The following is a 72,089-nucleotide window of genomic DNA, read 5'->3' on the forward strand; positions in this document are numbered from 1 at the left end:
GAAGGGTCTTGCTGAAGGTTAAAATGTGGCTGCAGCATTGTGGGCTGAAGGGCCTGTACTGTGCTATGTTCTAAAGTTTCCCCCTTCCCTCTTGAGTTGATGGGGATGTGTAGAGCAGGTGAATGGCCACGGGCTTTTCCCCAGGGCTGGGTTAGAAACATAGAAAACCTATAGCTAATACAGGCCCTTCGGCCCACAAAGTTGTGCTGAACATGTCCTTACCTGATAAATTACCCAGGGTTACCCACGGCCCTCTATTTTTCTGAGCTCCATGCACCTGTCCAGGAGCCACTTAAAAGACCCTATCGTACAGCCTTCACTACTGTTGTAATGTGTTATCAGCTGGCTGGATTGTTCTTTGTCTGCAACCTCCCCTTTAAACTCACCGCCATGGGTGACCATCCCATCAGCAGCTAAGCTCCAGACTGCATAGCTGTCTGGACCGCAGATACTCAGGCCTATCCACCACGACAAGGTGGCAATCCCCAGAGAAATTATGTTTCCCGGTCCTGAACTCCCCCCAGCGAGGACTTGCTGTGGAACTCAGCACTCCAGTTCATTGCAAATAGAGCAGTGCCCTTTGACCCAGCTCCGTAAGTGGAACTGCCCGATGCTCTTCCCCATTTGGATTTACTTTCCTCTTCAATAGTTTTTAACAAAGAAGATGGCTTCATCATGTGCAAGAATCGACATAGATTAGAGATCTTCTAAAAGATCCTTTGTCTAAAAGATTCAAGATTGTTTAATGTCATTTGCGGTAGGCAAGTGTAAAGGATCTGATGCAGCCCAAAAAAATAAGATAAAGAATATAATAACCAAAAAATGCACAAGGTGACCTATACACGTAGATTGATTGTAAAGTATAAGGTGACACTGGATACAGGAGTGTCTCAGTGAATATCAGGTGTATTGGTAGTTAATGGGTTAATCCTATGCCTCTCAGTTAGCCACACTCACATATTGTACAAGCAGCGTTATCAATAAAGTTCAGAGGAATATCCTGCATGCTGGTGCCCTGGTGTGCTCTGTACACTCCCTCAATGTTGAACACAACATAGTGTCAGAAGTGGTTGATAGTTGATGAATTCCATCTCCCACCCACCCCACCCCCCCCCCATCCTCATCACATTCTACAGGGGCTGTATTGAGAGCATCCTGAGCAGCTGCATCACTGCCTGGTTCGGAAATTGCACCATCTCGGATCGCAAGACCCTGCAGCGGATAGTGATGTCAGCTGAGAAGATCATCGGGGTCTCTCTTCCCGCCATCACGGATATTTACACCACACGCTGCATCCACAAAGCAAACGGCATTATGAAGGACCCCATGCACCCCTCATACAAACTCTTCTCCCTCCTGCCGTCTGGGAAAAGGCTCCGAAGCATTCGGGCTCTCACGGCCAGACTATGTAACAGTTTCTTCCCCCAAGCTATCAGACTCCTCAATACCCAGAGCCTGGACTGACACCTTGCCCTACTGTCCTGTTTATTATTTATTGTAATGCCTGCACTGTTTTGTGCACTTTATGCAGTCCTGTGTAGGTCTGTAGTCTAGTGTAGTTGTGTGTTTTTTTTTTCTCTGTGTTGTTTTTTTACGTAGTTCAGTCTAGTTTTTTGTACTGTGTCATGTAACACCATGGTCCTGAAAAACGTTGTCTCATTTTTACTGTGTACTGTACCAGCAGTTATGGTCGAAATGACAATAAAAGTGACTTGACTTGAATTAGCTCTACAGACCAAGTGAGATCTGCAACAAGAAAGAATTTACAGTAAGTCTGTTCTTGTTAGCTTATGTCTATAAAAATCATCCAGAGACTAAACTGCCTATGCTAGTTGCTAATTGTATGCACCAGAGGCTGGGCTGAGCTAAGCAACACTTTCCAACGACACCCAAAAGCAGACACATCGTAATAATCTGTGAGCCACTGGCCTGGGGAAGTGCAAAGATACACAGGCACAGCAGAGAAGTCAGTCAAACTCTCAGGGAGAGAAAAGAAGACTTCAGTAGTCCAAATGAATCACATTATAAATAAATAAACAAACAGGAAAATGGAGTAAATATTTGCAGTACCTACATCTGCTTACCTACCTAGAAAAGCTCCCCAAGATATTTGATTTCTCCCAAGCGGGGGGCTTCGAGAGATGGCCCTGAGGGCTTTGAGCGATCTCACTCTGGCTTCAGAAGAGCATCCAGTATGCACACTGATACACCACATGGATTAGCACTGACACAGATGCTCAGGAAAAGAAGTACCATCTGTGATGAAGTAGCCAGTGAGCTAGATCATTTGGAGGTGGAACGGATCAATGCCAGGGGTCCCTGCAGACAAGAAGAATGGGTCTGCCAGGATCGGTGGTGACTGTAAGGTCAACATTAACCTAGTACTGAAAGTTAGCAAACCTTTCTGGAGGGAACTTCAGCAAAGTGGACGTAGCTGACACCTACCTACAGATAGAGATGGAAGAAGAGTCCAAAGCATTTTTGAACATAACAGGCTTTATGGCTATAATAGGCATTCTCTTTTTTTTTTGGAGTAGCAGCTGCACCTGTACTGTGCCAGAAAGCCGTAGACCAGGTGCTGCAAGGCGGCCCAGACACTCGGAGTTACCTGGATGACATCATCGTGCATTCTTTAAACCAGGCATCACTTACTGTGGTCACACCAACGACGCCTTACACAAGCGTGCTGAGGAGATGCAAGCAGTGGTGGATGGCCCAAGGCCAAGCGATGTGTCACGGTCGCCCTTGTTCCTGCCAAACTTGGCTACTGTGCTCCACCCCTTGAACTCGTTGTGACAGAGTAAACAGAAATAGCAATGGACAAAGCAGTGTGAGGTGGCGTTCCAAAAGGTAATGAAAGTGGTGAGATCAGACATTGTGATCCACTGCCTCCAGTGACGCTTTTGCCTGTAAAGTCTTGCCTCGCAGTGCAGGTGCAGTCAAGTCACATGCTATGAGCGATGGAAGTGAACACCTTTGCATCATGTTCCCTTACCACCGCAGAGAAAAATTACGCACAGATTGACAGAGAGACCTTGAGTCTGGTCTAGGGTGTAAAACATTTCAACCAGTACGTATGGGGAAGAGTTGGCCCTCATTAATAATCATCGACCACCGGAGTCCATTTCAATCCACAGAAGGGTGTTCCACCAACAGGGGGCAGCACAGATGCAAAGATGGGCTCTTGGAGGACAGGATTACAAGATCGAATTCCATAGAACAACTAATCATGGAAATGCTGATGGATTGTCCTGTTTACCCCTGGAAAAGGGAATATCTGAAAAATTTACAGAAGGGGACACTCCTCCTGACGTTTTCTCCCTAATACCAATTGAAAATCTCCCTTTTACGGCAGAGATGACCCGATGCTGACTCAGGTCTACACGGCCACACAAAATGGCTGGCATGTGCCGCAGAAATCCCAGCACGGGTGTGAACTTGCCCTTGTTGGGGGTTCTTTAACCAACCAGCACATTTCTGATCACTACAGTTCAGCGGCATATGACCTATTTTCACAAAAATTGACCTTGTTTTATTTTGTTCTAATTGTGTGAAATTTACGGTCATAGAGCACTACAGCACCGAAACAAGCCCTTCAGCCCATCTAGTTGCTGAAGATGACGGTACGGTTGGACTTCATCAATGTTCTGTCATCCAAGGTATCCACCGTACAGGGGACTGGCCATATCGGCTTCACCAGAGCATTGTCGGTTGACCTCACCCATTCCCACTTCTCACAATGGGGACGTAGGGTTGGACTTTGAGCGGCAAACTAATATTCTGCTCCTGGCTAGACGTCTAATCCTCTTTAGATGGAGAGATGTTGCCCCACCCACGCATGCTCAATGGCTTACCGATATCATGTCCTGTTTAGACCTCGAAAAAATTCATTATTCAATTCTTAATTCGGATATAAAGTTTCATAAGGTCTGGGGACCTTTTATTGAGTACTTTCATAATTTTCCTCGTTTTTTTTCAGTCCCTTGCTTTCAGCTCTTTTTTTTTGGTAGTAGGCATTATTATCTTCTGTTTTCAAGTGTATTTACAGTTTTGGGGGTTTGAATGTTCTGATTTATATTTTCTACATTTTGTTTTGGTTGGTTTGGAGTTTCTTTTTGTTGTGGGGCTTGGGGTGGACACTAACTTTACATGACTTCAACTTGGGTGCTTTCTCAATTATCTTATTTTGTATTATATTACTATTGTATGTTTATCTTGCACTGTACTAATTTCCTACTTTGTTTTTGGGGGGGGGGTTTTGTTTGTAGAAAATGCATTTTAAAAAAATCAATTAAAAAAAACTATTATTCTGCCTATTCTTAATGGTCCCACTTGGACCATATCCCACCGATCCATGTACTTATCCAAATTCCTCTTAAAAGCCAAAATCCAACCTGTATCCATCACTTCCACTGGCAGTTCTTTCCACAGTCGCATCACCCTCAAGTGAATGAGTTGCCCTTTAGGTTCCCCTTAAATATTTCACCTTTCGCCCTTACCCCATGACCTCTAGTTCTAGCCTCACCCAACCTCAGAGGAAAAAGTGTGCTTCCCTCATTCCTATTGGGTGCTGTCAACTTTCCATCGACTCATGGTGCCCCTATTGATAGGGTTTTCATGGCAAAATATGGAAGTACCTGTGCAGTTACTGCAGCCCAGGTTGGATTCGAACTCAGGACCATCTGCCTCGAAGTTCAGTGCTGACCAGCCCAAACTGTACCCTAGCTTTACCACTCATAATTTTGTATACCCCTATCAAATCTTCCTTCATTCTCCGATGTTCCAGCGAATAAGGTCCTGACGTATTCAACCTTTCCCTATAACTCAGGTCCCCAAGACCCGGCAACGCTTATTTTACGCTTCTCTGATGCTGTGTGCCTGTGATCCCGATGCGAAGCAACTCACACATAACAACTCAGCAGGCTAGGCGGGAAAGAGAAAACAGTCGATGTTTCGGGCTGAGACGCTTCTTCAGGACTGAGAGAGGAGGGGGTGAGATGCTTGAATTACACGGTGGGGTGGGGGGGTGGGAAGAGTTAGCTGGACGGTGATAGATGAAGCCAGGTAGGTGGAGAAGAAAGAATCTGATAGGAGAGGAGGGTGGACAATAGGAGAAAGGGAAAGAGGAGGGGACCCAGGGGGAAGTAATAGGGTAGTTTTGTCATTTCATATGGCACGGACCAGGAGGGGGCAGATGCGAGTCTGTCCGTTCGGGAGCCGGGGTTGAATTAATCTCCACGTGGCATCTCGCCCACGGCCATTCCAAGGTGCGTGGCCCTGAGTTGGCATCGCCTGATGCAAACCTCCACACGACATCAACGTGTTGATCCAGGTCGTGCAGGAATGGGCAGGTGAGAGGACAGAGCGGGGAATAGAGGAAGTGGGGAGGGGGAGTTTTGTTCAACAGAAGAGGAAATTGATATTCATACCATCAGGGTGGAGGGTATTGGAGTATAAAAGTTGCATTGTTTGCTGTGTAACCAAAACTATGTAGTCAGCTTTGATGTAGATTATGTAGTCTGAGTTTGCTATTTGCTATGGATGTATCCAATTTAGTAGGAGAATGAAATCTTAAGAATGTAGAAGACAATGGTGTGTTAATGAGAGGTAGCTAAGAGATGTAGATTAGAACAGGATTAAGTCAATGTGGCGGATGTACTTGTGATACGCAACTATCGAGCGATTGGATATACAACTAAACCAGGAGATTGCTATAAAAAATGCTATGTACAAGGATCGGTGGGCAATCAGCGACTAGCTCAATGACTGTCTCAGCTTTGATTTGCGAATTAAAGTTTAATACTTCTTGAAGAATCTTCTGCGTCTCCTGGTCGTTTGTGGGGCACGAGAAACCACGACAAGGGTACCCAGACGGAGTATAAGGTGTTGCTCCTCCACCCTGGGGGGGGGGGGGGGGTGCTCATCTTGACACAAGAGGAGGCCATGGATCGACATGTCGGAATGGGAATGGGAGGTCCCGTTTGTGGCGGATGGTGCGGAGGTGCTCGACAAAGCGACCCCCCGGTTTATGACGGGTATCACCGATGTAGAGGAGGCGGCATCGGGAGCACCGGACGCGATAGACAACCGCAGCAGATTCGCAGGTGAAGCGTTCCCTCACCCGGACGGACTGTCTGTGGCTCTGAATGCCGGTGGGAGAGAAGGTGCACGGGCAGGTGTAACACTCATGTGGCTTGCAGGGGTAAGTGCCAAGAGGGAGGGACATAGGAGCGATTTATTGTAATAAGCTCCACCCCAACTCTGAGAATGGCACCAGTCAACAGATAGTTCAGAGGTGACCGGGACAGAAAGATAGCTTCCGAGTCTTGCCAGACATTGCAGAATTTGTATTTAATTCAGAAAATAATTTACATGAAGTAGACTATAAAACTATCACAATTTTTATGTGGTTTTTGAATGCTGTTCACTAGTTAGAATGAATGAATTAAAAAAACATATAGAACACACAATATTACGGCACAGTATATATACAGAGTGGGCGATTTGCCTCTGCAAACACGTCATAGCATTGAGCCACCCTCCCAGTGGCCGTGAAGCGTCGATAGAACGTGACAGCGTTTACATGGGGCAGTTTGGGTGGGCATTGAATTTTCAATACAGTGGATTCCTGTTAATCAGGCCATTGGTTAATTGGGACAGCTACTTATTTGGGACAACTCTGGAAGAACAGAATCAGAATTCAGAGTCGGATTTAATATCACCGGCATTTGATGTGAAATTTGTTAACTTTGCGGCAGCTGTACAATGTAATACATCATAGAGAGAAAATACTGTGAATTACAGTAAGTACATATAGAAAACTACAGCACAGAAACAGGCCATTCAGCCCATCTAGTCCATGCCAAACCATTTAAATATATATTAAATTGTTAAATTAAATAAGTAGTGTAAAAAAATAGAAATGATCAAGAATCTAAGTGAGGAATTAGCCCAGATTCTCTTTGTTTATTTAAGACACTATGCACTTAAATGGGACGGGAGATTGTTCGACCATAAGATATAGGAGCAGAATTAGGCTATTCGGCCATTTGAGTCCATTCCACAATTTCATTATGCTTGATCCAATTTTCCCTCTCACTCCAATCTTCTGCCTTCTCCCTGTATCCCGCCATGCCCTGCCCAATCAAGAACCTATCAACTTATACCCGATGACTGTGGCAAAGAATGCCACAGGTTCACCAATCTCTGACTGAAGAAATTCCTCCTCAGCTCCTCACTAAAAGGATCCCCCTTTATTCTGAGGCTGTGTTCTCTGGTCTTAGACTCCCCCCAGCCATAGGAAGGATCCTCTCCACATCAACTCTATCAAGGCCTTTCAATATTCAAAGGTTTCAAATGAGAGAGTTCTTCTGAATTCCAGTGAGTACAGGCACAGGGTCATCAGACGCTCTTCATAATGCAAGCATTTCAATGCTGGAATCGTTGTTGTAAACACCCTTTGAACTCTCTCCCTGTGGTGAACTACATATACCTGTCTGGACACGCCCCCCCCGCTGTGCTCCTGTGGCTCCTCCCACAGACCCCCGCTGACTCCTCCCACAGACCCCCCGCTGACTGCTCCTGTGGCTCCTCCCACAGACCCCCGCTGACTGCTCCTGTGGCTCCTCCCACTGACCCCCGCTGACTGCTCCTGTGGCTCCTCCCACTGACCCCCCCCGCTGACTGATCCTGTGGCTCCTCCCACAGACCCCCGCTGACTACTCCTGTGGCTCCTCCCACTGACCGTGGCTCCTCCCACAGACCCCGGTATAAAGGCGATTGAGGCCTGAGCCCAGCCCTCAGTCTCCAGGATGTAGCATGGTGGTCAATTGCTGCTTGTTCTTTCTTCCAGTCAATAAAAGCCGATATCTCGCCTCACGTCTGAGAGTTATTGATGGTGCATCAATCCCGTTCCTTTCTTAGGTAAGGAAACTGCTCACAAGACTCCAAGAGAGACCTCACCAGTGCTTTACAAAACCTCAGCATTACATCCTTGCTTTTATATTCTAGTCCTCTCGAGATCAATGCTAACATCGCATTTGCCTTCCTCACCACAGACTCAACCTGCAATTAGGGAATCCTGCAAGAGGACTCCCAGGTCCCTGGCCATCTCAGATTTTTGAATTTTCTCTCCATTTAGAAAATAGTCTACGTTTTTATTCCTTCTAGCGAAGTTCACCTCCCAACACTATTCCGTCTGCCACTTTGACCATTCTCCTGTTGTTGCATCAGATTTCTAACTTGCATCAGATGCACGCACTTGTGTGGCCTTTAAACACCCCACCGTGCTTAGCATGAACTGTTTTTAAATAGCGTCAGCTGCGCGTGTGAGTTCAAAAAAGCTGCGATTTTTGTCACTGATAGTTAGCGAGAAATAAGCAGTAAGACAATTCAGAACCGCTTCACTCACTGTGGTTTCAGGCATCCGGGCTTGGAGATACCAGAGATGGCCGGGAGTGAAAATGAAATGATTTTGCTACTTCAACAAGTTAGGAACTACAAATAATTCCAAGGTATCAACAATCATCTTGAATGCTACAATGAAATTCAGATTTGGAGGATGCAGTTGTTGAAAGTTGTATGAAGGCTGTTCTGGACTAGGTGACTCTGATGATTTTGTTCGTTTACAGTCAATCAAAAGCGTAATTCCGCTGTCGATGACTACTAGGAATATAGTGATATATTACTGCTAGTGATATAGTACTATACTCTAGTAGTACTGATAGTGTTCTAACTCGTTCTGAATTCCTCTTAACTGTATACTGTGTTTTTCAGTCTTTTTAATACATTTTTTAACTATCTTCGTGAAACTTGGGCAGCCACTTAATTGGGCTAAAATGTCCTGGTCCCAATGTTTCCCGATGTAACTGGAATCCACTGTATTTTCTAAAAAGTACACACAAGGTTGGGGTTTACAATGAGTTGATAAAGAAATCTATATATTTTGCTTTACACAGGTTTCCTGATTATTCTAAGGTCAGGGCAAATTCAGTTCAGACTTATTTATCGGAAATACACCAAAACACAGTGAACTGCGCCGTTTGCGTTAACGACCAACACAACCTAGCGATGTGCTGGTGTAACCCATTAGTGTCGCCACGTATTCCGGCGCCAACTTAGCGTGCCCACGACGCTCAGCAGAACAACACAGAACTCAACAAGCAATAAAACAGCAGCAAAACAAGCCCCATTTCCCCCTCCCTCCCTCCACACACACACACACACACACACTCTCACTCTCTCTCTCTCTCACACACTCTCTCTCTCTCTCTCTCTCTCTCTCTCTCTCTCCACCAACTCCAGGACAGGCCTCCGGACCTCTGGGCTATTACTTCCGCACTTCCGAGATCGGTAACATCGAAGGACTCGCCCTGAGTTGGGATTGCTGGCATGAGAACAACTGATTGACTCTGGTGTTGAGCCAGAAGATAGAGATTCACGTGTGTGGGGGGGAGGTCGGAGCGATGAAGAGGGTGGGGGCTGAAATACACGCCAAGGATCAGAGCAGTTTGTCATCTATTTTGGGGCTGAGGTCTTGAATTCATCGGGGTTTCCTTTCGTCCGGAAAGAGGGTGCTGTCATGGCGAAAGGGGCGCGGCAGCCATTTTCTGGCCTAACTGTCAGATTGGCACCGGGACTCGGGGCAGAGTCAACCTTTCAGTGCATTGGAACCCCTTGGGACTTCTGTGCCCATCCGTGAGGGCAGATGGCCCCTGTGGAAAAGTTTGGGATAGGCAGAGCCCCTGTATGGGGAGTCAAAACAAAGGCAGGCCTATTAGCCAGTCCTGACCTGGTTCAACACCATCCATCAACAGGTCCAAAGGAATCAGTGGCCAGGGGAACAAGAGCCACTCTCCTAGAAAGAGTCGACACAGAGAGGATGTTTTCAATAGCTGGGGAGTCTAGGACCAGAGGGCACAGCTTCAGAACACAAGGATATTCCTCTAGATCTCTGGATGCGGAGGAATTTCATCGGCCAAAGACAAGTGAACCTGTGGAATTCATTGTCACACGCACCAGTGGAGGCCAAATAACATGTAAAACAAAGGTTCATAGGTTCCTGATTAGTAAGGGCTGCAAAAGTTACGGGGAGAATGTCAGGGCAAACTCCGCGGGCCAAATGGCTTAATTCTGCTCCTGTGTCTTACGGTTAAGCGTGGTCAAAGAACTCGTGACACTCGACTCTGAAAGAGCAGGACACTGGCATTGAGTTTAAAGGTTTTATGGACAATAATGGACTCTGGCTTGGAATGTTCTAATGAGGCAGGTCATCAATGTTGGATTTGTTCTCCTTGCAGTTTTTACTATTCCTAAGTTTGCTTGTATTTTTATATAATTACATATATACAGTGAATTTTCCAAACGTTACAGTAAAATACTTCCTGGTTATTAGGGTACTGATGTTTCTGTGTTTTTCTCGAAACCTCTCAGTGTTCAGTAGCAGGCGTCAGGCCACTTGAATCTGGCTATCTTATAGGTTAATTGTTCTATCATTGGAAAGATGTTATCTCGAGACTAAGAGATGAGCGTGATTGGTTCTTCCTTTGTCTTTTCTTCGTTCCTTTCTTGTTCATTTCCCACTCTTGTAACACGTTATAAAATGGCCACAATCAGTAAATCCTGTGCCTCATTCTTGACGTCCGAAGAACCTGTGGATCGCAGAAGTACCAGGATCCAACATCAAGGACCTGCAGAAATCGGTGAAGTGGGAGGTGCAGAGTGGGAAAGGTGGAAGTGTTCTCCTGGGAACAGACCTCCAACCCACCCGAACCGCGATACTCAAATCAGGCCGGGGAAACCGAGGAATTTGAAACCGATGACACCTCCGTTTTGGATGTTGAGGAGACCTCAGAACCATCGTCCACCTTCTTCCCAAAAAGTTGCATTATACAGTTCCGGAACTGGCCAGGAAAAGACAACACTAGTTAGCTACCTGTTAACAGAGTGAAACTCCCTCCGCACCGTCCCAACACACAATCCCGGGGTCAGACACAGAGTGAAGATCCCTCCACACCGTCCCATCACACACTCCCGGGGTCAGACACAGAGTGAAGCTCCCTCCACACTGTCCCATCACACACTCCCGGGGTCAGACACAGAGTGAAGCTCCCTCCACACCATCCCATCACACACTCCTGGGATCAGACACAGAGTGAAGCTCCCTCCACACCGTCCCAACACACACACCCAGGGTCAGACACAGAGTGAATCTCACTCCACACCGTCCCATCACACACTCCCGGGTCAGACACAGAATGAAGCTCCCTCCACACCGTCCCATCACACACTCCCGGGGTCAGACACAGAGTGAAGCTCCCTCCACACCATCCCATCACACACTCCTGGGATCAGACACAGAGTGAAGCTCCCTCCACACCGTCCCAACACACACACCCAGGGTCAGACACAGAGTGAATCTCACTCCACACCGTCCCATCACACACTCCCAGGGTCAGACACAGAATGAAGCTCCCTCCACACCGTCCCATCACACACTCCCGGGTCAGACACAGAGTGAATCTCACTCCACACCGTCCCATCACACACTCCCAGGGTCAGACACAGAATGAAGCTCCCTCCACACCGTCCCATCACACACTCCCGGGTCAGACACAGAGTGAATCTCACTCCACACCGTCCCATCACACACTCCCAGGGTCAGACACAGAATGAAGCTCCCTCCACACCGTCCCATCACACACTCCCGGGGTCAGACACAGAGTGAAACTCCCTCCACACCATCCCATCACACACTCCCGGGGTCAGACACAGAGTGAAGCTCCCTCCACACCGTCCCATCACACACTCCCAGGGTCAGACGCAGAATGAAGCTCCCTCCACACCGTCCCATCACACACTCCTGGGGTCAGACACAGAGTGAATCTCCCTCCACACCGTCCCATCACGCACTCCCGGGGTCCGACACAGAGTGAAACTCCCTCCGCAGCGTCCCATCACACACTCCCGGGGTCAGACACAGAGTGAGTCTCCCTCTGCACCGTCCCATCACACACTCCCGGGGTCAGACACAGAGTGGATCACCCTCCACACCGTCCCATCACACACTTCTAAGGTCAGACACAGAGTGAAGCTCCCTCCACACCGTCCCATCACACACTCCCGGGGTCAGACACAGAGTGAATCTCCCTCCACACCGTCCTATCACACACTCCCGGGGTCAGACACAGAGTGAATCTCCCTCCACACCATCCCATCACACACTCCCGGGGTCAGACACAGAGTGAAGCTCCCTCCACACCGTCCCATCACACACTCCCGGGGTCAGACACAGAGTGAAGCTCCCTCCACACCGTCCCATCACACACTCCTGGGATCAGACACAGAGTGAAACTCCCTCCACACCATCCCATCACACACTCCCAGGGTCAGACACAGAGTGAAGCTCCCTCCACACCGTCCCATCACACACTCCCAGGGTCAGACGCAGAATGAAGCTCCCTCCACACCGTCCCATCACACACTCCTGGGGTCAGACACAGAGTGAATCTCCCTCCACACCGTCCCATCACACACTCCTGTGGTCAGACACAGAGTGAATCTCCCTCCACACCGTCCCATCACACACTCCCGGGGTCAGACACAGAGTGAAACCCCCTCCACACCGTCCCATCACACACTCCCGGGGTCAGACACAGAGTGAACCTCCCTCCACACCGTCCCATCACACACTCCCGGGTCAGACACAGAGTGAATCTCACTCCACACCGTCCCATCACACACTCCCAGGGTCAGACACAGAATGAAGCTCCCTCCACACCGTCCCATCACACACTCCCGGGTCAGACACAGAGTGAATCTCACTCCACACCGTCCCATCACACACTCCCAGGGTCAGACACAGAATGAAGCTCCCTCCACACCGTCCCATCACACACTCCCGGGGTCAGACACAGAGTGAAACTCCCTCCACACCATCCCATCACACACTCCCGGGGTCAGACACAGAGTGAAGCTCCCTCCACACCGTCCCATCACACACTCCCAGGGTCAGACGCAGAATGAAGCTCCCTCCACACCGTCCCATCACACACTCCTGGGGTCAGACACAGAGTGAATCTCCCTCCACACCGTCCCATCACGCACTCCCGGGGTCCGACACAGAGTGAAACTCCCTCCGCAGCGTCCCATCACACACTCCCGGGGTCAGACACAGAGTGAGTCTCCCTCTGCACCGTCCCATCACACACTCCCGGGGTCAGACACAGAGTGGATCACCCTCCACACCGTCCCATCACACACTTCTAAGGTCAGACACAGAGTGAAGCTCCCTCCACACCGTCCCATCACACACTCCCGGGGTCAGACACAGAGTGAATCTCCCTCCACACCGTCCTATCACACACTCCCGGGGTCAGACACAGAGTGAATCTCCCTCCACACCATCCCATCACACACTCCCGGGGTCAGACACAGAGTGAAGCTCCCTCCACACCGTCCCATCACACACTCCCGGGGTCAGACACAGAGTGAAGCTCCCTCCACACCGTCCCATCACACACTCCTGGGATCAGACACAGAGTGAAACTCCCTCCACACCATCCCATCACACACTCCCAGGGTCAGACACAGAGTGAAGCTCCCTCCACACCGTCCCATCACACACTCCCAGGGTCAGACGCAGAATGAAGCTCCCTCCACACCGTCCCATCACACACTCCTGGGGTCAGACACAGAGTGAAACTCCCTCCACACCATCCCATCACACACTCCCAGGGTCAGACACAGAGTGAAGCTCCCTCCACACCGTCCCATCACACACTCCCAGGGTCAGACGCAGAATGAAGCTCCCTCCACACCGTCCCATCACACACTCCTGGGGTCAGACACAGAGTGAATCTCCCTCCACACCGTCCCATCACACACTCCTGTGGTCAGACACAGAGTGAATCTCCCTCCACACCGTCCCATCACACACTCCCGGGGTCAGACACAGAGTGAAACCCCCTCCACACCGTCCCATCACACACACCCGGGGTCAGACACAGAGTGAAGCTCCCTCCACACCGTCCCATCACACACCCCCGGGGTCAGACACAGAGTGAAACTCCCTCCACACCGTCCCATCACACACTCCCGGGGTCAGACACAGAGTGAAGCTCCCTCCACACCGTCCCATCACACACCCCCGGGGTCAGACACAGAGTGAAACTCCCTCCACACCGTCCCATCCCACACTCCCGGGGTCAGACACAGAGTGAAGCTCCCTCCACACCGTCCCATCACACACTCCCGGGGTCAGACACAGAGTGAATCCCCCTCCACACCATCCCATCACACACTCCCGGGGTCAGACACAGAGTGAAGCTCCCTCCACACTTTAGGTGGGAGGAAACAATGCTGGGGTTCCACTCACCTGTCTGTTCATGAAGACGTAAATAATGGGGTTGTAGATGGTGGAGCTCTTTGCAAAGTAAGCAGGGAGAGCAGCTGCCAGTGGGTGGAAGGCATAGCCAGGGTGCAGGGAGGCAAAGACCGCAAAAAAAGTGTAGGGCCCCCAGCAGAAGCAAAAAGCCAGAATCATCACCACCACCATCCGTGAAACCTCCTTCTCAGCCTTCTGTGTCGTCTCCGATTCCTTCTGTTGCATGGCCACCTGAGGGGAGGGCAGCGAGAATCAGCAGAGTCTGGCACACACCTCCCGGTCCCTCACACCTCCCGGTCCCTCACTCCTCACCTCCCGGACCCTCACACCTCCCGGACCCTCACACCTCCCGGTCCCTCACACCTCCCGGTCCCTCACACCTCCCGGACCCTCACACCTCCCGGTCCCTCACACCTCCCGGACACTCACACCTCCCGGTCCCTCACTCCTCACCTCCCGGACCCTCACACCTCCCGGTCCCTCACTCCTCACCTCCCGGACCCTCACTCCTCACCTCCCGGACCCTCACACCTCCCGGACCCTCACTCCTCCCGGTCCCTCACTCCACACCTCCCGGACCCTCACACCTCCCGGTCCCTCACACCTCCCGGTCCCTCACTCCTCCCGGACCCTCACACCTCCCGGACCCTCACACCTCCCGGACCCTCACTCCTCCCGGTCCCTCACTCCACACCTCCCGGACCCTCACACCTCCCGGTCCCTCACACCTCCCGGTCCCTCACACCTCCCGGTCCCTCACTCCTCCCGGACCCTCACACCTCCCGGACCCTCACTCCTCCCGGTCCCTCACTCCTCCCGGTCCCTCACTCCACACCTCCCGGACCCTCACACCTCCCGGACCCTCACACCTCCCGGTCCCTCACACCTCCCGGTCCCTCACACCTCCCGGACCCTCACACCTCCCGGTCCCTCACACCTCCCGGTCCCTCACTCCTCACCTCCCGGACCCTCACACCTCCCGGACCCTCACACCTCTCGGTCCCTCACACCTCCCGGTCCCTCACTCCTCACCTCCCGGACCCTCACACCACCCGGACCCTCACACCTCCCGGACCCTCACTCCTCCCGGTCCCTCACACCTCCCGGACCCTCACACCTCCCGGACCCTCACACCTCCTGGTCCCTCACACCTCCCGGTCCCTCACTCCTCACCTCCCGGACCCTCACACCTCCCGGACCCTCACACCTCCCGGTCCCTCACTCCTCACCTCCCGGACCCTCACTCCTCCCGGTCCCTCACTCCACACCTCCCGGTCCCTCACACCTCCCGGACCCTCACACCTCCCGGACCCTCACTCCTCCCGGTCCCTCACTCCTCCCGGTCCCTCACTCCACACCTCCCGGACCCTCACACCTCCCGGTCCCTCACACCTCCCGGACCCTCACACCTCCCGGTCCCTCACACCTCCCGGACCCTCACACCTCCCGGTCCCTCACACCTCCCGGTCCCTCACACCTCCCGGTCCCTCACTCCTCACCTCCCGGACCCTCACTCCTCACCTCCCGGACCCTCACACCTCCCGGACCCTCACACCTCTCGGTCCCTCACACCTCCCGGTCCCTCACTCCTCACCTCCCGGACCCTCACACCTCCCGGACCCTCACTCCTCCCGGTCCCTCACTCCTCCCGGTCCCTCACTCCACACCTCCCGGACCCTCACACCTCCCGGTCCCTCACTCCTCCCGGACCCTCACTCCTCCCGGTCCCTCACTCCTCCCGGTCCCTCACTCCACACCTCCCGGTCCCTCACACCTCCCGGACCCTCAAACCTCCCGGACTCTCACTCCACACCTCCCGGTCCCTCACACCTCCCGGACACTCACTCCTCCCGGTCCCTCACTCCACACCTCCCGGACCCTCAAACCTCCCGGTCCCTCACACCTCCCGGACCCTCACTCCTCCCGGTCCCTCACACCTCCCGGTCCCTCACTCCACACCTCCCGGACACTCACACCTCCCGGTCCCTCACACCACACCTCCCAATCCCTCACTCCACACCTCCCAGTCCCTCACACCTCCCGGTCCCTCACACCACACCTCCCAATCCCTCACTCCACACCTCCCGGTCCCTCACACCACACCTCCCAATCCCTCACTCCACACCTCCCAGTCCCTCACACCTCCCGGTCCCTCACTCCTCACCTCCCGGACCCTCACACCTCCCGGACCCTCACACCTCCCGGTCCCTCACACCTCCCGGTCCCTCACACCTCCCGGACCCTCACACCTCCCGGTCCCTCACACCTCCCGGACCCTCACACCTCCCGGTCCCTCACTCCTCACCTCCCGGACCCTCACACCTCCCGGACCCTCACACCTCCCGGTCCCTCACTCCTCACCTCCCGGACCCTCACACCTCCCGGACCCTCACTCCACACCTCCCGGACCCTCACTCCACACCTCCCGGTCCCTCACTCCACACCTCCCGGACCCTCACACCTCCCGGACTCTCACTCCACACCTCCCGGTCCCTCACACCTCCCGGACACTCACTCCTCCCGGTCCCTCACTCCACACCTCCCGGACCCTCAAACCTCCCGGTCCCTCACACCTCCCGGACCCTCACTCCTCCCGGTCCCTCACACCTCCCGGTCCCTCACTCCACACCTCCCGGACACTCACACCTCCCGGTCCCTCACACCACACCTCCCAATCCCTCACTCCACACCTCCCAGTCCCTCACACCTCCCGGTCCCTCACACCACACCTCCCAATCCCTCACTCCACACCTCCCGGTCCCTCACACCACACCTCCCAATCCCTCACTCCACACCTCCCAGTCCCTCACACCTCCCGGTCCCTCACTCCTCACCTCCCGGACCCTCACACCTCCCGGACCCTCACACCTCCCGGTCCCTCACACCTCCCGGTCCCTCACACCTCCCGGACCCTCACACCTCCCGGTCCCTCACACCTCCCGGACCCTCACACCTCCCGGTCCCTCACTCCTCACCTCCCGGACCCTCACACCTCCCGGACCCTCACACCTCCCGGTCCCTCACTCCTCACCTCCCGGACCCTCACACCTCCCGGACCCTCACTCCACACCTCCCGGTCCCTCACTCCACACCTCCCGGACCCTCACACCTCCCGGACTCTCACTCCACACCTCCCGGTCCCTCACACCTCCCGGACACTCACTCCTCCCGGTCCCTCACTCCACACCTCCCGGACCCTCAAACCTCCCGGTCCCTCACACCTCCCGGTCCCTCACTCCACACCTCCCGGTCCCTCACTCCACACCTCCCGGACACTCACACCTCCCGGTCCCTCACACCACACCTCCCAATCCCTCACTCCACACCTCCCAGTCCCTCACACCTCCCGGTCCCTCACACCACACCTCCCAATCCCTCACTCCACACCTCCCGGTCCCTCACTCCTCACCTCCCGGACCCTCACACCTCTCGGTCCCTCACACCTCCCGGTCCCTCACTCCTCACCTCCCGGACCCTCACACCACCCGGACCCTCACACCTCCCGGACCCTCACTCCTCCCGGTCCCTCACTCCACACCTCCCGGACCCTCACACCTCCTGGTCCCTCACTCCTCCCGGTCCCTCACACCTCCCGGACCCTCACACCTCCCGGACCCTCAAACCTCCTGGACCCTCAAACCTCCCGGTCCCTCACACCTCCCGGTCCCTCACTCCACACCTCCCGGACACTCACACCTCCCGGTCCCTCACACCACACCTCCCAATCCCTCACTCCACACCTCCCAGTCCCTCACACCTCCCGGTCCCTCACACCACACCTCCCAATCCCTCACTCCACACCTCCCGGTCCCTCACACCACACCTCCCAATCCCTCACACCACACCTCCCAATCCCTCACTCCTCACCTCCCGGACCCTCACACCTCCCGGACCCTCACACCTCCCGGTCCCTCACACCTCCCGGTCCCTCACACCTCCCGGACCCTCACACCTCCCGGTCCCTCACACCTCCCGGACCCTCACACCTCCCGGTCCCTCACTCCTCACCTCCCGGACCCTCACACCTCCCGGACCCTCACACCTCCCGGTCCCTCACTCCTCACCTCCCGGACCCTCACACCTCCCGGACCCTCACTCCACACCTCCCGGTCCCTCACACCTCCCGGACCCTCAAACCTCCCGGACCCTCACTCCACACCTCCCGGACCCTCACTCCACACCTCCCGGACCCTCACTCCACACCTCCCGGTCCCTCACTCCACACCTCCCGGACCCTCACACCTCCCGGACTCTCACTCCACACCTCCCGGTCCCTCACACCTCCCGGACACTCACTCCTCCCGGTCCCTCACTCCACACCTCCCGGACCCTCAAACCTCCCGGTCCCTCACACCTCCCGGACCCTCACTCCTCCCGGTCCCTCACACCTCCCGGTCCCTCACTCCACACCTCCCGGACACTCACACCTCCCGGTCCCTCACACCACACCTCCCAATCCCTCACTCCACACCTCCCAGTCCCTCACACCTCCCGGTCCCTCACACCACACCTCCCAATCCCTCACTCCACACCTCCCGGTCCCTCACACCACACCTCCCAATCCCTCACTCCACACCTCCCAGTCCCTCACACCTCCCGGTCCCTCACTCCTCACCTCCCGGACCCTCACACCTCCCGGACCCTCACACCTCCCGGTCCCTCACACCTCCCGGTCCCTCACACCTCCCGGACCCTCACACCTCCCGGTCCCTCACACCTCCCGGACCCTCACACCTCCCGGTCCCTCACTCCTCACCTCCCGGACCCTCACACCTCCCGGACCCTCACACCTCCCGGTCCCTCACTCCTCACCTCCCGGACCCTCACACCTCCCGGACCCTCACTCCACACCTCCCGGACCCTCACTCCACACCTCCCGGTCCCTCACTCCACACCTCCCGGACCCTCACACCTCCCGGACTCTCACTCCACACCTCCCGGTCCCTCACACCTCCCGGACACTCACTCCTCCCGGTCCCTCACTCCACACCTCCCGGACCCTCAAACCTCCCGGTCCCTCACACCTCCCGGACCCTCACTCCTCCCGGTCCCTCACACCTCCCGGTCCCTCACTCCACACCTCCCGGACACTCACACCTCCCGGTCCCTCACACCACACCTCCCAATCCCTCACTCCACACCTCCCAGTCCCTCACACCTCCCGGTCCCTCACACCACACCTCCCAATCCCTCACTCCACACCTCCCGGTCCCTCACACCACACCTCCCAATCCCTCACTCCACACCTCCCAGTCCCTCACACCTCCCGGTCCCTCACTCCTCACCTCCCGGACCCTCACACCTCCCGGACCCTCACACCTCCCGGTCCCTCACACCTCCCGGTCCCTCACACCTCCCGGACCCTCACACCTCCCGGTCCCTCACACCTCCCGGACCCTCACACCTCCCGGTCCCTCACTCCTCACCTCCCGGACCCTCACACCTCCCGGACCCTCACACCTCCCGGTCCCTCACTCCTCACCTCCCGGACCCTCACACCTCCCGGACCCTCACTCCACACCTCCCGGTCCCTCACACCTCCCGGACCCTCAAACCTCCCGGACCCTCACTCCACACCTCCCGGACCCTCACTCCACACCTCCCGGACCCTCACTCCACACCTCCCGGTCCCTCACTCCACACCTCCCGGACCCTCACACCTCCCGGACTCTCACTCCACACCTCCCGGTCCCTCACACCTCCCGGACACTCACTCCTCCCGGTCCCTCACTCCACACCTCCCGGACCCTCAAACCTCCCGGTCCCTCACACCTCCCGGACCCTCACTCCTCCCGGTCCCTCACACCTCCCGGTCCCTCACTCCACACCTCCCGGACACTCACACCTCCCGGTCCCTCACACCACACCTCCCAATCCCTCACTCCACACCTCCCAGTCCCTCACACCTCCCGGTCCCTCACACCACACCTCCCAATCCCTCACTCCACACCTCCCGGTCCCTCACACCACACCTCCCAATCCCTCACTCCACACCTCCCAGTCCCTCACACCTCCCGGTCCCTCACTCCTCACCTCCCGGACCCTCACACCTCCCGGACCCTCACACCTCCCGGTCCCTCACACCTCCCGGTCCCTCACACCTCCCGGTCCCTCACACCTCCCGGTCCCTCACACCTCCCGGACCCTCACACCTCCCGGTCCCTCACTCCTCACCTCCCGGACCCTCACACCTCCCGGACCCTCACACCTCCCGGTCCCTCACTCCTCACCTCCCGGACCCTCACACCTCCCGGACCCTCACTCCACACCTCCCGGTCCCTCACTCCACACCTCCCGGACCCTCACACCTCCCGGACTCTCACTCCACACCTCCCGGTCCCTCACACCTCCCGGACACTCACTCCTCCCGGTCCCTCACTCCACACCTCCCGGACCCTCAAACCTCCCGGTCCCTCACACCTCCCGGTCCCTCACTCCACACCTCCCGGTCCCTCACTCCACACCTCCCGGACACTCACACCTCCCGGTCCCTCACACCACACCTCCCAATCCCTCACTCCACACCTCCCAGTCCCTCACACCTCCCGGTCCCTCACACCACACCTCCCAATCCCTCACTCCACACCTCCCGGTCCCTCACTCCTCACCTCCCGGACCCTCACACCTCTCGGTCCCTCACACCTCCCGGTCCCTCACTCCTCACCTCCCGGACCCTCACACCACCCGGACCCTCACACCTCCCGGACCCTCACTCCTCCCGGTCCCTCACTCCACACCTCCCGGACCCTCACACCTCCTGGTCCCTCACTCCTCCCGGTCCCTCACACCTCCCGGACCCTCACACCTCCCGGACCCTCAAACCTCCCGGACCCTCAAACCTCCCGGTCCCTCACACCTCCCGGTCCCTCACTCCACACCTCCCGGACACTCACACCACACCTCCCAATCCCTCACTCCACACCTCCCAGTCCCTCACACCTCCCGGTCCCTCACACCACACCTCCCAATCCCTCACTCCACACCTCCCGGTCCCTCACACCACACCTCCCAATCCCTCACACCACACCTCCCAATCCCTCACTCCACACCTCCCAGTCCCTCACACCTCCCGGTCCCTCACACCACACCTCCCAATCCCTCACTCCACACCTCCCAATCCCTCACTCCACACCTCCCGGTCCCTCACACCTCCCGGACCCTCACTCCTCCCGGTCCCTCACACCTCCCGGTCCCTCACTCCACACCTCCCGGACACTCACACCTCCCGGTCCCTCACACCACACCTCCCAATCCCTCACTCCACACCTCCCAGTCCCTCACACCTCCCGGTCCCTCACACCACACCTCCCAATCCCTCACTCCACACCTCCCGGTCCCTCACACCACACCTCCCAATCCCTCACTCCACACCTCCCAGTCCCTCACACCTCCCGGTCCCTCACTCCTCACCTCCCGGACCCTCACACCTCCCGGACCCTCACACCTCCCGGTCCCTCACACCTCCCGGTCCCTCACACCTCCCGGACCCTCACACCTCCCGGTCCCTCACACCTCCCGGACCCTCACACCTCCCGGTCCCTCACTCCTCACCTCCCGGACCCTCACACCTCCCGGACCCTCACACCTCCCGGTCCCTCACTCCTCACCTCCCGGACCCTCACACCTCCCGGACCCTCACTCCTCCCGGTCCCTCACTCCACACCTCCCGGACCCTCACACCTCCCGGTCCCTCACACCTCCCGGTCCCTCACTCCTCCCGGACCCTCACACCTCCCGGACCCTCACACCTCCCGGACCCTCACTCCTCCCGGTCCCTCACTCCACACCTCCCGGACCCTCACACCTCCCGGTCCCTCACACCTCCCGGTCCCTCACTCCTCCCGGACCCTCACACCTCCCGGTCCCTCACTCCACACCTCCCGGACCCTCACACCTCCCGGTCCCTCACACCTCCCGGACCCTCACACCTCCCGGTCCCTCACACCTCCCGGTCCCTCACACCTCCCGGACCCTCACATCTCCCGGTCCCTCACACCTCCCGGTCCCTCACACCTCCCGGTCCCTCACTCCTCACCTCCCGGACCCTCACACCTCCCGGACCCTCACACCTCTCGGTCCCTCACACCTCCCGGTCCCTCACTCCTCACCTCCCGGACCCTCACACCACCCGGACCCTCACACCTCCCGGACCCTCACTCCTCCCGGTCCCTCACACCTCCCGGACCCTCACACCTCCCGGTCCCTCACACCTCCCGGACCCTCACACCTCCTGGTCCCTCACACCTCCCGGTCCCTCACTCCTCACCTCCCGGACCCTCACACCTCCCGGACCCTCACACCTCCCGGTCCCTCACACCTCCCGGTCCCTCACACCTCCCGGACCCTCACACCTCCCGGTCCCTCACACCTCCCGGACCCTCACACCTCCCGGTCCCTCACACCTCCCGGACCCTCACACCTCCCGGTCCCTCACTCCTCACCTCCCGGACCCTCACACCTCCCGGACCCTCACACCTCCCGGTCCCTCACTCCTCACCTCCCGGACCCTCACACCTCCCGGACCCTCACTCCTCCCGGTCCCTCACTCCACACCTCCCGGACCCTCACACCTCCCGGTCCCTCACACCTCCCGGTCCCTCACTCCTCCCGGACCCTCACACCTCCCGGACCCTCACACCTCCCGGACCCTCACTCCTCCCGGTCCCTCACTCCACTCCTCCCGGTCCCTCACTCCACACCTCCCGGACCCTCACACCTCCCGGTCCCTCACACCTCCCGGTCCCTCACACCTCCCGGTCCCTCACTCCTCCCGGACCCTCACACCTCACCTCCCGGACCCTCACACCTCCCGGACCCTCACACCTCCCGGTCCCTCACACCTCCCGGACCCTCACACCTCCCGGTCCCTCACACCTCCCGGACCCTCACACCTCCCGGTCCCTCACACCTCCCGGTCCCTCACTCCTCACCTCCCGGACCCTCACACCTCCCGGACCCTCACACCTCCCGGTCCCTCACACCTCCCGGTCCCTCACACCTCCCGGACCCTCACACCTCCCGGTCCCTCACACCTCCCGGACCCTCACACCTCCCGGTCCCTCACTCCTCACCTCCCGGACCCTCACACCTCCCGGACCCTCACACCTCCCGGTCCCTCACTCCTCACCTCCCGGACCCTCACACCTCCCGGACCCTCACTCCTCCCGGTCCCTCACTCCACACCTCCCGGACCCTCACACCTCCCGGTCCCTCACTCCTCCCGGACCCTCACACCTCCCGGACCCTCACACCTCCCGGACCCTCACTCCTCCCGGTCCCTCACTCCTCCCGGTCCCTCACTCCACACCTCCCGGACCCTCACACCTCCCGGTCCCTCACACCTCCCGGTCCCTCACACCTCCCGGTCCCTCACTCCTCCCGGACCCTCACACCTCCCGGACCCTCACTCCTCCCGGTCCCTCACTCCTCCCGGTCCCTCACTCCACACCTCCCGGACCCTCACACCTCCCGGTCCCTCACACCTCCCGGACCCTCACACCTCCCGGTCCCTCACACCTCCCGGTCCCTCACACCTCCCGGACCCTCACACCTCCCGGTCCCTCACACCTCCCGGTCCCTCACTCCTCACCTCCCGGACCCTCACACCTCCCGGACCCTCACACCTCTCGGTCCCTCACACCTCCCGGTCCCTCACTCCTCACCTCCCGGACCCTCACACCACCCGGACCCTCACACCTCCCGGACCCTCACTCCTCCCGGTCCCTCACACCTCCCGGACCCTCACACCTCCCGGTCCCTCACACCTCCCGGACCCTCACACCTCCTGGTCCCTCACACCTCCCGGTCCCTCACTCCTCACCTCCCGGACCCTCACACCTCCCGGACCCTCACACCTCCCGGTCCCTCACTCCTCACCTCCCGGACCCTCACTCCTCCCGGTCCCTCACTCCACACCTCCCGGTCCCTCACACCTCCCGGTCCCTCACTCCTCCCGGACCCTCACACCTCCCGGACCCTCACACCTCCCGGACCCTCACTCCTCCCGGTCCCTCACTCCTCCCGGTCCCTCACTCCACACCTCCCGGACCCTCACACCTCCCGGTCACTCACACCTCCCGGACCCTCACACCTCCCGGTCCCTCACACCTCCCGGACCCTCACACCTCCCGGTCCCTCACACCTCTCGGTCCCTCACACCTCCCGGTCCCTCACACCTCCCGGTCCCTCACTCCTCACCTCCCGGACCCTCACTCCTCACCTCCCGGACCCTCACACCTCCCGGACCCTCACACCTCTCGGTCCCTCACACCTCCCGGTCCCTCACTCCTCACCTCCCGGTCCCTCACACCTCCCGGTCCCTCACACCTCCCGGACCCTCACACCTCCCGGTCCCTCACACCTCCCGGACCCTCACACCTCCCGGTCCCTCACACCTCCCGGACCCTCACACCTCCCGGTCCCTCACTCCTCACCTCCCGGACCCTCACACCTCCCGGTCCCTCACACCTCCCGGTCCCTCACTCCTCACCTCCCGGACCCTCACACCTCCCGGACCCTCACTCCTCCCGGTCCCTCACTCCACACCTCCCGGACCCTCACACCTCCCGGTCCCTCACACCTCCCGGTCCCTCACTCCTCCCGGACCCTCACACCTCCCGGACCCTCACACCTCCCGGACCCTCACTCCTCCCGGTCCCTCACTCCACTCCTCCCGGTCCCTCACTCCACACCTCCCGGACCCTCACACCTCCCGGTCCCTCACACCTCCCGGTCCCTCACACCTCCCGGTCCCTCACTCCTCCCGGACCCTCACACCTCACCTCCCGGACCCTCACACCTCCCGGACCCTCACACCTCACGGTCCCTCACACCTCCCGGTCCCTCACACCTCCCGGACCCTCACACCTCCCGGTCCCTCACACCTCCCGGACCCTCACACCTCCCGGTCCCTCACACCTCCCGGTCCCTCACTCCTCACCTCCCGGACCCTCACACCTCCCGGACCCTCACACCTCCCGGTCCCTCACACCTCCCGGTCCCTCACACCTCCCGGACCCTCACACCTCCCGGACCCTCACACCTCCCGGTCCCTCACACCTCCCGGTCCCTCACTCCTCACCTCCCGGACCCTCACACCTCCCGGACCCTCACACCTCCCGGTCCCTCACTCCTCACCTCCCGGACCCTCACACCTCCCGGACCCTCACTCCTCCCGGTCCCTCACTCCACACCTCCCGGACCCTCACACCTCCCGGTCCCTCACACCTCCCGGTCCCTCACACCTCCCGGTCCCTCACACCTCCCGGTCCCTCACTCCTCCCGGACCCTCACACCTCCCGGTCCCTCACTCCACACCTCCCGGACCCTCACACCTCCCGGTCCCTCACACCTCCCGGTCCCTCACTCCTCCCGGTCCCTCACTCCACACCTCCCGGACCCTCACACCTCCCGGTCCCTCACACCTCCCGGTCCCTCACACCTCCCGGTCCCTCACTCCTCCCGGACCCTCACACCTCCCGGACCCTCACTCCTCCCGGTCCCTCACTCCTCCCGGTCCCTCACTCCACACCTCCCGGACCCTCACACCTCCCGGTCCCTCACACCTCCCGGACCCTCACACCTCCCGGTCCCTCACACCTCCCGGTCCCTCACACCTCCCGGAAACTCACACCTCCCGGTCCCTCACACCTCCCGGTCCCTCACACCTCCCGGTCCCTCACTCCTCACCTCCCGGACCCTCACACCTCCCGGACCCTCACACCTCTCGGTCCCTCACACCTCCCGGTCCCTCACTCCTCACCTCCCGGACCCTCACACCACCCGGACCCTCACACCTCCCGGACCCTCACTCCTCCCGGTCCCTCACACCTCCCGGACCCTCACACCTCCCGGTCCCTCACACCTCCCGGACCCTCACACCTCCTGGTCCCTCACACCTCCCGGTCCCTCACTCCTCACCTCCCGGACCCTCACACCTCCCGGACCCTCACACCTCCCGGTCCCTCACTCCTCACCTCCCGGACCCTCACTCCTCCCGGTCCCTCACTCCACACCTCCCGGTCCCTCACACCTCCCGGTCCCTCACTCCTCCCGGACCCTCACACCTCCCGGACCCTCACACCTCCCGGACCCTCACTCCTCCCGGTCCCTCACTCCTCCCGGTCCCTCACTCCACACCTCCCGGACCCTCACACCTCCCGGTCCCTCACACCTCCCGGTCCCTCACACCTCCCGGACCCTCACACCTCCCGGTCCCTCACACCTCCCGGACCCTCACACCTCCCGGTCCCTCACACCTCCCGGTCCCTCACACCTCCCGGTCCCTCACTCCTCACCTCCCGGACCCTCACTCCTCACCTCCCGGACCCTCACACCTCCCGGACCCTCACACCTCTCGGTCCCTCACACCTCCCGGTCCCTCACTCCTCACCTCCCGGACCCTCACACCTCCCGGACCCTCACTCCTCCCGGTCCCTCACACCTCCCGGTCCCTCACTCCTCCCGGACCCTCACTCCTCCCGGACCCTCACTCCTCCCGGTCCCTCACTCCACACCTCCCGGTCCCTCACACCTCCCGGACCCTCAAACCTCCCGGACCCTCACTCCACACCTCCCAGACCCTCACTCCACACCTCCCGGACCCTCACTCCACACCTCCCGGTCCCTCACTCCACACCTCCCGGACCCTCACACCTCCCGGACCCTCACACCTCCCGGACTCTCACTCCACACCTCCCGGTCCCTCACACCTCCCGGACACTCACTCCTCCCGGTCCCTCACTCCACACCTCCCGGACCCTCAAACCTCCCGGTCCCTCACACCTCCCGGTCCCTCACTCCACACCTCCCGGTCCCTCACTCCACACCTCCCGGACACTCACACCTCCCGGTCCCTCACACCACACCTCCCAATCCCTCACTCCACACCTCCCAGTCCCTCACACCTCCCGGTCCCTCACACCACACCTCCCAATCCCTCACTCCACACCTCCCGGTCCCTCACTCCTCACCTCCCGGACCCTCACACCTCTCGGTCCCTCACACCTCCCGGTCCCTCACTCCTCACCTCCCGGACCCTCACACCACCCGGACCCTCACACCTCCCGGACCCTCACTCCTCCCGGTCCCTCACTCCACACCTCCCGGACCCTCACACCTCCTGGTCCCTCACACCTCCCGGACCCTCACACCTCCCGGACCCTCAAACCTCCCGGACCCTCAAACCTCCCGGACCCTCAAACCTCCCGGTCCCTCACACCTCCCGGTCCCTCACTCCACACCTCCCGGACACTCACACCTCCCGGTCCCTCACACCACACCTCCCAATCCCTCACTCCACACCTCCCAGTCCCTCACACCTCCCGGTCCCTCACACCACACCTCCCAATCCCTCACTCCACACCTCCCAATCCCTCACTCCACACCTCCCGGACCCTCACTCCTCCCGGTCCCTCACACCTCCCGGTCCCTCACTCCACACCTCCCGGACACTCACACCTCCCGGTCCCTCACACCACACCTCCCAATCCCTCACTCCACACCTCCCAGTCCCTCACACCTCCCGGTCCCTCACACCACACCTCCCAATCCCTCACTCCACACCTCCCGGTCCCTCACACCACACCTCCCAATCCCTCACTCCACACCTCCCAGTCCCTCACACCTCCCAGTCCCTCACACCACACCTCCCAGTCCCTCACTCCACACCTCCCAGTCCCTCACTCCACACCTCCCAGTCCCTCACACCTCCCAATCCCTCACTCCACACCTCCCAGTCCCTCACACCCCCCAGTCCCTCACACAACCCAGTCCCTCTCAACTCCCTGTCTCACACCACCCCATCCCGCACGCCTCAACTGGTCCCAACTCCCCTCCCTGCCTCACACACCTCTCTGTCCCTCACATAGGGTGAGACTCTATGTGTGTGTGTCTGCATGTGCATGCATGTCTGTGTCTGTTTGCGTGTGTGTCTGTCTATCTGCATGTGTGAGTGTGTGTGTGTATGAGTGTGTGTGTGTGTATGAGTGTGTGTGTGTATGTGAGTGTGAGTGTGCCTGTGAGTGTGAGTGTATGTGAGTGTGTGTGTGTGAGTGTGAGTGTGTGTGTGCGTGTGTGTGAGTGTGAGTGTGCGTGTGTGTGTATGTGAGTGTGAGTGTGCGTGTGCGTGTGTGTGAGTGTGCGTGTGCGTGTGCGTGTGCGTGTGCGTGTGCGTGAGCGTGAGCGTGCGCGTGCGCGAGCGCGAGCATGACCGTGTGAGTGTGAGTGTGTGTGTGTGTGTGTGTGTGTGTGTGTGTGTGTGTGTGTGAGAGAGAGAGCATTGTACACCCGTGGCCACCCTCCCTGCCGTCCCCTCACCGATCGAATGGCCATCCAGACTTGCAGGTAGCAGATAATGATGACCGAGAGGGGGAGGACAGCGCAGGTGACGGTCAGGGTGATCATGTAGGACTTGACCCCGGGGTCCGTGCTCCCGCTGAATACGTCTGGTCCGCACGAGGTCTTCAGCCCGTGAGGCCAGTACCTGGCGAGAAGGCAGAGAGTCAGACAGCCCGAGCTGGCTCAGCCACAACTCCCACTCCAGGACACGGGCTCAGCCACAACTCCCACTCCAGGACACGGGCTCAGCCACAACTCCCACTCCAGTACACGGGCTCAGCCACAACTCCCACTCCAGGACACGGGCTCAGCCACATCTCCCACTCCAGGACACGGGCTCAGCCACAACTCCCACTCCAGGACACGGGCTCAGCCACAACTCCCACTCCAGGACACGGGCTCAGCCACAACTCCCACTCCAGGACACGGGCTCAGCCACAACTCCCACTCCAGTACACGGGCTCAGCCACAACTCCCACTCCAGGACACGGGCTCAGCCACATCTCCCACTCCAGGACACGGGCTCAGCCACAACTCCCACTCCAGGACACGGGCTCAGCCACAACTCCCACTCCAGGACACGGGCAGAGCCACAACTCCCACTCCAGGACACGGGCTCAGCCACAACTCCCACTCCAGGACACGGGCAGAGCCACAACTCCCACTCCAGGACACGGGCTCAGCCACAACTCCCACTCCAGGACACGGGCAGAGCCACAACTCCCACTCCAGTACACAGGCTCAGCCACAACTCCCACTCCAGGACACGGGCAGAGCCACAACTCCCACTCCCCGCCCCGGGAGGAGTTGCTATCTGTCGCCATCCAACTCTATCGATTCACAAAAATCAGTGGAGGAACTCAACACAGCAGGCAGCAACCATCCACGTTTCGAGCTGAGATGCTTCGTCAGAACTTGGCCAAAAAACAGGCCATTTGGCCCAGCACTCCCATGCTGATTTTTTTAAAAAATCCTTCTCAGCGTCCCCTGGTGGCCCACCCATTTCAATTTGACTTCCCAGCCCCATTGCGACATGTCCTCTACTGCCATGATGAGGCCAAACTTGGGCTGGAGGATTAACACTCCATATTCCATCTCGGCAGCCCCCAATCTGATGGCATGAACAATGAATTCTCCAACTTCTGGTAATTTTTCCCTCTCCTTCTCCTCTCTTTCTCTATTCCCCATTCTCTTCTCCCCTCCTGCCCAAATTTCCCTCTGGTCCCCCCCCTTCCCTTTCTTCCATTGTCCACTCTCCTCTCCAATCTGATTCTTCCTTCTTCGGCCCTCTTACCTCCTCCACCCATCACATCCCAGCTTCTCACTTCATCTCCCCATCCACCTTCCCCCTCACCTGGTCTCACCTACCACCTGACGGCCTGCACGCCTTCCGGTACGTTTTGTAACTCCAGAACGTTAAATTAATTCAGATGAAGATGCGGGAGTCCGGGAATACAGGTCTGGCTTCGTCTTTACTTATAACGAAGCACACACGATGGAGTGGTAGCGTGGTGATGTAAGCAAGTCATGGATTTTCACTTAGAACCCATAATTAACTATTTAAATGAACAATTAATCAAACTATAAATACCCAAGATTACTCTAATATTATTGAAATATCACATACATAATACCATCCCCTCCCCCTTATTCTGGTGTCTTCCCCCTTCCTTCTCCAGTCCTGATGAGCAGCCTCAGCCCAAACCTGCTGACTGTTAATTCCCCTCCATAGACGCTGCCTGACCTGCCGAGTCCCTCCAGCATTTTGTACGTGTTGCTCCAGAAGGGAGCTAGAAGGGCCGAATGGCCTGTCCCTGCGCCGCACTTTTCTACGTCTCGATGACTCTATTTCCAGCGCCTGCAAGATCTCTGGAGTCTCTGAAAAGGGCTGCTGGAGGGACACAGCGGATCTGGCAGCGTTGGAAACCACTGCTGTTCTAAGACTTTGTGTAAGCTACCAGATGAGTTGGAGAAAGACGAATGGTGCAGTTTAGCTGACAATGGCCCTGGGTTCAAATCCGGCTGACCCAGCCTCGGCCTTGTAAAAAAAAATAGCCAAATGCTACAGAAATAGCAAAAAATGCCACCCGATGTGCCACAAGACGGGGAAAGGAACATTGTAGTTTAACATGTATACTTTCGTTCTAGTTTAATCACCTGTACTTTTCGCAAACTCGTGTATTTTTCACGGTAAATGATGATTCGTCTCTTTTTACTGGCAGGAGGCGGTATAGCAATTACATAGACTGGATCTTTCCATTTTTGCCATTGCTAAGTGCTTACACATTACCCATGTGGTGTAACTGTGCAACCTTTGATTGGTTTATTTTCCCGAAGGAATTTTCCCTTATCTCGACTGTCAAGGTGATGGATATTTCAGAGGCTGAATCCTTTCATCTTCACCCTCGTTGCTTTTTGTGTTCTGCTTCTCAGCTCCCCACTGAGTTTGCCTAGTATTCACATGTTTGTTTGTACTTTAAAATCAGCGCCCGTTAAGAATTAAGTCTGCTCGCCTCTCTTGACTTCTGGAAGGACCACCCCCCCACCCCCCCACCCCCGGAATCAGGAAAATAACAGCAGCATCTGTGGGGGGAGGTGGACAGTTGCTGCTTTAGGCCAAGACCTTTCATCGGGACTGAAAGACAAGCGGGGAGAGATCTGGTGTAGAGAGGTGTGGGGAGAGATCTGGTGTAGAGAGGTGCGGGGAGAGATCTGGTGTAGAGAGGTGAGGGGAAGGAATCAGAATCAGGTTTATTATCACTGGCATGCGGTGTGAAATTTGATCATTTCGTAGCAATTCAATGCAATACATAATATAGAAGAAAAAATAAATAGATCTTATTCAGTATGCTTTATACAGCCTATGTATATTAAATAGATTAAAACTCATGCAAAAAAAAACAGAAGTACTATATACTTACAAAAAAGTGAGGTGGTGTTCACGGGATCAATGTCTATTTAGGAATCGGATGGCAGAGGGGAAGAAGCTGAGTGTGTGCCTTCAGGCTTCTGTACCTCCTCCCTGATGGTAACAGTGAGAAAAGGGCATGTTGTGGCGACCCACTTCCCAGCGCACTCGAACCGGCTCACAAAGCCCGGTCCCAAAGAGGGCGCCAAGCCTGCTTCACCAGCAAGGGGTAAAGCCCGCGCGCGGGACGGGACTGTGAATACGCATTTACCCCCTACAGCGTTCCCGCCCGGGGAGGGCGGGAACAGGAAGGCTTTAAAGCGAGGCCGCGAAGTTTGAATAAACCTCTTTTTGCAACTGCAGCTCACCGACTCCGTGTCGTTATTTCAGCGCTGCGTGTAGCACACCGCTACAATTGGTGACCCCGACGGCCCAAACGATATTTGGGCCGAAGATGACCGACGCCGCATCTGTTCATGTCGTTTCGTTCAAACTGCCAAGCTTCTGGACGCTGCGACCTCACCTGTGGTTCCAGCAAGCAGAAGCCCAATTCCACATTCGGCAGATAACCTCGGAGGCCACACGTTACTACTACGTGGTGAGCTCCCTCGACCAGGAGACAGCCGCCCAGGTTGAGGAGTTCATACAGTCTCCCCCGGAGGACGGCAAATACACAGAATTCAAAGCCCTGCTCATAAGGACTTCCGGACTCTCACGGCGCGAGCGAGCTGCCCGCTTACTGCACCTGGATTGTTTGGAGGACAGGCCACCGTCGGCTTTGATGAACGAGATGCTCTCCCTGGTGGGAGGACACAAGCCCTGCCTCATGTTTGAGCAGGCGTTCCTGGAGCAGCTGCCCGAGGACATACGCCTGCTGCTGTCCGACGCGGATTTCAGCGACCCCCGGAAGGTGGCAGCCCGGGCGGACGTGCTGTGGAAAGCCAAGAAGGTGAGTGGGGCGTCAGTCACACAGATCACCAGGCCACGCTCCCAGCAGCAGACCAGACCAGGCCCGGCCACAGAGCCCGCTAACCCCAGAGGTCTGAGTGAGGAGACCAACGAACAATGGTGCTTCTACCACCAGCGGTGGGGCACAGAAGCCCGCCCTGCAAGTTCCCGGGAAACGCCAGGGCCAGCCGCCGCTGATGGCTACGGCGGCTGGCCATCGGGATAGCCTCCTGTATGTCTGGGACAAGTGGTCGGGACGCCGATTTTTGGTCGACACCGGAGCCGAGATCAGCGTCTTACCTCCGACGAGTTACGACACCCGCAACAGAGCCCTGAGGGCAGCGAACGGCAGCACAGTAAGGACCTACGGCACCCGTACGGTGCGGCTACAGTTCGGCTCCAGCCGGTTCACGTGGGACTTCACACTGGCCGCCGTAGCCCAACCGCTCCTGGGAGCGGATTTTTTGCGAGCTCACAGCCTACTGGTCGACCTGCCAAGGAAGAGACTGGTCCACGCCGAGACCTTTCAAACGTTCTCCCTGTGTGAAGCCCAGTTGCCGGCCCCACACCTAGACTCCATCACGCTGTCCGACAACGACTTCACCAGAGTCCTGGCGGATTTCCCATCGGTTCTGGCGCCGCAGTTCACGGCAGCCATGCCCAGACACGGCGTACAGCACCACATCCCGACACAAGGACCACCCCTCCACACCCATGCTCGAAGGCTTCCCCCGGACAAACTCCGACTGGCGAAGGAGGAGTTCAAGAGAATGGAGGAATTGGGGATCATTCGGCGGTCCGACAGCCCATGGGCCTCCCCCCTGCACATAGTGCCCAAAGCAACAGGGGGCTGGAGACCATGCGGCGACTACCGCAGGCTGAACAAGGCTACAACACCGGACCGCTACCCTGTGCCGCACATTCAGGACTTTGCAGCAAACCTGCACGGCGCACGGATCTTCTCCAAGGTGGACCTCGTCCGGGGATACCATCAAATCCCGATGCATCCGGACGACGTCCCCAAAACGGCACTCATCACCCCGTTCGGCCTTTTCGAGTTCCTCCGCATGCCGTTCGGCCTAAAGAATGCCGCTCAGACGTTTCAGCGGTTAATGGACGCGGTGGGACGCGACCTGGACTTCGCTTTCATCTATTTGGACGACATCCTCATAGTCAGCAGCAGTCGTCAGGAGCATCTGTCCCACCTCCGTCAACTCTACGCCCGACTGAGTGAATACGGCCTAACAATCAACCCGGCCAAATGCCAGTTCGGGCTCGACACCATCGACTTCCTGGGCCACAGGATTACTAAAGACGGGGCAACCCCTCTGCCCGCCAAGGAAGACGCGGTCCGCCATTTCCCCCGACCCAATACAATCAAAGGCCTTCAGGAACTCGTGGGTATGGTGAATTTCTACCACCGCTTCCTCCCTTCAGCTGCCCGAATCATGCTGTTCGCCCTGATGTCGGGTAAGGGCAAGGACGTTACCTGGGACGAGGAGTCCGCCGCTGATTTCATTAAAGCCAAAGAAGCCTTGGCAAACGCCGCGATGCTAGTGCACCCCAGAACAGACGTCCCTACCGCCCTCACAGTGGACGCATCTAACACGGCAGTCGGTGGGGTGCTGGAACAGCTCATCGAGGGTCGCTGGCAACCCCTGGCGTTTTTCAGCAAACACCTACGGCCACCGGAGCTCAAATACAGTGCTTTCGACGGGGAATTGTTGGCGCTATACCTGGCAATCCGGCATTTCAGGTACTTCTTAGAAGGTAGGCCCTACACCGCGTTCACGGACCACAAACCTCTTACCTTTACGTTCACGAAAGCATCCGACCCCTGGTCGTCCCGCCAGCAGCGACATCTGTCCTACATCTCCGAATACACGACGGATGTCCGGCATGTCTCGGGAAAGGACAATGTCGTGGCGGACGCCCTCTCCCGCCCTAATATCCAAGCCCTGTCCCGGGGGTAGACTATGAAGCGCTGGGGGAGGCGCAGCAGGCAGACGAGGAGATCCCTAGTTACAGGACCGCAGTCTCCGGTTTGCAGCTCCAGGACCTCCCCGTAGGCCCAGGTGAGAGGACCCTACTCTGTGACGTCACCACCGGCCAACCCCGCCCCGTCGTCTCGGCAGCCTGGCCGCGGCGCGTTTTCGACTCCATTCACAACTTAGCGCACCCCTCCATCAGGACAACCGTCCGGATGGTAGCCAACAGGTTCGTTTGGCTCGGACTCTGCAAGCAGGTCAGTGAATGGGCCAAAACGTGCATGCACTGCCAAACAGCCAAGGTGCAGCGGCACACCAAAGCTCTGCCGCAGCAGTTCCACCCCACCCGCCGGCGTTTCGACCACATTCATGTGGATATCGTGGGCCCCCTGCCAGTGTGGCGAGGAGAGCGGCACCTCATGACTATCATGGACCGGTTCACAAGATGGCCAGAGGCGGTCCCGCTCACCGACACCACCTCCGAATCTTGCGCCCAAGCACTAATTGCCACCTGGGTATCTCGCTTTGGTGTACCGGCCCACATTACCTCCGACAGAGGCGCCCAGTTCACCTCCAGCCTGTGGTCAGCTATGGCCAGCCTTTTGGGGGCACAGCTACACCACACAACTGCCTACCACCCACAGTCGAACGGACTAGTGGAGCGTTTCCACCGTCACCTGAAGTCGGCTCTCATGGCCCGCCTCAAAGGGCCTAACTGGGTGGACGAGCTTCCCTGGGTCCTGCTCGGAATCCGCACGGCGCCCAAAGAGGATCTGCACACCTCGTCGGCCGAGTTGGTGTACGGAGCACCCCTGGTCGTCCCAGGAGAGTTCATACCAGCCCCAAGGGGGCAAGAGGAAGAACCCGCAGCAGTCCTGGGCAGACTACGTGAGAGGCTCGGTAACCTGGCCCCCGTACGGACTTCACAGCATGGGCAGAACCCGACCTGCGTACCCAAAGACCTGCTAAACTGTAAGTTCGTTTTTGTACGACGGGCGGACATCGGGCACCGCTACAGCGGCACTACGAGGGGCCGTTTACGGTGATCAGAAACAACGGGTCCACATTCGTGCTGGACATTGAGGGGAAAGAGGAGGTTTTCACGGTGGACCGACTCAAACCGGCCCATGTGGACTTGGCGCAGCCGGTCGAGATTCAGGCACCGCGGCGCAGAGGCAGACCTCCCAAACAGAGTCCGACCCAGACTGTGGACATTGGGGGGTGTATCGCCGGTTCTGGGGGGGGGGGGGGGTTATGTGGCGACCCACTTCCCAGCGCACTCGAACCGGCTCACAAAGCGGCGTGCGCCGGCATTGAGGCCGGTCCCAAAGGGGGCGCCAAGCCTGCTTCACCAGCAAGGGGAAAAGCCCGCGCGCGGGACGGGACTGTGAATACGCGCCCCCTACAGCGTTCCCGCCCGGGGAGGGCGGGATCAGGAAGGCTTTAAAGCGAGGCCGCGAAGTTTGAATAAACCACTTTTGCAACTGCAGCTCACCGACTCCGTGTCGTTATTTCAGCACTGTGTGTAGCACACCGCTACAATGCCCTGGGTGCTGGAGGTCCTTAATAATGGACGCTGCCTTTCTGAGACACCGCTCCTTGAAGATGTCCTGGGTACTTTGTAGGCTAGTGCTCAAGATGGAGCTGCCTAGATTTACAACCCTCTGCAGCTTCTTTCAGTCCTGTGCAGTAGCCCCAGTGATGCAGCCTGTCAGAATGCTCTCCCCTGGTACATCTATAGAAAGTGCTATTGTTTGCTTCTTTTTAAATAACTTAGTGGAACGTAAAGGAGTCTTGGCTCCAGCGCTGCAAGATTAGATCGCCTCGGTGGCCTGTGGCTGTGAACTCGCTTTCGGCTGTGGTTTGGTGTCTAGTGTCCTCTTCGCGCTCGACTTGTTGCGCGATTTGATTGAGGCGCCTCGGCGCGGAAACGGATCTGCGGCTACGGCCTGCACTCGACACTGCGCCGAACTATGCGGCTGTGGTTCCCGGACCAGCTTCACTTTCCTCCGCGGCTTGTGGCCGTGGGCGCCTGTTTTTTTTTAAGAGGCTCCGCATTTGGATGTTCAATGGTCTCTGCGTTACCTGTTCGCGCACTTCGTTCTTGTTTTTAACGCACGTTTGAATCGTCTTGTGGGGGGGGGGGGGGCGTTTTCTTTGAACGGGTTCGGCAGTGTTTTACGGGTGCCTGGAATGAGACGAATCTCAAGGTTGTAAATGTTGAAGAGCCTATAACTGTAGAGTGCAGGGGAAGCAGGCAGTTTAGTGGAGATTAACACGAGGAAATCTGCAGATGCTGGAAATTCAAGCAACACGCACACAAAATGCTGGTGGAACACAGCAGGCCAGGCAGCATCCATAGGGAGAAGCGCTGTCGATGTTTCGGGCCGAGACCCTTTCAGTCAGTCCCGACGACTGTGTTCCACCAGCATTTTGTGTGTGTTCGTGGAGATTAAGAGGCTTTTAGACTGACACGTGAATATGAAGGGACAGGAGGGGGGCATTTAGCATTGAAGATAGGCACAACATTGAGGGCTAAATGGCCCGAACCAGCGTTGCAAGGCGCTGGTAATGGAGCGGCTACCTTACCGCTGAGCGACCCAGATTCAATTCCCACCGCTGCCTGCAGGGGGCGTGGACGCTCTCGCAGCGGGTTTCCTCCAGCTGGTTAGTGAGTGAGTTAACTGGTTGTAATTCAGTGGCGTGGGCTCATTGGGCTGGGAGGGCCTGTTACTGTGCTGTTTTATCTTTAGGTAGACGACAGACAGATACATGGATAGATAGACAATTAGGTAGGTAGATAGATAAATGGATAAATAAATAGACAGACAGGTGGACAGATAGACGGATGGATGGACAGATAGACGGATTGATAGACGGCTAGACAGTCAGATGGATAGACAAATGGATGGATAGATAGATGGATGGATGGACGGACAGTTAGATGGATGGATAGACATAGATAGACAGTTAAATAGATAGATGGATAGCTAGGCAGACAATTAGATAAGTACATGGAGAGATGAATAGATAAATAGATAGAAATGGACAGATAGACCATTAGATAGATAGACAAATGTGTGGATAAACGGACAGATAGACAGTTAGAATTAGATAGACAGGTGATAGAAAGAGAGAGAGAGAGAGTTAGAGTAAGAGAAAGAGACAAAGAGTTTGGGGAGGTTTGCTATGTCACCGAAGTGTCTGGAAAATTTCTGCAGATGTACTGTGGAGAGCTTTGTGGCAGGTTGTATGACTGTCCGGCATGGAGGCCGCGATGCACAGGGTCGCAAGGGGCCGCAGAGGGTTGTAAACTCAGCCAGATCTATCAGGGGCATAAGCCACCAAAAAGTCAAGGGCATCTTCGAAAGGCGGAATGTCAGGAGGGCGGCATCCATCGGGAAGGCCCCTCTCCATCCAAGGCATGTCCTCTTCTCACTATTACCAGCTGGAAGGAGGTATGAGAGTCTGAAGACACACATTTAATGTGGAGCAGCTTCTTCTGGGTGGCCCAGGAACCCATGAACATCACCTCACTATTTCAGTCTCTGTTTGCCGTACTTGCGTGTATTCTCCTTGTAACTTACAGTAGTTGTCACTTGTACTGTATTGCTACTGCCAAGCAACAAATTTAATGATACCGCACACAGATAGAGGTGGGTGTGTAGAACACTCTGCCAGGGATGGCAGGAGAACTGAAACATTAGGGACATTTAAGAGACGGATGATAGAAATTTGGTGGAGTATGTAGGAGGGAACGGTTAGATTGATGTTAGAGTATGTTGAGAAGTTGGACCACAAGAGATAGAAGCAGAATAATGCTATTTAGCCCATTGTCTGCTCCACCATTTCATCATGGCTGATCCATTTTCCCTCTCAACCCCATTCTCCCCATAATCTTTCATGCCCTGACTAATCAGCCTCTCTATCAGCCTCCATCTTACATACGCCAATGACCTGGCCTCTACATCCATCTGTAGCAATGCATTCCACAGATTCACCACTCTGGCTAAAAAATCCCTCCTCGTCTCTGTTCTAAAGGGACATCCCTCTATTCTGGTCCAAGACTCCCCCAGTATAGGAAACATACTCTCCACATCCATTGTATCTAGGCCTTTCAATATTCGACTGGTTTCGATTCAAGTGCGTACAGGCTCAGAGCCATCAAACGCTCCTCATTTATTAACCTTTTCATTCCTGGAATCATTCTTGTGAACCTCCTCTGAACGCTCTCCAACGTCAGCACATCCTTTCTTATTTAAGGGGCCCAAAACTGCTCACAATACATCAAGTGTGACCTCACCAGTGCTTTGTAAAGTCTCAACATTACATCTTTGCTTCTGTATTCTAGTCCTCGCAAAATGCTTACATTACATTTGCCTTCCTCACCACCAACTCAGCAAGTTGGCACAGCATTGTGGGCCGAAGGGCCTGTACTGTGCTGTATGTTCCATTGCAGCAATGGTCTGATTCTGATTCAGATAGATGGCCCTGTAAGGACAGGGAGGGTGGACAAAGGTTCTCACCTGCTCCATCCAAAAATAGGGGGAAGACACCAAATGGTGGACCATGCCCAGGAGAAGATGATGCCAGCAGAGGCCCACTTCCCGTCGAACTTGACGTTCCCGAATGGTTTGCAGACGACCACCCAGCGCTCCCATGCAATGATTGTCAGTGACCAGAGAGCTGTAATACCTGGCAAAGGAACAACAATGTCACCAACACAGCTTGTCCCATTGACAACCCTGCCACCATCTCCAAGCAGCTTCACCAAAAACCCCTCTTACTCAACAAACCTGTCCTCGTCTCCCCAGTTACCCCCAAACCCTTGTTCCCACCTCAACACCCAACTCTTCTCACAGTTACCCCAAAACGCGTGCCAATGTCCTCAGTCCCAACCATGTCCTCAACTCCTTAGTTACCCCAAAACACTCATACCCACCCCAACTCTTCTCACAGTTACCCCAAAACCTTTATCCTCACCCTGACCCCCAACTCTGCCCTCAACTTCTCACAATTATCCCAAAACCCTCATCCCCAGCCTGACTGCCCAGCTCTGTCTTCAACTCCTTACAGTTAACCCAGAACTCTCATCCTACCCTGACCCCTAATTCCACCCTCATCTCCTCGAGGTTACATATCTCTCATGCCAATACTGACCTCCACTCCGCCCTCATCTCCTCGTGGTTACCTCAAATCTCTTGTATGCACCCTGACCTCCCAACTCTCTATCCTCACCTCCTCACGGTTACCCCAAAACCCTCATCTCCACCCTGACACCCAAGCCTGCCCTCACCATGCCCCAACCTCCCAACTCCGCCCGCATCTCAGTTAACCCCAAAATACCCCACCCCAGCCTAGGACCGAGGGGATGGGAGGCCTCACCGCAGACGGAGACGGTGAAGCCCTCGAAGATGCACATGGGGTGGCCGAGGATGAAGTAACCGAAGATCTGGTTGCAGATGCTGATGGTGCTGGCGAAGAGGGTCTCGCCGAGGTCGGCCACGGCCATGTTCACCAGGATCCAGTTCAGCGGGTGCCGTAGCTTCTTGAACTTCCAGGTGCAGACCAGCACCAGGCCATTGGTGAAGACCGAGGCAATGACCACTACCACCATCCAGCAGCTGGTCAGGTTGTAGGCCCAGCGCGGGGCTATGTGGTAGTTGGGGCCCTCAAACGGGCCTGTGGAGGCAGGGGGTGCAGTGCAGGGAGGGAGGGTAAAAGGTGGCAGAAGTAGGATGGAGGAGGAGGGAGAGGACAAGAAGGGGGTGGAGGAGGTATGAGGTGTGGGGAGAGAGTTAGGGGGTGTGGGGTGGAGTGAGGAGGTGGAGAAAGTAGTGAGAAAGGTGGGGAAGTGGTGAACAGGAGGCAGGGTTGTGGGGTGGGAAGGCGATGAAATGGAGGGATTAAGGTGGGGGAAAGATTGGGAGTAGGGGGTTGCAGATGGAGAGCAGGTGTGGTGCAGAGAGGGAGGGAGAGAGAGATGAGGCACAGTGCATGAGTATTTTCCCGTCAATGAAGGCAGGGAGTCCCCAGCTCCCCACATGACCACCACTTCACTAACCAGTCCCTTGTAAAATCAAATGATGGGGGTCGAGGCAGAGTCAATATCTCGTCAGCATGTTCCCTAACATCATAGATCCATCCAGGAACCCTGGCTGAATTCCCCGCCCCTCTCCCTCATTTTCTCTAATCCAGGGGTTACTGGGCAGTGATGGGGAGCAGGAAGCCGGGCTGATTCCCCCCCCCCCCCCTCTTCTTCTTGAGTGATGTTCAGGGGACCAGGGCAAATGTGAGTATTGATTCCACAGCGAGGGACAGGGAAGTAGTGGCTTTCAGGGCACCAGGGGAACGAGGTGGGGCGTGAGGGACAGTCGGAGGAGTCGTACGTGGGGTATGAGGAGTGGTAAGGACCGAATGCCCTCTCTGAGGGCCAGACATTTCATGAAGCAATGTGCAGGGTGAGAGGGATGAGGTGGCCTTCTGCTGGGACGTGGCTGACCCTCCTGGTTACGTGCCCCCCCCCCCCCCCATCACTTACCCCTGGTGGAATTGGTGTTAGTGTAGGTGAAAACGCTGCCCCGCGTGGTCTCCTCCTCGTCATATCTCCGGCGTGCCGCGTACCCCACCACGTTCCAGGATTCCGTCATCTCCCTCACTTCGCGACCCCCTCCTCCTCCTCCTCCTCCTACCCACCCTCCACCCCGACCTCTGAGCCGCCGGACCGTGCGTGGCCGGAGAGAGCTGGGCGTGACTTTATAAACCACTCAGAGATTTGCCTCCCCCCATCCGCCGGCACACCCTCCCTCACCCAAAATCCTGCCCTTAAGAGCTGAAATATTCTCCTCTTCCTCCCAATACTCCTCTGACGTCAACGGGCAGGCTTGAGTGGAGGCTTTTCTGGGCGTCTGAGGTGAAAGGCCTCAAGTCGCAGGTCAAGAGTAATCAGGATTCCCAGCAATCTGTTCTTATTACTCCCAAGGTCTTCGTGCCCTCCCTACGAAGAGAAACTGGGTCAACCCTCACTGAGAGTGGGGACATACTCACCACAACGATGGTGGGGCTGTGGTCTTTAAGGGCGGATGCAGAGCTTGGGCTGAGAAGTGGCAGATGAAGTTCAGCCTGGAGAAGGGCGCAGTCATTCACTTCGTAAGGTTGAATTTAAAGGTGGAGTGCAGGGTTAATGACAGCAGGGTGGAGGAACAGAGGGATCCTGAGGTCCACGTCCATAGATCCCTCTAAGTTGCCGCGCAAGTTGATAGGGTGGTTAACCAGGTGTATGGTGTGCTGGTCTTCATTGGTCAGGAGACTGAATTCAAGAGGCGTGAGGTAATGTTGCAACTCTATTACACTCTGGTTGGACCACATTTGGAATATTGTGAACACAGGAGATCTTGCAGCTGCTGGAAATCCAGAGCAACGCAAACTAAATGCTGGAGGGACTCAGCAGGTCAGGCGGCATCTGGGAAAAGGAATCAAGAGTTTATGTTTCGGGCCAAAACCCTTCACCAGGACCAGAAAGGATGGGGAAGAAGACATAATAAGTTGGAGTTATCTTCCCCACCTTCCTATTCTGGCTTCTATCCCCTTCCCCTCCAGTCCTGGTGAAGGGTCTTGACCCGAAACGTTGGCTCTGGAATATTGTGCTGCGTTCTGGTTGCCTCATTATAGGAAGGGCCTGGAAGCTTTAAGAAGAGATTTACCAGTATACTGCCTGGATTATAGAGCACATTTCATGAGGTTAGGCTGAGAGAGGTAGGGCTTTTCTCTCTGGAGTGAAGGAGGATGAGAGGTGACTTGATAGAGGTGTACAAGATGATAAGAGACACAGATAGAGTGGATAAGACTTTTTCCCAGGGTGGAAATGGCTATTAGGAGGAGGAATAATTTTAAGATGATTGCAGGAAAGTATTGGGGGGAGAGGCAGAATCAGGGTTAACATCAGGATATTAAATCGGGGATGTGAAAGGTTCAGAGAGGGTGCAGAGGAGATGGATCAGGGTGATGCATGGATTAGGGAACATGCCTTATGAGGATAGATTGAGCGAGGAGCGAAGGAAGATGAGAGGCAACTTGATAGAGGCATAGCTCGAGCGGGTGGGTAGCCAGCAGCTTTTTCTCAGCGCAGAAACGACTAATACGAGCAGAGGGAATGGATGTCAGAAGTTCTTGTTGCGCAGAGCATGTGGGTGTATGGAACACCCTTTCGGGGGGTGGGGTGATATATTAAGAACATTAAAGAAACTCTTAGGCATTTGGATAATATGCCTAAGGGTTAGACTGACCGTGGAATAAGTCTACACAACACTGGACTTCTACTGTGCGGTAGTTCATGATGTGATGAAGGCCAGTGGGCCATATACCATTATTTTAAGCCACCCTATCTACTTGTGTTGACGATTTCAGGGAACAAAGGGCAAACACCGTACATCAGTGTCTTCATGTCTTTGGAATTTCAGTCCCTGAGAGAGATGGAGGCCAAGATATTGAATGTATTCATGGCTGAGGTATCGAACATTGGACCATAGTACCATAGGAAGGGTACTGGAGAGTAGAGGCCACGATGTCCAGCGTGGAGCTCAACGGAACCGGGTGGCTCACTCCTGCTCTGATTTTTTTTGTCGGTTCTCATCCATGGTTATTAGATGCTGTTGGTTACAGAACAGTGGGACAACACGGGCCCTGCTTAAATACTGATGAGACCTGATGTGTGACAGGAAGCGGATTGAAGAGATTTAGTATCCTACCACTAGGATACTAGTGGTATCTCCGCTTTCTGCAGAGATTCCTCTCTGTGTGTCTCCCTCGTCCACCCGTCCCTCCCCACTGATCTCCCTATCACTTAACCCTGAACAACAAGATGGGATCTTCAGCAAAGTGAGAGGCATTTTGAACAGGAGAAGTTTGACAAGCTATGCCTTGAGTTCCTCAGTGTGGGTATATTCTCAAAACTGGTCCCAAAAGGGATCGTTTTACTGCTAGTGTGACACCTACCCTATCACCTCCTCCCTCACCACCATGCAGAACTCAAAGCAGTCTTTCCAGGTGAGGCGATACTTCACCGGTCTCCATCATACTGTCTCCAGTGCACCCAGCGACGCCTCCTCCACATTGGTGAGACAACCCTATCTACTTGTGTTGACAATTTCAGGGAACGAGGGGGGAACTGCTTCGTCCAGCACCTTTGCTCTGTCCGCCGTAACGGCTGGGACTTCCCGGTGGTCACCCATTTTAATCCATCATCCCTTTACCATTCCAACATGTCGACCCACTCACTCCTCTACTGCCACGGTGAGATTGGAGGAGCAACACCTCATATTCCATCTGGGTAGCCTCCAACCTGATGGCAAGGAGGTTAACTTCTCTAACTTCCGGTAATTTCTATCTCCTTCTCTTTTTTTTAAATTCCCCATTCTGGTTACCCTCTCTCTCCTCTTCTGCATCACCTCCCTCTTGTGCTCCTCCTCCTTCTTTGGTCCATTCTCCCCTCGTATCAGATTCCTTCTTCTTTACCCCTTTATCTCCTCCACCAATCACCTCCCAGCTTCTGACTTTACTCCCCGCCCACCCACCTTGCCCCTCACCCGATCTCACCTGTAACCCGCCAGTCTGGACCCCTTCCCCTTCCCACCTTCTTATTCCGGCTTCTGCCCCTTTCCTTGCCAGTCCTGACGAAGGGTTTTGGCCCAAAGTGTCGACAGTGTATTCATTTCCATAGATGCTGCCTGACCTGCTGAGTTTCTCCAGCATTTTGTGTGTGTGCATTAGAGCTATTTCTAATTCCTGATCCATAATCCCTATCAGATCTGATCCTCTCACTCAGTGACACCATCCCCACACACTCCATAACCCAGTTCCATAGTCCCATGATTTTGTGTCAAGTAAATCTAACTTGTAATTAAGTAAGCTAATCCCCCTCCAGCATAATGTCCATATCCCTCCATTCTCTCTCCATCTGTGTGCTTGAGAGCCTCTTAAGCTCTTGAATTTGAACTGACTTTATTACTCACATCCTTCAAATACATGAGGAGTAAAAATCTTTTTGTTACATCTCCATCTAATGTGCAATTTATAGTAACTTATAATAAATAGTATGTACAACAGGACAGCAAGTATGACATAGAAATACAGTTGTATCAGTGTGAATTAATCAGTCTGATGGCCTGGTGGAAGAAGCTGTCCCGCAGCCTATTGGTCCCGGCTTTTGTGCTGCGGTACTGTTTCCCCGATGGTAGCAGTTGGAACAGTTTGTGGTTGGGGTGACTCAGGTCCCCATTAATCTTCGGTCCCTATTTACAAACCTGTCTTTGTAAGTATCCTGAATAGTGGGAAGTTCAAATCTACAGATGTGCTGGGCTGTCCGCACCACTCTCTGCAGAATCCTGCGATTAAGGGAGGTACAGTTCCCGTACCAGGCAGTGATGCAGCCAGTCAGGATGCTCTCAATTGTGCCCCTGTAGAAAGCTCTTAGGATTTGGGGGCCCATACCAAACTTCTTCAACCGTCTGAGGTGAAAGAGGCACTGTTGTGCCTTTTCCACCACACAGCCAGTATGTACAGACCACGTGAGATCCTGGTGATGTGTTTGCCGAGGAACTTAAAGCTGGTCACCCTCTCAAACCCAGATTCATTGATGTAAATAGGGGTGAACCTGTTTCCATTCCTCCTGTAGTCCACAACCAGCTCCTTTGTTCTTGCAACATTGAGGGAGAGGTTGCTTTCTTGACACCTTTCTCGTATCTGCCTCCACCACACCTAGCACCCCCCACTCTATGTGAGAAACTTCACCCTGCACACCTCCTTCGAAATGACACCCTCGCACCTTAAATGCATGTGGTCTGGTATAAGGCATTCCAACCCTAGGGAAGTGGTCCTGGCTGTCTGTCAGCTCTCCTTGTATCTCCCAATGCTCCAGAGGAGATAACCCAAGCTTCTCCAACCTCTCTCTATAGTACATGCCCTCTAATCCAAGCAGCACGCAGCTAACCCTCTCCAATCCTTGCTGGAATGTGGTGCCCAGAGATGAACAATGCAGCCTGACCAGAGTTTTAAAAAGCTACAACACAACTTCCTGATTCTTTAACTCAATAATAAACGCAAGCATGTCACATGCCTTCTTTAACACAGTGTTACCACTATGGACATGGACTCCAAGATCCCTCTGTACGTTATGGGTCTGACTATTTGCAGTGTATTGTCCACCATACATGTGATCTCCCAAAGCACAACACCTCATAATTACCCAGATGTCACCAAAAGACACTTGCAAATTTCTACAGAGAGCATTCTAACCGGCTGCATCAACATCTGGTATGGGAGGGGCGGGGTGGGATCGAAATAAGCTGCAGGAAGTTGCGAACTCGGTCAGCTCCATCTTGGGCCCTGGCCTCCCCAGCGTCCGTGATGTCCTCCAGGAGCGATGCCTCAACAAGGCGGCATCCATCATTAGGCACCCCCATTGCCCAGGGTAGCAATACCCTCTTCCCACTGCTGCCATCAGGGAGGCGGTACAGGAGCCTGAAGACACACACTCAGCGTTTCAGGAACAGCTTCTTCCCCTCTGACATCTGATGGACAATGAACCCATGAGCACTACTTCACTACTTTTTTTCTCTCTTGTTGCACTACGTATTTAATCTAACTTAAATATATATTTTTTAAGTGAAGTTTGTTATACGGCATTGTACTATTACCACGAAACACACACTGCAAATTACATTTTATTTATACCTATATATATATTTCACAGATTTTATTATTATGTACTGCTGCCACATAAAGAAATTTCAAGACATATGCCAGAGATACTAAACTGAACTCTAATTAAACTCCATCTGCTATTTCTCTACCCACCTACACTAACTACAACACCACCAATCTTCTTACCATCTGCAGACTTACACACCCACCCATTTACATTTTCATCTAGGTCGTTTATATATATATATCACAAACAGCAAAGGCCCCAGTCCAGATCATTGCAGAACACCACTGGTCACAGACCTCCAGCCAGAATCATTTGCTTGGACCCTTTTCAATGGGCAAGGCAATTCTGAATCCAACCGGGCCAATTCACCAAGGATCCCCATGCGTCTCAATCTTCTAAAAGAGCCCGCCAAATGGGACCTTGTCAAAACCTCATAAAAATCCACGTAGATAACACCTTCATCAATCACGTTTGTCACACCCTCGAAAAATTCAGTAAAGTTATGGCATGACAGGTTTGAAGAAAGCCATACTGACTGCCCCTAATTAGGCCATGGTTTTCCAAATACTCATAAATCCTTGTCCCGAGAATCCTCCCCAACAGCTTTGCTGACACTGATGTAAGATTCACTGGACTGTAATTTCCTGGCTTATCTGCATCCTCTTTCTTGAATAATGTTAGATTAGCTACATGCTTGCCCTCTGGGACCTCACCTGTGGTTAGAGAAGACATGAAAATATTGGCAAAAACCCCAGCGATCTCTTGTCTCTCTCAATAACTTGGGGTATATTCCATCAAGGGTGGCAGGGCGGAGATGTGTCTCTACCAAAGGAGGTGTGAGGCATTTTTTCCCTCCGCTAGCCTGCAGGTCATCCTTGGACAAGGTGTAGCACCCGCTTAGACCCCTGATCAGGGTCACATGAAGCCATGGGAGCAGGTGGTGGATGGTTGTATGAGCAGCTAATGCATATCACAAGTCCTAGTGATGACACTGACACCAGGCAATCTCTAAAGAGTATTGATATTGGCTGTGGTCACCCATCTTGTAAAGAAGATTGCCCAGAAGAAGCTAATGGCAAACTATTTCCGTAGAAAAATTTGCCAAGAACAATCATGGTCATGGAAAGACTGTGACAGCCCATGTTATGTGACACAACACATGATGAATAAACAATATTCCATCAGGTTCTGTTGACTTAGCCACCCTGATATTCAAGGGATCCAATACGACCTCCTCCTTTACCTCCAATGTCTAGCAGAACTCTCGGCCCTGATCTCACAATCCTCCACATCCCTCCCCATGGTAAATATCCACACCTCCTTATAGGAAGGATGTGGAAGCTTTAGGGAGGGTGCAGAGGAGATTTAACAGGATGCTGCCTGGATTAGAGAGCATGTCTTATGAAGATAGGTTGAGCGAGCTAGGGAAGCAAAGGAAGATGAGGTGTGACTTGATAGATGTGTATAAGATGATCAGAGGCATAGATCAATGGGATAGTCAGAGACTTCTGTGCAGAGCAGAAATGGCTAATATGTGGGGGCATAATTTTAAGGTGATTAGTGGAAAGTATAGGGTCAGAGGCAGGTTTTTACACATAGAGTGGTGGGTGCATGGAATGTCCTGCTAGGGGTGATGGAGAACTACCAATGGCATGTCTCTGTATGGATGTTTTTGTGTCTTGTGACACTGTCTTGTTTTTGTGTTTTTTTCTCTCTCTATCTTCACTGACTCGTGAAGTACAGAAGTGGGCTGAGAAGTGGCAGATGGAGTTCAACCCGGAGAAGTGTGACGTGGTACACTTTGGAAGGACAAACTCCAAGACAGAGTACAAAGTAAATGGCAAGATACTTAGAAGTGTGGAGGAGCAGAGGGATCTGGGGGGGCGGGGGGGTACATGTCCACAGGTCCCTGAAAGTTGCCTCACAGGTAGACAGGGTAATTAAGAAAGCTTATGGAGTGTTAGCTCTCCAAAGTCAAGGGATAGAGTTTAAGAGTTGCGGGGTAATGATGCAGCTCTATAAAACTCTGGTTAGACCACACTTGGAGTACTCTGTCCAGTTCTGGTCACCTCACTGTAAGAAGGATGTGGAAGCATTGGAAAGGGTACAGAGGAGATTTACCAGGATGCTGCCTGGTTTAGAGAGTATGCATTATGATCAGAGATTAAGGGAGCTAGGGCTTTACTCTTTGGAGAGAAGGAGGATGAGAGGAGACATGATAGAGGTATACAAGATATTAAGAGGAATAGGCAGAGTGGACAGCCAGCACCTCTTCCCCAGGGCACCACTGCTCAGTACAAGAGGACATGCTTTAAGGTAAGGGGTGGGAATTTCAAGGGCAATATTAGAGCAAGGTTTTTCACTCAGAGAGTGGCTGGTGCGTGGAATGCACTGCCTGAGTCAGTGGTGGAGGCAGATACACTAGTGAAGTTTAAGAGACTACTAGACAGGTATATGGAGGAATTTAAGGTGGGGGGTATATGGGAGGCAGGGTTTGAGGGTCAGCACAACATTGTGGGCCGAAAGGCCTGTACTGTGCTGTAATATTCTATGTTCTATAATTCATATTCAATGTCTCGGGTGTCCCAACCTGACTGTGATGCTGCTGCCAGCATGTTTATCATTGCATCGTGCGGTTGTTAAGCTTGCTATAGCTGTGGGAAGTATTGGGGACAGGCTCCCATTACCTATTAAATGCTCCCAATGGCCTGCGCCTCAAATAGCCTCTGATAACCAAGTCCATCCCCTGGCCTTCACTTGTGACTTAGTTACTAAGCCCAGCAGAAACATTCCTACTGACAGGAGAAGGGGCAAAGGCGGGTGACTGGCACCTTAAAACCAGTCGCTTCGGGCAGATGGGGCTCATCAGCCGTGGTTGGCAGCTCATCTGGGAGAAGGAGAACGGATCTCAAACCTCCGCTGCCCCACGACTTCATGGGGAAGGCTGCGGGAATAAATGCAAAGGGGGAAAATCCGGAGCTGGAGTCCCTCAGGGAGTCCTACATTGAGCTCAATGTTTACTGACAGCTCCTGTGAAACCAGACTGTATCGGTCCCCGCTGTTCGTTGGGTTTATCAGGTGTGTGGAGAGGGGAGAGCTTGCTACATGGGCAACAGCTTGCTCTCCAAATCGTACTGCCCTGGCTTGTGTATCTTGACAGCTAGGGCACAATAGGGCCAGCAGGAGTATCTGTGCGGAAGAAAGGCCTGGAAACCTATTTCCGTATCTTGCCATGAAAACCCTATGGACCCTGTGGTCCATCCATGAGGTCACGCCGGACTCGACTTAATGACTGAACGACAAAGGACACAATATCCATGCTCGACCCTAACCGACAAAAGCCCTCGGTACATATGTCACTGTACAGCACAGAAACAGGCTCCTCAGTCCGACTGATCCCTGTCAACCACGATTCCTATTCAAGCCAGTCCCATTTGCTGATGTTAGATCATAGGAGCAGAAATAGGCCATTCAGTCATGGCTGATTTATTATTCTCTCTCAACCCCATACTCCTGCGTTCCTCCCCATTATTAATCAAGAAACCATCAACCTTCACTTTAAACGTACTCAATGATTCGACCTCCACAGCCATCTGGGGCAATTAATTCCAGAGACTCCACCCTCAGGCTAAATAAATTCCTTCATCATCTCAGTCCTAAATAGACATCCTTTCATCTGAGGCTGTGGCCTCTGGTATTAAACTCTCCCACTATTGGATGGCTTCTCAATGCAGGCCTTTCAATATTCAGCAGGGCCCATATACCTCTAAACCTTCCTGTCCAAATGACTTTGAAATGTTGTTAATGGACCTGCCTCAACTACTTCCTATAACAATTACAGCACAGAAACAGGCCATCTTGGCCCTTCTAGTCCGTGCCGAACGCTTACTCTCACCTAGTCCCACCGACCCGCACTCAGCCCACAACCCTCCATTCCTTTCCTGTCCATATACCTATCCAATTTTTTTTTAAATGACAAAATCGAACCTGCCTCTACCACTTCTACTGGAAGCTCGTTCCACACAGCTACCACTCTCTGAGTAAAGAAATTCCCCCTCGTGTTACCCCTAAACTTTTGCCCCCTAATTCTCAACTCATGTCCTCTTGTTTGAATCTCCCCTACTCTCAATGGAAAAAGCCTATCCACGTCAACTCTGTCTATCCCCCTCATAATTTTAAATACCTCTATCAAGTCCCCCCTCAACCTTCTACGCTCCAAAGAATAAAGACCTAACTTGTTCAATCTTTCCCTGTAACTTAGGTGCTGAAACCCAGGTAATATTCTAGTAAATCTCCTCTACTCTCTATTTTGTTGACATCTTTCCTATAATTCGGTACCAGAACTGTACACAATACTCCAAATTTGGCCTCACCAATGCCTTGTACAATTTTAAAATTACATCCCAACTCCTACACTCAATGTTCTGATTTATAAAGGGCAGCATAGCTTCACCACCCTATCCACATGAGATTCCACCTTCAGGGAACTATGCACCATTCCTCTGGCAGCTCGTTCCATGTATGGAGTTTAAAGAGCAGCTTCTCAGGTTCCTGTTAAATCCGGAAGGAGATGGCACAAGTGAACAATGTAACCAACAATAATGTCCTCTAGATGGTTCTCAAAATTAATTTCACTTCTTTGCAACACACACAAAATACTGGATGAACTCAGCAGGCCAGGCAGCATCTATGGAGAAAAGTACTGTGGACGTTTTGGGCTGAAACCCTTCATCGGGACTGGGGAAAAAATGATGTGGAGTCAGAATGATAAGGTGGGGGAAGGGGAGGGAGAAACACAAGGTGATAGGGGGTGGGGAGGTGAAGTGAAGAGCTGGGAAGTTGATGGGTGAAAGAGATACAGGGCTGGAGAAGGGGGAACCTAATAGGAGAGGACAGAAGACCATGGAAGAAAAAAGAGGGAGGTGATGGGGAGATAAGGTGAGAGAGGGAATGGGGAATGTTGAAGGAGTTGGGGGGGGGGGGGGGGAAATTACCAGAAGTTCGAGATTGATGTTCATGCCATCAGGTTGGAGTCTACACAGACGGAATATAAGGTGTTGCTCTTCCAGCCTGAGGTGTGGCCTCATCACGGCAGCAGAGGAGGCTACGTACTGATGTGTCTGCACGGGAAGTGGAATTAAAATGGGTGGCCATTGGGAGATCCCGGTTTTCCTGGCCAACCACAACCTGCGTTGGGGTGCTCGGCAAAGCAGTCTCCCAGTCTGCGTCGGGTCTCACCAGTGTACAGGAGGCCACACCGGGAGCACCGGACACAGCGTATGAACCCCAACAGACTCACCGGTGAAGTGTCACCTCACCTGGAAGGACCATTTAGGGCCCTGAATGGTAGTGAGGGAGGAAGAATAGGGGCAGGTGTAGCACTTGTTCCGCTTGCAAGGGTAAGTTCCAGGAGGGAGATCAGTGGGGAGGGATGAATGGACAAGGAAGTTGCGTAGGGAGCGATCCCTACGGAAAGCAGAAAACGGGCAGGAATGGGAACCCGTCCTCTTACTGTGACTCCTCATCTTTTCCCTCCGGTTTTGATGAAGAGTCTCAGCCCAAAACGTAGACTGTACTCTTTTCCGCAGAGGCTGCCTGGCCTGCTGAGTTCCTCCAGCATTGTGTGTGTGCGTGTTGCTTAGATTTCCAGCATCTGCGGGTGTGCAGCACTGTCTCCCAGCCTCTCGTTCCCTGCTGCCGGAGGAAGGTGTCGGCATGTAACGGTCTCTCACTCTCTCGATGCTGTCAGAGGATGGTGCCAAAGTCCTGGGTCTTGGACGGGGTTTAACCGACGCAGGTTGTGGATTGGACTCTGTAGTTCATGTTAGGATGTGTCTGTTTGCTCCTTTCTTCGTTGTTTTGGGCGATTTTGATCAGAACAGCCTGCAGGTAACGAGCACAGAGCTGAACTGACTCTTTCAATTTTGTGTTTCATTTTCTGTGTTTTCTTTTTGTTGCCATTTGCGTGATATTTTGCACATTGGGGGTGGTGTTTGATGTCTTTCTTTGAACGGATTCCACATTGTTTCTTTGTTTCTTGGCTGTCTGTGGGAAGAGGAATCTCAGAGTTGTATACTGCACACATACTTCAATAATAAATGTACTTCGATTCTTTAAAATCTTTCCCCTCTCATCCTAAACCTTTGCCCTCCCCTCCTTTCCAATCTTGAAAAACATTGACTGCTTATTCCCTTACAAAGATACAGCCTGACCTGCTGAGTTCCTCTAGTAGTTTGTGTTTTCCTACTGTATATCCTCCATGTCCTGATTCCCCAATCCTGGGGGAAAAAACTATGTGCCTTTTTACACCCCTCATGATTTTATACACCTCTTTTAGGCCATCCTTCATTCTGTGATCTTCCAAGTCGCTTTTATTGTCATTTAAACCATAACTGCTGGTACAGTACACAGTAAAAACGAAACAACACTCCTCCAGGACCCTGGTGCTACATCAAATAACACAAAACTACACTAGACTACCCGAAACAACACAAAACTACACTAGACTACCCGAAACAACACACAACTACACTAGACTACCCGAAACAACACACAACTACACTAGACTACCTGAAACAACACAAAACTACACTAGACTACGTGAAACAACACAAAACTACACTAGACTACCCGAAACAACACAAAACTATACTAGACTACCCGAAACAACACAAAACTACACTAGACTACGCGAAACAACACAAAACTACACTAGACTATGTGAAACAACACAAAACTACATTAGACTTCAGACCTACACGGGACTACATAGAGTGCACAAAACAGTGCAAGATGGTACAATACCATAATTAATAAACAAGACAATAGGCACAGTAAAGGGCAAATTACAATATAACAACAAATGATGTAAATGTAAATGTAAACAATGTTTTAGCAGGAATTGAGAAAGTAATGAGCAAAAATTGCAAAGGGAGTGGAGTGGTATGCAGTTGAGTGTGTGTGTGTGTGTAAGCTGGTGTCAGACGAGACTCTGGGAATTGAGGAGTCTAATGGCTTGGGGGAAGAAACTGTTCCAGTATCAGAATCAGGTTTACTATCACTGACATATGTTGTGTGACTGTGTGGCTAGGCACAGCTCAAATGCCATCTATAAATTTACTGATGACTCAACTAGTTTTGGCAGAGTTTCAGACGTGACAAGAAGGCGTACAGGAGTGAGATAGATCAGCTGGTCGAGTGGTGTCACGGGAAAAACTCTGCACTCAACATCGGTAAGAACTGTAAGAGTGTAAGAATTGATCGTGGACCCCAGAAAGGGTAGGATGAGGGAACACACAGCGGTCCTCACCGAGGGATCAGAAGTAGAAAGGGTGAGCAATTTCAAGTCCCTGGGTGTCAACATCTCCGAGGGTCGCTAGTAATGTAAAGCAATGTGCTAATCGCTACGCTACTGTGTTGCCCTGGTTGGAGCGATGCCTCAAAAAGGTGGCATCCATCACATTAAGGACCTCCATCACCCAGGACATGCCCTCTTCTCATTGCTACCATCAGGAAGAATGTACAGGAGCCTGAACACACACACTCAGAGATTCAAGAACAGCTTCTTTCCCTCCGCCAGCCAGTTCCTAAAAGGACATTGAACCCTTGAACACTACCTCACTACTCATTTAACTTTAAAAAAAATTATAAATATATATTTCTACTGTAATTTACAGGTTTTATTGTTGTGTATTGCAATGTACTGCTGCTGCAAAACAATAAATTTCAAAATCCGGTTTAATTTATCACTGGCATATGTTGTGAAATTTGTTGTTAAAACAGCAGCTGTATATATACATAAAAATGACTACATGTTACGGAATTAAATAGTGCAAAAGACAAATAGCAAGGCGGCGTTCATGGCTCGGTGGACTGTTGAGAAGTCTGGCGGAGGGGGGGAAGCTGCTGCAGAATCACTGAGTGTGGATCTTCAATCAGAATCAGGTTTAATGTCACCGGCATACGTCGTGAAATTTGTTTTGCAGCAGTGGTACATTGCAATCCATAGTATTAAAAACTATATGCTACAATAAGAACATACACTGTAAAAGTAAATTAAATCAGCAGTGCAGGAAGAGAGGGGGGGGAAATATTAGGTAATGTTCATGGGTTCATTCAGAAATCTGATGGTGGAGGGAAGAAATTGTTGCCAAAGCGTAGAGTGTGAGTCCCGACGAAGGGTCTCGGCCCGAAACGTTGACTGCTCATTTCAACGGATGCTGCCCGACCCGCTGAGTTCACCCAGCTTGTTTGTACGTGTTGAGTGTGTGCCTTCAGGCTTGATGGTAGCAATGAGAAGAGGGCGTGGCTGGGTGACGAGGTCCTTAGTGATGGATGCTGCCTTTTTCAGACATCAGTCCTTGGAAGTTCCAAACTCAGTCAGCTCCCTCATGGGCACTAGCCTCCCTAGCATGCAGCAGGCCAGTACCCAAGAGGGAGCAGCCTGAGCTTGCGACTTTCTTCTGATCCATACCCGATGGTGATTGCAATAAGGTAGGATGCTCGCCATGGTACGTCTGAAGAAATTTATGAGAATCGTTTGTGTCATAGCAATTCTCCTCAGAACCCTAATGAGATATTACTGCTGTTGTGCCTTCTTCAGATTCAGATTCTGTTTATTGTCATTTAGAAACCACAAATGCAATGCAGTTTAAAAATGAGACAGTGTTCCTTCAGAATGATATCACAAAAGCACACGACAAAACAGACCACACCAGAAAATCCACGTAACGTTTGGCAATCCCCAGTCCAGAGTCCGGAGAGGCTGCTGTGTATTAATATCGCGTTACCGTCTTAGCGCGTTCCCTGGAAAGGAGCTCCAAATCCACCAGACAAAACAAGACCAAAAACTAAAGCTACAAGACCTGCACAAAACCACATAGTTACAACAGTGCAAACAATAGCATAATTCTGTAATTACAGCAATGCGTTGGGCTCAGGATAGAGCCTCAGAGATGTTGACACCCAGGAACTTGAAACTGCTCACCCCTCTGATCCCTCGGTGAGGACTGGTGTGTGTTCTCTGAACTTCCCCTTCCTAAAATCCACTATCAATTCCTTAGTCTTACCGACGTTGAGTGCAAGGTTGTTGCAGCAACACCCCTCAACCAGCTGATCCATCTAGTTTATAAATGACCTGGATGAAGAAGGAGAAGGGTGGGTTAGTAAGTTTGCTGATGACACAAAGACTCGGGGGTGTTGTGGATAGCTTGGAGGGTTGTCAGAGGATGGTGGAGGATCAGAGAGATCTTTGGGTCTGTGTCCATAAGACACTCAAAGCTGCTGTGCAGGTTGACAGTGTGTTAAGAAGGCTGATCGTGTGCTGGCCTTCAATAACCGTGGGATTGAGTTCAAGAGCCGTGAGGTAATGTTACAGTTATGTAAGACCTTGGTCAGACCCCAATTGGAGTACTCTGTTCAGTTCTGGTCACCTCACTACAGGGAGGTTGTGTAGAAAGGGTGCAGAGGAGATTTACAAGGATGTTGCCTGGATTAGAGAGCATGCCTCCTGAGAATAGGTTGAGTGAACTTGGCCTTTTCTCCTTGGAGCGACAGAGGATGAGAGGTGACCTGGTAGAGGTGTACAAGCTGATGAGAGGCATTGATCGTGTGGATAGTCAGAGGTTTTTTCCCAGGGCTGAAATGATTAACATGAGGGGGTATAGTTTTAAGGTGCATGGAAGTAGGTACAGAGGGGATGTCACGGGTAAGCTTTTCACACAGAGAGGTGGATGCGTGGAATGGGCTGCTGGTGATGGTGGTGGAGGCAGATACAATAGGGTCTTACGAGACTGTTGGGTCGGTACATGAAACTTAGAAAGATAGAGGGCTATGTGGTAGGGTAATTCTAGGCAGTTTCTAGAGTAGGTTACATGGTTGGCACAACTTTGTAGGCCGAAGGGCCTGTGATGTGCTGTAGATTTCTACAAATGTTTGTATGTTCTATCTCACTCCTGTATGCCTCTTTGTCACCATCTGAAATTCTGCCAACAATCGTTGTGTCATCAGCAAATTTATAGATGATGTTTAAGCTGTGCCTAGCCACACCGTCATAGGTGTAGAGAGAGTAAAGCACACATCTTTGAAGTGCGCCAGCGTTGGTTGTCAGCGAGAAGGCGATACGCACAGACTGTGGTCTCCCGGTGAGGAAGTGAAGGATCCAGTTGCAGATGGAGATACAGAGGTCCAGGTTTTGGAGCTTGTTGATTAGAACTGAGTGTATGATTGTCTTGAATGCTGAGCTGTAATCAATAAACAGCAGCCTGGCATAGGTATCATTATTGTTCAGGTGATCCAAGGCCAGGTGGAGAACCAGTGAGATTGCATCTGCTGAAGACCTATTGAAGCGATAGGTAAATTGCAGGGGGCCCAGGTCCTTGCTCAGGCAGAAGTTGATTTCTGAAAGAATTTCATCGCAGTAGATGTGAGTACCACCAGATGATAATCATTGAGGCAGCTCCACCCTGCCCTTCTCGGCCACTAGTATGATTGTTGCCCTTTTGAAGAAGATAGGGATCTCCGACTGCAGCAGCGAGAGATTGAAGATGTCCTTGAACACACCCACCAGTTGGCTGGAACAGCTTTTCTGTTCCGGGTACATCATCAGGGCCTGATGCCTTGTGAAGGTTCACCCTCTTGAAAGGTGTTCTGACATCGCCTCCGAGACGGAGATCACAGTGTCACCGAACGCTTTAGCGATTCACGTAGATTTGATTTCATTCTCCCTTTCAAAGCCAGCATAAAAAGCGTCGAGCTTATCAGGGAGTGCGGCATCACTGCCATTCACGATGTTAGGCTTCGCTTTGTAGGAAGTGATGGCCTGCGAACCCTGCCAGAGCTGACTGGCATCCAATTCTGCCTCTGACTTCAATCGGAATAAGTTTCTTTCTCACTCTTAAGATGGGCTTCTGCAGGTTGTAACTGGACGGCTTGTACAGTTCTGAATCACCAGTCTTGTGCCACAGATCTCGCCCTCAACAGACTGCCAACCTCCTGGTTCATCCACAGATGTCGGGTCCGGTATGTTCTCGGAGGTACCAACTGTGGCGTATTCATTCACGTCTGAAGATGAATCCCTGAATATTGTACAGCCCACACGACTCAAAGCAGTCCCATAAGAACTCGTGCGCCTCCCTTGTCCATACCTTTCCGATCCTCGCCACCAGTGCCGCAATCTTTCGTCTCTGCCTGTATAGCCAGGTGATCAAACTTTCTGAAGAGTGGGCTTGGGATGACACGGTATACAAGAGAAAATCTGCAGATGCTGGAATCCAGAGTAACACACGCACAATGCTGGAGGAGCTCAGCAGGAAGAGAGTAAACAGTTGATGTTTCGGGCCGAGACCCCTCTTCAGTCCTGTTGAAGGGTCTCAGCCCGAAATGGCAACCGTTTACTTTTCCATAGATGCGGCCTGGCAGGCTGAGTTCCTCCAGCGTTTTGTGTGTGAGGGGCACGGTAAGTGTTCTTGCAGGGGATATAACAGTGGCCAAGTGTGTTGGTTCCTCTGGTTGTGCCGGTGATCCGTTGGCGGTAGTTGTTCAGAGACAGTGATAGGGAAGGCATCGGAGTGCACAGTCCCTTGCCTACTGACTACGTTGCTCAGCTCTCCCGGAGCCTGCCTGCCGTTGGCCTGAGGTGGAATGTGCACCACCACCAGGTGATGCCCTTGGCAGACGAGATAGACGACTGCTGGATGTTCAAGGTCTGGTGTACCATGATGCGTTAGTCATAAAGTATACTCCACCAGACTCAAAAACCATTATTTCCCTCAAACCACCAGGCTGATGAACACCTCCACCCATTAACCCACCACCACATACATTGCAAATGCTGTTTTTTATTTATTATAAATACATAAATTTACTACTTATACTTATATTATTCATGGGGTTTGGTCATTTATTGTGATCTTTATACTTAAAACATTATCTTATGCTGCATCAGATCATTTATACCTCATGCACTGAAGAATGAGAATAAATAATCAAATTGTGAAAATAAACCTGATTCTGATTCTAATCCTAACATCTTCTTCACTACCTCTGTGGAACAGTCTAAATTTTTTCTCCAAACCTATACTGGTACTGCTCCCTAATTTTTCCTTTGCTACATTGACGACTACATTCATGCTGCTTCCATGCTGAGCTCGTCAATTTCATCGACTTTGCCTCTAACTTCCAACCAGCCCTCAAATTCACTTGGTCCATCTCGGACACTTCTCTCTCCTTTCTCGATCTTTCGGTCTCCATCTCTGGAGAAAGACTGTCCACTGACATCGTCTATAAACCCACTGACTCCCGTAACTACCTCGACCATACCTCTTCCCACCCTGCCAAATGCAACTATTCTCAGTTCCTCTGTCTCCGCCGCATCTGCTCCTAGGATGAGGTTTTCCGTTCCAGGACATTTCAAATGTCCTCTTTCTTTAAGGATCGTGGTTTCCCATCTGCCGACATCAATGATGCCCTCACCCGCATCACCTCCATTTCCCACACTTCAGCCCTCACCCCATCCTCCCGTCACCACAACAGGGACCGTGTCCCCCTTGTCCTCACCTATCACCCCACCAGCCTCCGGATTCAGCACATTATCCTCCGCAACTTCCACTGCCTTCAACAGGGGCCCACCACTAAGCACATCTTCCCCTCTCTACCCCTCTCCGCTTTTCGTAGGGATCATTCCCTCTGTGACTCCCTGGTCCACACGTCCCTCCCCACGGATCTCCCACCTGGTACTTATCCCTGCAAACGCAAGTGCTACACCTGTCCCCACACCTCCCCCCTTACCACCATTCAGGGCCCCAGACAGTCCTTCCAGGTGAGGCAACACTTCACTTGTGAGTCTGTTGGGGTCGTCTATTGCATCGGTGCTCCTGGTGCGGCCTCCTCTACATCGGCGAGACCCGACGCAGATTGGGGGACCGCTTCATCAAGCACCTACGCTCCGTCCATCACAACAGACAGGATCTCCCGGTTGCCACTCACTTCAACTCTGTTTTACATTCCCATTCGGATATGTCCATACATGGCCTCCTCTACTGCCATGATGAGGCCAAACTCAGGCTGGAGGAGCAACACCTCATATACCGTCTGGGTAGCCTCCAACCCCTTGGTATGAACATTGAATTCTCCAACTTCCAGTAATTCCCTCTCCTCCCTTCCCCCATCCCAGTTTCACACTGCCTCTTCTAGCTGCCTATCACCTCTCTCATGGTTCCGCCTCCTTCTACTACCCATAGTGCTTTCCCCTTAGATTCCTTCTTCACCTCTCCTGCCTAACCCCTCCCTGCTTCCCCTCCCCCACCCCTTGATCTTTCCTCTGATTGGTTTTTCACCTGGCACCTACCAGCCTTCTCCTTCCCACCCTCCTGCCACCTTCTTTATAGGGCCCTGCCCCTTTCCTCTTCAGTCCTGACGAAGGGTCTCGGCCCGAAATGTTGACTGTTCATTTCCACAGATACTGCCACAAGATCTAGGTGTTCTTGTTCATCAGTCACTGAAAGTAAGCATGCAGGTACAGCAGGCAGTGAAGAAAGCTAATGCTATGTTGGCCTTCATAACAAGGGGAGTTGAGTATAGGAGCAAAGAGGTCCTTCTGCAGTTGTACAGGGCCCTGGTGAGACCACACCTGGAGTATTGTGTTCAGTTTTGCTCTCCAAATTTGAGGAAGGACATTCTTGCTATTGAGGGAGTGCAGCGTAGATTCACGAAGTTGATTCCCGGGATGGCGGGACTGTCATTTGTTGAAAGATTGGAGTGACTGGGCTTGTATACACTGGAATTTAGAAGGACGAGAGGGGATCTGATTGAAACATATAAGATTATTAAGGGATTGGACACGCTAGAGGCAGGAAACATTTCCCGATGTTGGGGGAATCCAGAACCAGAGGCCACAGTTTAAGAATAAGGGGTAGGCCATTTAGAACAGAGTTGAGGAAAAACTTTTTCACCCAGAGAGTTGTGGATCTATGGAACGCTCTGCCTCAGAAGGCAGTGGAGGCCAATTCTCTGGATGCTTTCAAGAAAGAGTTAGATAGAGCTCTTAAAGATAGCGAAGTCAAGGGATATGGGGAGAAGGCAGGAACTGATTGTGGATGATCAGCCATGATCACATTGAATGGCGGTGCTGGCTCGAAGGGCCGAAGGGCCTACTCCTGCACCTATTGTCTATTGCCCGACCTGCTGTGTTCCTCCAGCGTGTTGCTTTTTGTGTTTTGATCACTACCCTGTCTCCCTGTGATGCCACTTTCCATGAACTATGCACTTGTACTCCCAGATCCCCCGTTCTATAAAATTGCCCAGGACCCTGTACAACAAAAAGCTAGACTTGACTTAAATCTGCTGGGGAGTCTTCTCTCGATGGTAAACAGAAACCCTATTTAATTTCATTTGCAACCCACACTTTAAGAGGGACCTAACATTTTCCTTTAAGACTAGGCTGCCAATTCAGCGGCTTGCTCAGATCGTCAATCATCATTGGCAGATACTTCTGACAATCACAAATACCTTTCCACACTATTGGCGCAAGGATATGTCAATTGCATGATTTCGGCGCTGGAGTGGTTGGAGGGCGGGCCTAAAGCTGGGGGGCGGAACTTTGAACATGGCCCCGCCTTATCCTCACAAGATAGGTCCACTTGCCCGTCAATCGGTGATGATCGCGTCGCTGGTTGGGTGGAGCTAGCCAGGCGTAGCCAATCAGAGAGTGAAGTCAGGCTCAGTCACGTGGTGCTTGCTGAGGCGAGGGACGGTGAACGGCGGTTGTCAGGGCTTTGAGCAGCGAGATCGGTCGCCATGAATATCCGTAACGCTAGGGTGAGTGAACTCCGGGGATAGACAGCGGTGGGAAGAAGCCTTCGGCTGCCGATAGGCAGGATCTTCTGGCGGAGTTGTAATTTCCCCAGCCCGGGGCCAAAGGTTGGCAAAATCGGGCCGAAGAGCGGCCGCGTGGAAACCGGGACGCAGGCCACGCCCCTTGGGCACGTTACGCTGAGCACGCGATGGTGGTTTCCCCCGCCTCACATGTGACCTGGGTCGCCACTTCCGCCTTTATATTGGGGTTCCATCCTCTCCTCCATTGCCTGGTCTTCTTTAATCCCTTGGGTGTGCCTATCTCTCTTTAACCCTTTTCCTCACCTCCCCGCCCTTTGACCCTCTTCCCCCACCCTTTAATTTACGAGAATGATCCCAGGAATGAGAGGGTTAACATGTGAAAAGCGTTTGATCATTCTGGCCGGGAGTTTAGAAGAACGAAGGGTGATCTCATTGAAACCTATCAAATGCTGAAAGGTCTAGAGTGGACATGATGAGGACGGTCCCTATGGATCAAAAGGAACAGCCTCAAGAGTAAAATGACGTTCCTTTTAGGATTGAGATGAGGTAGAACTTCTATAGTCAGAGCATGGTGTATTTGTGGAATTCGTTGTCACAGATGACTGCAGAGTCCAAGTCATTCGGTATATTTAAAATGGAGATTGATAGGTTCTTGATGAGTCAGGGTGTCAAAGCCTAAGGGGAGAAGGCAGGATGAAGTTGAGCGGGAAAATAAATCAGTCATGGTCGTACCTTGCATTATATTAGATGGGCCGAACGGCCTAATTCTGCTCCTTTGTGTTTTAGAAAGTTGAAGATACGCAGCACAACAAAGAATGGCAGGTGATTTGAATGCGCTGCAGAAGGTGTGTGGAAGCAGACATGCATTGTTCAAGAGGCATTTAGCCAGAAATGTGAACATTAAGATTTGCTTATTAACCACACACAAATCAGAATATGCTGTGAAGTGCTTTGTCTTGTGTCAACAGCCAACATGGTCCAAGGATTGAGCTGGGGACAGCGTCGCCATGGTTCTGATGCCAACGTGGTGGTGGCTGTCCACGACAGGAAACCTGTGCAGGAGAGTTATTAAAGTGGAAAAGCCATCGCACTGGGCCATTTCCACACTTCCGACCTCAGAAGTTCAGGTCCAGTGGATGACCGTGACATCTTCTGTACCCTGTCATGCCCTTTGTTCTCCACGTGGTGTTGCAGGACCGCCTTCCTAGCCATTGGATCTCTCTGTAGATCTCATCTGCCCAGGCTGTCGGAGCTGACTTTGTATGCTGGGACAGGCATTGCTCTACCTCACCGGGATATGAGGCCACTGGCTACCCTCACCTGGTTTAGCCCGACGTTTTATAGCAAGGTGTGGCCCCTGTCATGTGCAAACAGCTACATGGAGCCACAGGTGAGAGCTGAGTGCCCACTGGACACCAAAGGTGAGTGAGCTGCCTTTGAATGTACATGATAAGCCCCTTCACCAGAGGTGCTACTCCTCCCTGGACACCCCATAAATCCCAACATAGCTCACTAGCCCTAACCCTTACAGTCATTGGAATGTAGGAAGAAACCAGAGCACCTGGTGGAAAGCGGCGTGGTCACCTGGAGAACATGAGGCAACGGGAATCGTCAGGAACAGGCACGGTTTGGAGGGGTGCAGACTGATTGCTGGCAGATACCTGAGGTGTCATGGTTGGTGCAGGCATTTTGGGCTGAGGAGCCTGTTCCTGTGTCCTGAGAAAGGGGACTTTGTGATGTGAATGCATCGGGTGAAGGCGAAGCCGTCATCTAAAGTGCTTACTGAGGTGTGATGAACATCTTGGCCCCATGACATGTAATGGAACAGAGTGAGCTGGAGTTCATTGGAAGTGGTGTCATGGCTAGACAAAAGTTGTGACAAACTGTGTGCGAGCATTAAGTACAGGAGTTGTGACATTATGTTGTAGTTCTATAAGTTGTTGGTGAGGCTGCACTTGGAGCAGCGTGTATAGTTTTGGTCACTCAATTCGTGCAAAAGACATTAGATTTGAAAAGCTGTAGAAAAGATTAATGAGGATGTTTTGAGGTCTTGAGGGCTAGAGTTTTGTTGGGGCTGGGTCTTTTTTCCTGGGAATGGAGGAGAAGGGGACGTGTGATCATTATGATTGTGAGAAGCAGGAATAAGCTGGACACCTGCTAGTCTTTTTCTCATAGTAGGGGAGACCAAAACTAAGGGTGTATAGGCTTAGCATGAGAGCAGAAGGTTTAAAAGGGACTTAACAGACAACCAGTTCAGGCAGAGGGTGGTGAGTATATGAAACGAGCTGTCAGGGCAATTGATTGAGGCAGGTACAATAGTTTCATTTAAGACGCACTTGGATAGGTACATGGAGAAGTGGGACGTGTGCTGATTGCAAGAAGTTTGGATTAGCTGATTGGACACTGGTCAGGTTGGGACAAAGGGCCTGTATTTATGCTCCATTGCTTAATGATTCCAAACCTAATTAGGAATCGTGAGGTACCCTGAGAGGTGTGAGAGTGTGGGAAGAGTTGAGAGGTGGGGAACAAGGTCTGAGGGAGAAGGTAAGAGAGTTACATCAGCTGAAGGAGGATGGGGGGGGGGGTTGCAGATACACACAAAATGGTGGAGTAACTCAGCAGGTCAGGCAGCATCTATGGAGAAGTATAAACAGTCATTGTTTAAGGCTGAAACCTTTCATAAGGACTGGAAAGGAAGGGGGCAGACGACAAGGTAAGAAGGTACGAGGAGGGAAAGGAAAGTGATAGGTGGAATAGGAGAGGGGGAAGGTAGGTTGGTGGCGGGGGAGTGTGAGGAATAGTGTAAAAAGTTGGGAAGTGATGAGTGGAAAAGGTAAAGGACTGAAGAAATTGAACAGGAGAGGAATGTGGACCACAGGAGAAAGTGAAGGAAGAGGGGCATCAGAGAAGGGGGGTGAAAAGCAGGAGAGGAGAACAGGAATGGGGAATGGAAAAAAGAGATGGGGAGAGGGGAGAAATTACTGGTAGTTATAGAAATTGATGTTCATGCTGTCAGGTTGGAGGCTACCCAGACAGAAGATATTGCACCTCCCACCTGAGATGGCCTCATCTTGGAGTAGACCAACATGCCGGAATTGGAATGGGCAGTAGAATTAAAATGGATGGAAACCAGGAATTCCTTCCTGTTGTGAGGAACGAAGGTGCTGGATGAAGTGACTCCCCCACCCCCCATGTTGGATGTCACCAATGTAGAGGAAGGGAGTACCGGATACAGTAGAAGACCCTGACAGACTTGGAGGGGTTTAATTGGAGTTGCCAGAATCAACTCATTAGGCTGAAAAATCTCATCATAATCATTATTATGTGCCATGTCATATGACGTAGGGTAACTTGTCCTTTCCATGCCGTGCCACCTTCTGGGCAGTGTCTTTACAAAGACGTGCAATCCCAGCCATTATCAATACTCTTCAGAGACTGTCTGCCTGGTGTCAGCAGTCGCATAACCAGGACTTGTGATCTGCACCAGCTGCTCCCGTGGCTTCAAGTGACCCTGATCGGGGCGAAGCAGGTGCTGCACCTTGCCTAAGGGTGATCTGCAGACTAGTGAAGAGAAGGAATGCCTTACATCTCCTTCGGGGTGAGACATATCTCCACACTGCCAGCCACTGAAAGGTTGCCTGCAGTTTCGAAAGAGAGGAAGCTTTGTGTCGTGTCAGAATAATAATGGGTAATTCCATCATAGATAGTTGGTGTGCGAAGCACGTCAGTGAATGAAGTAGTGCAGTGATGCAGGTGATAGGTTTATAGTGATGGGGATCAGGGTGGGTGCATGAAGATGTTGATCTGACAGATGTGGAGATGAGGCAGATGGAGAGGTGGAAGGTGTATGTTGACAGCATGACCTACAGCTATTCTTGGCCAGTCCTGGCATGGATATGTGACAAGTGCTGACAGCTGAGAGATTAGGGCAGTCTTATCTGCAACCAGTGCTGATCTTTGCACCCCTCCCCCCCCCCCCCCCCCCCCCCCCCCCAGCACCTTGATCTGAGGCTCCCGGAGCAGATTACCAAAGAGGCTTACAAATAATCCAATCGGCTTGTTGTTAATCCTTCCGCACCTGCCAAGGTGCCGACTGTTTAACCCAGGGCAGCTTGCTGAGCTGCGTTCACCTCACAAATCTGGAGGTAAACTGATCAGGTCAACAAAGAAATTGTCCCTCCAATACTGAACACCCCGGGGTGTGACCCTGCACCGAAACTCGGCTCCTCAGCTGTGCAGAGGTTTAATGGAAAGCCTCGTTGCAGCTGGAATTTAATGCAGTCAGGTGTGAGGTGTTTCACTTTGGGATGATAAACCAGGGTAGGATTTGCACGGTGAGCTGTAGGACACTGCGGTGAAGCAAAGAGACCTGGGAATACAGATCCATGATTCATTGAAAGTGACATCCCAGGTCGATAGGGTCATGTGATCTTTTGACACATTGGCCTTCATCAATACAAGTACTGAGTACAGGAATTGCAATGTAAAACATTGGTGAGACCTTATTTGCAGTACTGTGTGCAGTCCTGGTCTCCTACCTACAGGAAAAATGCAAATAAGATTGAAGGAGTACAGACCAAATTTACAATGATGCTGTCAGAATTTGAGTTACTTTTGGTTGAATAGGTGTGGTCTTTGTTCCCTGGAATGCAGAAGGCTGAGGTTTTGATAGGGGTTGACAAAATTGTGAGGGGTATAGATAGGGTAAATGTAAGCAGGCTTTTTGGGTGAGACTAGAACTCATGGGTTAAGGGTGAAAGGTGAAGTGTTTCAGGGGAACATGAGGGAGATTGTCTTTACTCAGAGGGTGGTGCGCGTGTAGAACGAGCTGCCAGGGAAAGTATTGGATGGGAAGAGTATTGATGTCTATGGTTCTGGTGCAGGTCAATGGGACAAGGCAGAATTACAGTTCAGTACAGACTAGATGGGAAGAAGGGCCTGTTTCTGTGCTGTAATGCTCTGTGATTCTCCAACTGTGATGATAGTTGCGAACTATCTCTGATCTCCCAGTGCTCATCAGAGCAGTTTCCACAACAGAGGGACAGTGTTTCGAGCCCATATGATGTGGGTTCAAGCCTGCACCTCCTTCAACATATCTCTTTTATCATTTTGTTCAGACATGGCTACAGATGGGGAAACTGAGCCTTTATTGCAGCACGGTTAGAGTTCAGAAGTGGGGGAGATACTATCTAGTTTTGGTCCCCTAGATGTGCTGGTGTTGGAGGTAGTCAGAGAGGTCACTGAGGGGGGAAAAGGCAAACAATTGGCTTCAAATCTGCAGTTGCTGGAAATCCAAAACAACACAGATAAAATGCTGGAGGAACTAGGCAGACCAGACTGCATCTATGGAAAAGAGTAAACAGTTCGTACTGAGGCCCTTCATCAGGTCTGGAAAGGAAAGGAAGAAATCAGAATAAAAAGCTGGGGGGGAGGGGAGGAAGTACAAGGTGGCAGGTGATTGGTGAAACTGGGAGAGGGGTAGGGAGTGAAGTACAGAGCCGGAAAGTTGATTGGTGTAAGAGAGAAAGGGGAATCTGATTGGAGAGAACAGAAGGCCACGTAAAAAAAGGGGAGGAGCACCAGAGAGACGTGATAGGTAGGGCAGATAAGGAGATAAAGTGAGAGAAAGAGGAATGGGAAACTGAAGGAGGTAGGGGAGACGTAATTACCGAAAGTTCAAGAAATCAATGTTCATGCCATCAGGTTGGAGGTTACCCAGACGGAATATAAGTTATTGCTACCCAGAGGGAGTGTAGTTTGTTACTTCTGCAACCTGAATGTGGCCTCGTCTTGGCAGTAGAAGAGGCCGTGGACTGACATGTCGGAATGGGATGTAGAATTGAAATGGGTGGCCACAGGGAGATTCCACTTTTTGTGGCGATGGAGCGTAGTAGCTGCTTGATGAAGTACTCTCCCAATCTACATCAAGCCTCACCGATATACAGGAAGCCACACTGGGAGCATCGGATACAGTAGATAACCCCAGCAGACTTGCAGGTGAAGTATCTCCTCTCCTGGAAGGTCTGTTCGGGCCCTGGATAGTTGTGAGAGAGGAGGTATAGAGCCAGGTGTGGCCCTTGTTCTGCTTGCAAGGATAAGCTCTCTACGTGACTTCCTGTCCACTCATCCCTCCCCACTGATCTCCCTTCTGGTACTTATCGTTGCAAGAGGACCGGAGGAAATCCATACAGTCAACAGGGAGAACGTACAGACACCTTACAGATAACAGCGGGAATTGAACCTGGGTCGCTGGTACCGTGAAGTGTTGTGCTAGCTATTATACTAAGGTGCTGCCCACGCTAATGAGATGATATTCATGGATCATTCAGAAATCTGATGGTGGAGAGGAAGGACTTTAATCTAACTGTGAAGTATATTGTGATAATTCCTCATGTTTGATTTGCCCACAGCCTGAAGACCTGATGAACATGCAACACTGCAATCTGCTATGCCTTCCTGAAAACTACCAGATGAAGTATTATTTCTACCATGGCTTGTCCTGGCCTCAGGTGGGGACCATCCCATGCACCATACGTGACAACATCACCGCATGCAGTATATTTGAGCTCCCCAGCCAGATTGGTGGGCCCGTAATCCTGACCGATGTTCCTCAATGTGGAGCTGTGCCCAGGGAATTCTGTTCAGTCAGAGAGCACTGGCCAGAGAGTGCTTCTCTCCCTGCTGCCCGACCTGTCCATTATTTCCTCACTTAATTACATTTGCTATCCGGGTAAAGATTGGTCCTAGGTCTAACCACCCCAATGTCTCCACTCCAAAAATAACCATTGAACTTGGGGAAGAAAGTAAAACCCGTTTTAATTTACTGCTATTCATAATCTCGATATGCTTCAGATTGGACCAGTTTAAGGTGGAAAATTGATTTAACATTTGAATAGTATTGTCCCACTTGGATTTGTCACATACAATGAAGTATTTTGTTTGCATTGAGGATGTGCTGGAGCTAGCCTGTGAATGTTGTCATGCTTCCAGTGCCAACATAGCATGCCCACAACTCACTGACCCTAGTGCCATTTTTTGTTGCATTTTGTGCCAACACACCACAGTCAATTCCATATACGTATAAACGTACGTGGCAAATGAAATTGATTCTTAATGTTTGGAATGACCAGAGGAAACCCACGTGATTGTACAGGGACGTATACTCTCTTTACAGACAGTGGTGGGAATTGTACAACGGGCATTACGCTAACCCCACAGTAACGTGACGTGACAAATAGCACTAACCTTAGCTGTTTGGTTTCAGGTGTTGTGCGCTAATCGCTCCCTGTTTCTTTCCAGCTCTCTTATATTGCTGAGGATGAGAACGGAAAGATCGTGGGCTATGTTCTGGCTAAAATGTAAGTGCACGTAAGCCCTGTGGTTTCTTTCCTCCTGGGCTTCCTAATTGGGATCGTCAGGGTCAGATTGAATTGGGTTGGGTGAAGCTTTGAGTTTGGCCTGGGAGTTCAGGACTGTTTGCACAGTATCACAAGTGGTTTCTGATCTGTTATATACTGGAATGGTTGGGGGTCAGGTATGGAGTAAATTATAAATATTTGGATTTAAAATTTTTTTTGGAAATTCACGCCCTGCAGACTCCTTTCCAAAGTCTTTATAAAGATTAGCTTTATGTATCACATGTATAGTGAAACATACATTGAAATGCATCGTTTCTGTCAACGACCAACATGGTCCGAGGATGTGCTGGAGGCAACCCATGAGTGTCATAATGAGCACCTAGAGGAAACCCACATGGTCACTGGGAGAACGTATAAACACTTTTATAGACAGCAGGAATTGAACCCTGATGGCTGATCACTGGCAGTGTAAAGCTCTGTACTAATCGCTACAGTACCATGCATAGCATTCTGACTTGACCGTAGAGCAATACAGCACAGAAAGAGGCCCTTCAGCCCAACTTGTCAATACCGACCAACTGAGATACTCCCCATTTGCTTAAATTTGGTCTGTATCCCAAATTTTCCCATCTATTTATCAACATATCTTGTAAATGTTTTACTGTGTCAGCCTCAGGCACTTCCTGCAGCAGTTCATTCAGTGAATGCACCATCCTCCGATGAAGAAGCTATTGCTCAGGTCATTTAAATATTTCCCCTCTCATATTAAGCCCCCTAGTTGTGGGTTGCACAGTAGCGTAGTGGTTAGCACAACGTCTTACAGTGTCAGCTATTATGTTGGGGTTCAGTTCCCACTGCTGTTTGTAAAGAGTTCGTATCTTCTCCCTGTGACCTCCTGGGTTTCCTCTGGATGCTCCAGTTTGCTCACACAGTCCAAAGACGTACAGTTAGACTTACTAAGTTGTAGGCACGCTATGCTGGTGTCTGAAGCACATACTGGCAGGCTGCTCAGCACAATACTTGCTGATTTGTTTGGATGCAATCGATGCATTTCACTATGTTTTGATGAATATTATTGTCATATACAGTATATATAGCTAGGGTGTGTAAGACTTTGGCAAAGTACTGTACATATTGGTATGCATAATACAAATCATAAATTACAACAAGTATATAAATATTAAAACAGTAGTGCAAAAAGAAGAATAAAAATACTGAGATAGTGTTCATGGGTTCAATGTCCATTCGGAATTCTGATGGCAGAGGGAAAGAAGCTGTTCCTGAAACATTTGAGTAGGTGTCTTGTACCTCCTCTTTGGTGGTAGCAATGAGAAGACGTCATGTTCTTAATGATGGATGCTGCCTTTTTGAAGATGTCCTTGATGGTGGGTGGGCAGGCGAGTGCCCATGATGGAATTGGCTGAGTTGACAACTTCCTGCAGTTTTTTTTCTGATCCTTTGCAGTAGCCCCTCAATAACAGACTGATGAAACCAGTTAGAATGCTCTCCACAGTACATCTGTAGAAATTTCCTTGGCATATTCTCCTCAAACTCCTAATGAAATATAGCCACTGTCATGTCTTCTTTGAATGTTAGCCCAGGATAGATCCTCAGAGATGGTGACACCCAGGAACTTGGAAACTGCTCTGTCTTTCCACTTCTGATCCCTCGATGAGGACTCGTGTGTTCCCTCGACTTCCCCTTATTGAAGTTCACAATCAATTCCTTGGTCTTAATGACATGGTGTGCAAGGTTGTTGCTAAAAAAAACACTTCCCAACCAGCTGATCTATCTCGCCTCCTCGTTGTCATTTGGTATTCTGCCAACAATAGTCGTGTCATCAGCAAATTTATAGATGGCATTTGAGCTGTGCCCACCCACACGTTTGTGGGTATAGAGAGTGGGCTAAAAATCCTCCTAACCTCTGTTCTAAAGTTTCACCACTCAATTTTGAGGCTGTGCCCTCTAGTTCTGGATACCCCCACCATAGAAAACATCCTCTCCTCATCCATCCTGTCCTTTCAACATTCGGTAGTTTTTCCCCTGCATTCTTCTAAATTTCAGTGAGTACCGGCCCAAAGCTTCCAAACGCTCCTCATATGTTAACCCCTTTATTCTTGCACTCATCCTCATGGATCTTCACTGGACTATCTCCAATGACAACACATCCTTTCTGAGATATGGGACCCAAAACTGTTGACAATTCTCTACTGACTTGTGTCTTAAAAAGGCTCAGCATTATCTCCTAGCTTTTATATTCTATTGCCTTTACAATAAATACCAACATTGCATTTGCGTTTACCCCAAACTCAAACCTGTAATTTAACATTCAGAGAGACTTGCACGAGGAATCCCAAGTCCCTCTGTACCCCAGATGTTTGAACCTTCTCCCCATATAGATAGAAACCCTACAGCACAATATAGGCCCTTCGGCCCACAATGCTGTGCCGAACATGTACTTACTTTAGAAATTTCCTAGAGTTACCCATAGCCCTCTATTTTTCTAAGCTCTATGTACCTATCCAGGAGTCTCCCAAAAGACCCTATCCTCCCACCGTTGCCAGCAGCCCATTCCATGCACTCACTACTCTCTGCGTTTTAAAAAAACTTACCCCTGACATCTCCTCTGTACCTACTTCCTAGCAGCTTAAAACTGTGCCCTCTCATGTAAGCCATTTCAGCCCTGGGAAAAAAACCTCTGACTATCCACATGATCAATGCCTCTCATCATCTTGTACACCTCTATCAGGTCACCTCTCATCCTCTGTCGCTCCAAGGAGAAAAGGTCGAGTTCACTCAACCTATTCTCATAAGGCATGCTCCCTAATCCAGGCAATGTCCTTGTAAATCTTCTCTGCACCTTTTCTATGGTTTCCACGTCCTTCCGGTAGTGAGGCAACCAGAACTGAGCACAGTACTTCAATTGGGGTCTGACCAGGGTCCTATATAGCTGCAACCTTACCTCTCGGCTCTTGAACTTATGGACTTGGACCCCAAGATCCCTCTGATCCTCCACACTGCCAAGAGTCTTACCATTAATACTATATTCTGCCATCATATTTGACCTACCAGAATGAAGCACCTTACACTTATCTGGGTTGAACTCCATCTGCCACTTCTCAGCCCAGTTTTGCATCCTGTCAATGTCCCGCTGTAACCTCTGACAGCCCTCCACACTATCCACAACACCTCCAACCTTTGTGTCATCAGTAAATTTACTAACCCAACCCTTCACTTCCTCATCCAAGTCATTTATAAAAATCACAAAGAGAAGGGGTCCCAGAACAGATCCCTGTGACACTCAAAGCTGCTACGCAGGTTGACTCTGTGGTTAAGAAGGCATACACTGCATTGGCCTTCTTCAATTGTGGGATTGAGTTTAAGAGCCGAGAGGTAAGGTTGCAGCTATATAGGACCCTGGTCAGACCCCACTTGGAGTACTGTGCTCAATTCTGGTTACCTCACTACAGGAAGGCATGGAAACCATAGAAAGGATTTAGAGAAGATTTACAAGGATATTGCCTGGATTGGGGAGCATACTTTATGAGAATAGGTTGAGTGAACTCGGCCTTTTCTCCTTGGAGCGACGGAGGATGAGAGGTGACCTGATAGAGGTGTACAAGATGAT

General features: G+C 52.8%; 2 protein-coding genes across 4 annotated transcripts in view; one reads left to right on the top strand and one right to left on the bottom strand.

Moving 5' to 3' along the window:
- Window positions 1-6,332: 6,332 nt before the first annotated feature.
- LOC140716002 (red-sensitive opsin-like) lies at window positions 6,333-41,266 on the bottom strand. Its single transcript, XM_073028635.1, has 6 exons — window positions 41,106-41,266; window positions 39,950-40,246; window positions 39,091-39,259; window positions 28,700-28,865; window positions 14,375-14,614; window positions 6,333-10,901 (listed from the first exon to the last, which is right to left on the bottom strand). The coding sequence occupies exons 1-6, from the start codon at window positions 41,212-41,214 to the stop codon at window positions 10,785-10,787; spliced, it is 1,098 nt and encodes a 365-aa protein (XP_072884736.1). The 5' UTR covers window positions 41,215-41,266; the 3' UTR covers window positions 6,333-10,784.
- A 19,714-nt stretch (window positions 41,267-60,980) lies between these two features.
- Window positions 60,981-72,089, top strand: part of naa10 (N-alpha-acetyltransferase 10, NatA catalytic subuni) — a 36,248-nt gene continuing 25,139 nt past the window's right edge. The window contains exons 1-4 of one of the 3 annotated variants that reach the window (XM_073028636.1): window positions 61,023-61,085; window positions 61,890-61,948; window positions 67,514-67,612; window positions 68,403-68,461. In XM_073028636.1, the coding sequence (XP_072884737.1) occupies window positions 61,919-61,948; window positions 67,514-67,612; window positions 68,403-68,461 (188 nt within the window). In that variant the 5' untranslated portion in view covers window positions 61,023-61,085; window positions 61,890-61,918. Of the gene's footprint in view, window positions 61,086-61,889; window positions 61,949-62,093; window positions 62,525-67,513; window positions 67,613-68,402; window positions 68,462-72,089 lie in introns of those variants that run through there. The other 2 variants (XM_073028637.1, XM_073028638.1) reach the window with 2 other exon arrangements.

Source organism: Hemitrygon akajei, chromosome 24, assembly GCF_048418815.1.
Source record: "Hemitrygon akajei chromosome 24, sHemAka1.3, whole genome shotgun sequence".
Lineage (NCBI taxonomy): Eukaryota > Metazoa > Chordata > Chondrichthyes > Myliobatiformes > Dasyatidae > Hemitrygon > Hemitrygon akajei.

What these genes read in the sequence shown, in the direction of transcription:
- LOC140716002 (XM_073028635.1), bottom strand. Translation starts at nt 41,214, where the DNA reads ATGACGGAATCCTGGAACGTGGTGGGGTACGCGGCACGCCGGAGATAT. An exon ending in CCTATTTTTGGATGGAGCAG is followed by an intron (nt 28,866 to 39,090) that starts GTGAGAACCTTT and finishes CCTTCTCGCCAG; the next exon opens with GTACTGGCCTCACGGGCTGA. An exon ending in TCTGGATGGCCATTCGATCG is followed by an intron (nt 14,615 to 28,699) that starts GTGAGGGGACGG and finishes CCCTCCCCTCAG; the next exon opens with GTGGCCATGCAACAGAAGGA.